This window comes from Mauremys mutica, chromosome 5 (genome assembly GCF_020497125.1).
Source record: "Mauremys mutica isolate MM-2020 ecotype Southern chromosome 5, ASM2049712v1, whole genome shotgun sequence".
NCBI classification, from domain to species: Eukaryota; Metazoa; Chordata; order Testudines; family Geoemydidae; genus Mauremys; species Mauremys mutica.
The window spans coordinates 65,289,823-65,349,896 of record NC_059076.1 but is presented as its reverse complement, the minus strand read 5'-3'; the positions used below and the strand labels follow the sequence as shown (position 1 = coordinate 65,349,896).

General features: G+C 39.5%; 1 protein-coding gene across 2 annotated transcripts; it reads right to left on the bottom strand.

Annotated features, from left to right (window-relative positions):
• Window positions 1–2,612: 2,612 nt before the first annotated feature.
• Window positions 2,613–58,720, bottom strand: GUCY1B1 (guanylate cyclase 1 soluble subunit beta 1). Of its 2 annotated transcripts, none has more exons than XM_045017238.1 (14): window positions 58,636–58,720; window positions 58,045–58,118; window positions 33,232–33,332; window positions 32,049–32,167; window positions 25,935–26,132; window positions 17,685–17,915; window positions 16,282–16,398; window positions 15,045–15,178; window positions 13,929–14,126; window positions 10,202–10,439; window positions 9,613–9,753; window positions 6,925–7,079; window positions 5,969–6,095; window positions 2,613–3,766 (listed from the first exon to the last, which is right to left on the bottom strand). In XM_045017238.1, exons 1-14 carry the CDS (start codon window positions 58,636–58,638, stop codon window positions 3,743–3,745), a joined length of 1,860 nt encoding a protein of 619 aa, XP_044873173.1. In that variant the 5' UTR covers window positions 58,639–58,720; the 3' UTR covers window positions 2,613–3,742. The 2 variants fall into 2 exon arrangements, with proteins under 2 accessions (XP_044873173.1, XP_044873174.1); XM_045017239.1 differs by having other exon boundaries at window positions 25,935–26,067; window positions 58,636–58,691.
• Window positions 58,721–60,074: the final 1,354 nt, after the last annotated feature.

Below are 60,074 nucleotides of genomic sequence, written 5' to 3'. Positions count from 1 at the left end.
TTCATTCTTTCATTTTGTCCTTTTCAAGATTTTCCTCTTGAGATCTGTGTCTCAGACACCAGCAAAAATGGTCGATGCATGATAGATTTACTCCCACAGGGCTACCAGCACAAACTCTAGTGCTGACAACTAGCTAGTTCTGTTCAAGAACTTAAAGAAGTGTTGTGTACCAATTCATGGATGGGTGAACTTCAAAGACATGTTTAAAGATACTATTGTATATCTAGATAATTCATTTGTTAGATTAGATGTTAATTGTATTTGTCTTCATCTACCTACATCCTGTTTAATGTATATTAGTGTAACTCAATTAACCTGTTGCTGCTAAGTATATTCTTTTTCATGTCCTGTAACTCTGTAATTACCTTTACACTATATGCAAGTCTGCTTAATTAACATTATAGGCCTGTATTTAAAGGTTTAGAAGTGAAGTTACTTGATGTGTAAAATCTAATGAAAAACTGTTCCTGGCCATCACATTGTGTTTACATTATCTCTAAATGACCCATGAACTGGAATTGAAACCTTAGAACTTTGAATGAGAAGGTTGTTGACTTCGAAGCATGGGTCGCTATGTGAAAGACAATGGAAAATCCACAGATTGCTTTTGGACAACAAAGCAAGACCCATAGGATGATGAAAATGCTTGCTAACTTGTTTTCATCTATAAAACGGTACACTGGGGGTGATTCTGCCTAATCTGAATGGTATTGGGGGCATTCCAGACAACAGACAGAGGGCCCCAAAAACATTTTTTTGGGAAGACCTGGGGAACTTATGAAAAAACGCTAAGAGGCTGGCAGACTACTACACCTCTGCAATCATTTGGACTACAAACTCTGATCCAACTGTAATGTATTTTATCTAATAAATCTTTAGTTTAGTTTAATAAAGAAATTGGCTACCCTGCATCTTTAGTGTGAGATTGAGTCAAAATGCATCCAGTGACTTGGAGTGAGTGACTGATCCTTTGGGGTTGGAAGAACCTAATATATGTGATTTTTAGTTTTAATAACCTTTTATCACAAAGGCCTATTTGCCTGGGTGATAAAGAGAAGCTAGAGAGAGTAAGGGTATTGTCTGTGACTCCATGGCAAAATTAATATAGTGATCCAAGAGTACACATTTGTTACTGGCTTGGTGAAATCTAATGATAGAATATACTGCCAGTCTAGGGTGTCTGTTTCTGACAGTCTGACCTGAGTTTGGCACTCTTAGCTGTGAGCCACTCCAGGCACCATGACACAAACATTGGTAGTTTTGCCTCATAATATTTAGATTGGATGCCACTATATCATTTTAAATTGGAAAAAAAATAAACTGATTAAATAAAAGAGGCATTGAAATATAGGTAAAAAAATCAAATTACCGTAACAGTTTTTAGTGTAATCTGAGAGGAACATTAAATTCAAGACCAATGTTAATAACCAAAGTGGTTCAGTATCTAAACTGCACAGGTTCCTTTGGGATAAAAAGCATTCTCTACATATGAGCTATTATTATGGTGCTGCAGTAGATCGGTATATATATTTCGCTCATTGAAATGGCCAAAAAAAATATAGCAAGAACATAAACTTTGAGCATTATTTGAATTTTTCATAGTACCCCAACTTCACTGAACTTGCAGTGTAATGCAAAAACTTAACAGTGACCTTGACCTCTTGTGCTTTTGTATCAGTTTATCAACAGCTCAGCACATCTCACAACATGCATTTGGAAAATTATTCTACCTGAACACTGCAGAAGTCAATGTTAAGGCTGTGAGTTAGAGTGCAGGTTTGATGAAGTCAGGGTGCATATTGCTTTTGAGTATCTGTGGGGGATGGAAGTGACAGCCTTATGGAGTGTTGGAGTCTGTTATCAACAGCTGCAGACAATCTGAAGGTGGAAAAGAATGGACAAGGATTGCCACTTAACTTCCAATTTCCTTGCTTTTAAACTTTTGGGTGAATGAGCTGAGTCCTCACACAACCTTCACTGTCATTAGATGTAATTTTATGTTGCTAATTATTGCTTAAATGTATCAAAAGTAATGATTGTACATGCAATTTTATGTCCTCGTTTACTCTTTTGTGAGAAGAGAGCCTGCACATTTCGAGCACTACTTTAATTTAAGGCCCTGATCCTGTAACCAGTTCCACAGGGGCAGGCTTCTGCACCCATACAAGCACTGACTGCAGGATTGGAGCCATAGTTTGGCAAACAGCTGAAGAATGCACTCTGCATAATCCTTCCCTGGGGACTGCATCTTGACCTGGTGGGGAGGCTTGTGTGCTCCAGTGACCCTGTGAACTATGCTGGCAGGAGTTTTAACTCCTGCTAAGGGCACTTCAGCTGGACATGTCAAGGTACAGAAAGGGACCAGATGAAAAGCAGTCCTCTGATCCTCGAAATTGGGGGTTGAATGATAGACCAATAACCTATCCTCATAAAAAAGTTAAGCTTTAGAAACACAGTGGGGTAGCCATTTCAGCGAACAGCATGATAGACAAGGATGGCAGAGCCTTGTTCATGCCCTAAGTGACATCTGACAGCATGCAAAAGATTCAGATTCAGACTTCAGAATTAAGGAGAAGATACATATGTTCTAGCAAGTGTAATATTCAGATGTTTATTTTTATTGAAGAAATAAAGTTTCCAAAGACCAAATGGAAAAAATAATTTATCACAGTTCCTTTTACACAGAAGCATGAAACATTTATACATACATTTTTGTGCTGATAAGATAGATATACTATAGACAAACTTTCATTTTGTACACATAAGTAATTGCACTGTACTAACATAATTGTATAAAGCAGATATTCAGAAAATATCATTGAGCTAAGAATGAACATATTATTCCAAGAGGAATGCCCTATACATTGAAACTAATTTAATTATTCCTGACTTGTTGACCAGAATATTATCATATTCTTCCAAGGGCTTAAACATAATCACTTCTGAAAACTAAAGAGACCAAAACAAAAGGCTTTGCCTGATAACCTTGTCCCACCAGTGTGCCTTTCAGTGTTTATGGTCTATTGGAAAAGAACCGAAGCACTGTGAGTGGCACAAAATTGTCCAGAAATCTATTATGCACAAGTCAGTTGAGTCAGTTAATATAAATCAATGAAAACTAAACAGCAAGAGAGCAGCATTTGGATAGAATTACATTTACACACAATTCAAATTGCAGTATCAGACAACCAACCCCCTCTTCTCAATATAAAAAATGTATATGTAGTATATACAGGTGGAAATTGTACAATACCATCAAAAGAGCTGTTGTTTTCTCATCACTAATTAGCACAGTATGTCAACTGTTATTCCCTGAAGGAACTGGAATACCACATGATGACATACTGAAGGAAAATGGACAGCAGTAATAGAATAGTTTTATAATGATGATGGAGACAAAGAGCACATGTGAAAAGCACCAGATTAAAAGGGTTAGTTATGGCACACACATTGCATAATGTTATTCAGTACTATCAGGACACGAGAAAGGTTACATGATCCACAAAAAGGGCTTGGAATACACACCCACAGCAAAAATACAACAATATCAAAAGCTGAGGCAAATAACAGCAAGAGAGTCTGGAGGAAAGCAGTGAATATGATACTTTCATGGTAGGGCGGATAGGCAAATGAGAAATGCAAAGCGAAGTAATACCCACAAATCATCATTACTGCCAGACCAGTAAGTTGTTTGGGACACAGCATTGCACCCTATCCAGCGTCCTCTTCCTCTTCCCCCAGCTCAGTAAACATCTTGCTTTATTTCCTTGAGTGCATGTAAGGGAAGTTTGAGAAATAAGGGATTTTCTTTGAAACAGCAATGTGACATGCAGTGACAAAATAAGTTTGATACTTTCCATTGCAGCTTTATTATAAATAAAGAAGACAGTGCATAGTAAAGCAGGAATATTGTTGTGCCAGGATCACAGGCTTTGGGTGCCTTATTAGTAGAATTATGACAATTCCACCTGTTAGGTGACAACGTACCCTAATTTGTCCCTGACTGTCCAAGGCTCCTTGGAAGGCACAGGACTACCCCAGGCACAGATTCCCTCCAGCCATTTATGCTGCAGCGTGGGAAGTCAGAGAGATTGCTGTTGCAGGAGGGAATATGTTTGGGATAGGATTGGGGAACTAGCAGTGTGAGAAGTGAAGAGTCTCTGAAAATGGGAAACATGGGGTATGAAGCATCTGGAGGGACCTTAGCAATACTTACATCAGCTGCCTCCGACATGGTGGATGCTATATTAAGTAACAAATATTTTTATTCCCTATTCCCTTTATTTTGGCTGCAATTTTCACCATTTTTGGAATGTTGTAAACCATAAAAAGGTAAAAAAAAAAACCCAAAAACCCCTGAGCTTTTCTACTAACTGGGCTGTCCTAGTTCTGTGTTTTTTAAAACAAACCTGCCTGTCAGGAGTGAAGCTGCGGCTGCACTTTGTTCTAAAAACATGTAAACAGGGGCATCAGGAAGTGAAAAACAAGCGACAGAGCCAGAGCTACTGTGGCCAATGCTCAGTTCAAACGCAGTCCTAAAATTGTTGAGTGCTTAAGTGGAGAACAGAAAAAGAAAACAAAATGCAAATATGGGTGCTTGGAAAGCAGAGCCTCCTAGGAGGTAATTATGTTGCACTATGTTACTGGATGACATAGCTAAGAGGTGCTGAGCCGCTAGGACTTCCATTGCTATCTACTGACACTGCAGAGGCTTTGGGCCTTAAGGTTTGGCATAAAATCTCTATCCACTTGCTGAAAACATTTACCTCTCCTGTTAATTATTGTGATCTAATTAGCAGAAGGTGATGTCATCACTGCCTTCTGGGATGAAGGGTCGGAAGTGGCACATTACCAACATGAATCAATCAATGAGAATCAGAGATAATTTAAAAATAACACGTGTTATTACTTATATTGCTTATAATGTAGGGAAAAGTGAAAAATGTTTTGATAAAACCTCTTTTACCTCTGACTATGGATCTCAAAGGGAAATGTCAGTCATATGAAACTATGGTATATTTTGCAATTGGTATAAAACACAACTAGCAAAGTATCATCAAAAGGTGACACAAAGAATATTAATGAAAGGTTATGGAGTCTGTGCTAAAGTCTACAGATAAGTTTTCTAGAGAAAATATAGACTGTTCCCTGAAGTATATTCCCCTGGAATAAGAAATATCAACATTTAGTAGGTACCATTAAAAAGTCAGCATTTGCTTGTTCAAATACTTGCAGTAAAATTGTGGGTAAAATTTGCAAAAGTGACTAAGTGGCTTAGCAGCCTAAGTCCCATTTTCAAAAGAGATTTAGGCACTTGGGACTCTGAATGAGACTTAGGCTGCCAAGGCCCAGATTTTTAAAGGTATTTAGATGTTGCTCCTTAAGTCACTTCAGAAAATGGGATTCAGGCTCTGAAGTCACTTCAGTGTTTTTACAAAGTTCGACTCTGTATCTTCCTAAATTAAACATGCAAAAGCCTCTATCCAGGCAGAACCCTGTGCCCGCACAGGGTCCCACTGACTTCAATAGGGAGCCCACACAGAGGTAGTTGCTGGACTTGCATCTAAAAATAGGAGAGACTGCAGTATTTCACTCACTGCAGGCAGGCAAATGGAGAGTTTTCAAATGGCACTAACTATAGATGTCAGCTGTATATTACAAAGTCTAATATAATAGAGAAATCTGTAAGGACAGATAAATATTTAAACACTTGGCACTCCCTCAAGGACTTTTTAAAATACAAAAGTGTTTTTTTTAGAGAATGCATAAACAGCAAAGATAAATAATCAAGACCTTTAATCTGCTGTCAAGACAGTAAACACATTAATGGAACAACATTTTACAAAATGGTTCATTTCTTGTAGGGAACATTTAGTTTTGCAAGTGAAAATGGTTCTCAGTGGTTTAGATTAAACTTCTTGTATTTATGCCTTGTTTTAAAAAAGAATTACTCTTTGGTTAGTCATACCTCTGTCTCTGTACTCTTTCTGGACAAAAACCAAACTTGCATTGGTTCTTTTTTACCCTTCATGGAAACAGGGCCTCTGTGTTCTAGGTGGAATTGAGGATCTGAATTTTCTGGCGACATAAGACACCTGAAATTAAAAACAAACATTAGAGTACCCCTCCACACACATACACATACAGAGAAAACATTAAACATGCTACATCTGAGGGCACAGTAATTAGATTGTCAGGCAATATTGTAGGCTGGGCTTAACATGAATAATTGGAAATGGATGATAAATCGAACAGTAGTCTGGAAAAAGAATATAGGAATTAGCTAAAATAAGGGAAAACACCCAGGGAACCATTTACAATGGACAAGGTAGCAATGGATAAGATAAGTCTGGAACATAAGATGAGGAAAAGAGTAAGTAATGCATGGATAGTAAGTGTACAGAGCATTCTGTACAGGAGTTGGTTCCTACAAAGTAGCCAAGCCAATCCCAAAACATGTAATGAAATGTATAGTGAATGCAATGAAATGTGTAAATGTATATGAAGGAAGAAGTTTTCTGCATAATTTTGGATGTGTGGTACCCCCTATACTAACCCCCTACACTTGAGTCTGGTCAACTCAGTGTAGCTTTGCTTTATACCAAATAAAGGAATCTGAGTGACAAGCCTGGAGTTGGATTGAATTCTTGGGTAACCTGAGCGGAAGATGTCTGAGGGGAACCCCAACAAATATCTTACGATGGTTATCATGTCTCATCACAAATTCCTGTGGCTGAATATAATTGTTTCCTATGGAAACAGTGATTCATAGTAATGGAACTTGACACAACATTTCATGAAAATACATGTGCTGTAATATACTGAGTGGGATTGTCACTATCACCTCTGAAGTTACTTTAAAGGTACATTGATAAAGCTGTTTCTTTTGAAATTCTTATCAAGAAGGGGTTTTGCATCTCTCACCTATAGGTGTATTCAGAAACATTGATTTTTCCTTTTTCTCCAGTGGTTTCTGTTCTGCTTGTTAGATTAACAGTGTTTCCAAAGAGACAGTAGCGCGGCATCCTTTGGCCTATGACACCTGTAACCACCTCCCCAGTGTGGATACCTATAGTTATCTTTAACAAGAAAAAGCAAGTTTGAATGTTTTATAGTTCAAGATTTTACTAACTTGATGTTTCCAACTAAATATATATAATGTGCATTTTTTAAATGATGGAGTTCATCTTTTATAAAGACACCAGTCTTGATTCTTTATCGCCTTACACCATGTGTAGTCATTTACTGCTGTGCAGACTGAGTCTAAAATACTATTCATTCAGAATGGTAGCATTCTACACCCACTTTGCACAGCTGTACATGACTATACAAAGTGCACAACAGTGGAAAATCAGGCCCACTTTTTCAAAGCATAAGGGCAGATTCGGCCGGAGAAGAATTATCTTGGCACAGGATACCGACGACTGCAGGCTCTCTTCTGAGGCCCACTCCACAAATCCTGGAACAGAAGTGTGCTGGTGGTGGGGAATGGAGACTGGAGCCACAGTGGAAGCTGTTAGGATGATTCTGTGTGGCACTGCCACCTGTAGGAACCCTCCAGGGCTATCTAAGTTACATCAGGTGCCGTTTCACCCTTTGTAGCAGCCCACAACTGGAAGGACACAAAGGTGGCTTCACATCATCATAGTCTCATGCCCAGGCTGTGAGTTTTGTGGCACCCCCCAAAGGAAGAGCATAAGAATACACTCGTTGATTTTAATGAGTTGTGAGTGTAACTCAGAGCAGAATTTGGCTATTGTGCATGTTACCTAAGCCACCTGGAGACTTCAAACACAGAGGTTTACATATTAGGTGCACAAGACACAAGCTGACTTTTATATATATACATATATTCTTGTTTAAAAAAGGAACATAAGGATTTTGAAGTTAAAATGTAGAGTAATGAGCAACTTTTAAGTCTAACATATTGCATACTGTCATCTGAACTGAACACACAGATACATAACTCAAAAATCTCATGTGTGAACACATTTGCAAGGGTGATAGAGTGTCTTTTCCTTTCACCAAGTCCATTGCCTGAAATTAATGACTAACCCCATCTGATCACCAAGGTGCACGGCACATCTTGGATAGCACAGGGCAGTACTTATAATATTAATAATAATGTCTGAATTATACAGCTTTTTGGTAAAATCATCAGGCCAAATTCTCTATTACAGGAGCATATATCCAACAGAGCTTCTCCAGAGTGAGAGCCCACCTCTCGTTAAAATAGGTCTTTTGTGAGATTGTTTTATTTCTGCTCCATTCAGAATAATTGCTATTTTTGCTAACGAGGGGCATGATTGCACTCCCAGGAAAACTGGTGTAAATCATGAGTACTTTCAACGGAGCCTTGAAAAATGGCCTCTTTCTATAAATGATGATTGAATTATTCATAATTCATGCCTAAAGTAATCAAAAGAATGGGTGGGAGTCATTATTTTAAAAACAAATAGTTTGGTTCCTGTTTTGATTAAATTAAGCAGTTATTGAATTAAGTGGAAGGCACCATCCTACATTTTTCCATATAAATTATGAGGTACACTGACTCAGAATTAAGAACGTGTCCCTTTCCATGAAACCCTGTACATATACAAACTAATTTGGAACTGGGAAAATCTTGCAATTATTTCACTACATTTTTAACAAAGCCCAATTCATATACTGTAACAACTGGCTCCAAATTTATAATTCTACAAGAACATGAGCCAGCAGGATTTCTTACTTATGGAGGATCCCAACCATTTAATATATAATGATTTTATTCAGTGATAAAAAGGTCACAAGTGAATCATGGTACATACACTTAAAGAACCCTACAACCATAGTATTTGTTCAGCAGGGTTTTTGTGGCTCAGTTTCATACAGACATAATGCTTATTAGCAAAGATGCTTCTCACTATGAAGAATGGGCTAAGTCCTTTAAAAGACTTCTCAGTTATTGCAGAGTATCAAATCAGGCCTTCTCCACTTCTATACTCACAAATACAGTGAAATACCCAGGACCTAATAAGCTACTGGCAGAAGCAGGGACAACTCCATTCATGTACATGGGAATGTGCCTGTTTATCCAGAGGTTATTTTTCTGAAAATGAAAGATTATTACAAGACGTCTAATTCTGTGTTAATTCAAAATGTAACTTCTAGTAGTCACAGTACTGCCATTCTCCACTTCAACAAATGCCTATGGAAACATACATTGCTCTAGAATGAAAGATTTTCCCATGCCGGCTGGTGGCTCTGAACCAGAATCAAAATGGGTTGTTGAGATAACACTATCATTCTATACTCTGTGCTTCAAGCAAATACATATTGCACTCAGATGAGCAGTTGCAGCTTGCACACTGAAATCAATGGCAGACAAACATACATGGCTCTGGGTAGAATTTGGTCCTTAAGATTGGTAAACACAGTAACTATGTTTTGGGAGTTTGGGGGCATAGGTTATACATGTCACACATATTTCTGTTTCTTCATATCACTGAAAAGATCACTCATCTTCTAGCAATAATAAAACTTGTGAAGACTGGACTTTGAGTTTTATTGTATTTCAGTAGTGGGTTTTAAAAAAATTCAACAGGCCTTACTGAATCCTGGACAAATACTAACCTGTACAGGCTCTCCATCTACTTGAACCTGTCCTGCTATTTCCATCATATCCAATGCCAGGTGGCAGATAGATCGTGCATGATGAATGCATGGCTCTGGTAGACCACTCACTGTCATATACTTGTCTCCAACTGTCTCCACCTATCAAAACATGTTTGGCAATTATGCTTCAGAAAGCTAGAGCTACTGTGGTGTTTCTTTTAAGATTGCTAGACACTTCAAATATTTTTCCCTTCATCTTTTTCCATATTCCTAACACATTCTTGGAGATTCATGTATACAACTTCTTAAAATTAGTTGGAGAGCTCACTACCTATTGATTAGCAGCTTATTCTACCTTTATTTACCAAAAAGTACTTATTTTAATGATTGCATGCATTTATTTCAATGTGCAGAGTTCCAAATAAGAGTTCTTCACTCTGTATATTGTTAAAACTAGCAGTGGACGTGTTCTTTTCTTCACTGCAGACTAAATCCACATCAAAGTTGTTAAAACATGTAAAGTTAATGGACTGAACTGAGATTATATTTATTTTATGACACTACCTTATAGCAACACAGTAGCAATGCCCTAAAATCTCATATTTACCTTATAAACAAACGGATTCCTTCGTGAATCAGTCAGAATATCAAATCTTGTGTAAAGGTCATTTAAAAGATTAACAATTTTCATGGCTCCCTCTCCAGAGGCATGTTTACTGCAGAATGCATTGAATCCAACTATGCCACTGAAGAGAATGGTCACATTATCATACCGCTTAGCTGGCACAGGACGTTTGTGTCTTAGTTCATTTGCAACAGATGGTGGAAGGACAGAATACAGCAATCTAGACAGGTAAAATAAGTAAGGGATATGAGAAAGAGAGAGAGAGAGAGAGAGAGAGAATAAATGTAATATTTAAATATGACCCTGAGGGGTTATTATACATTAATGATTTCCAACAGTTAAGTGATGTACGAGGCTTATACTGGAGTCTATTCCTTAAACACCAGGCTCTGATATACATCACTGTGGTTCATATGGTTAAGGCAATTATATTACAAACACACATGCTAATAGGTCAAAGCCACCACTTAACTACTAAGAAATATATTGATAATTCCTTTGACATAATCTGTTAAAGATACCTGGTACTTCTTTTTCTTATTCCTAAAGTATGTGGCCAGATCCTCAGCTGGTGTAACTTGGGTTTGCTCCACTGATTTCAATGGGTCTACAACAATTTACACAAGTGCAGTATCTCATCCTTAGGGTTTATTACATTTTTTCAACAAATCGAACAGTCCATATGACAAAAAGAAAACAGTGTATATTGTACATCGCAATGCACATTAAAAACTAAATCATACACATATGCCCATATTCTACCCTCATGTTCACCCCTTTTCAGCTTTTCATCTGCCACTGTACAGAACTCAAACTCAGCAATTTGCCAAAGCAGTAACAATTCAGGGCTTAGCAAAAAAAATCTGATGGTAACTCAGAAAAAATGATACTACTTTGCAATCTAAAATTATGCATTTTAAAGTTCTGGCAGATCTCATTGGTTATACAGCCTGCAATAAACACTACAGGCTAAGAGACACATGAAAGCTAAGAAGAAAGGAATAAACAGGATGAGAAAGATGAGGAAAAGAGATAAGAATAATGGATGGATGCATTTCCCCAAAGAATAATAGATGGGATTTTCTAAAATTACTTTATTTTAAATACATCAAAGCGTTTAGTCTCAATTACTAGAATTACTTAAACTGTTTTAACACACCCCTGATCTCCCTACGCAATTCTAAACTCTCTTGCACCTGATGGGTATGATTGTGGTACCTTCTGCATGTGTGGAAAAAGGGAAGGAAAGAAAGTACAAGGCGTTTTTCCTCCCTTTATGCAATGTCACACAAGAAATCATGTGTCTTGGTCCTTGCCATCACCAAGTACAAGGAATGAGGCAGAGTTCTGGTGTCAGGGACAGCAAATTCAAAAGAGATTTCACTGGAACGACTTACATGAGCAAGGGCTACTTTCATAAGTAAAGGTTGGATGGCTGAGTCCTATTTCTATGCTAAGTTTCAAACTTCTGTCATTTTTGCTGTAAGTCTGTTCTGAAAATCATGGGCAGAATTGTTTTGCAATCTGATGGCACTAACATCTCTCAGACTTAAGTGAATTTTCAAGTAAGCAAAGGTGGCAGGATTGGACCCAAAGTCCCTACTGAAGAGTATGTGCTTTTCTAGGTTTTGGTGAGGAAGGGAATAATTTATAAATACACGTTAGCAGCAACAGAAAAATCACCTCTTAGCATGTCCAAAATGCATCCACTTAAATATTATTAAAGCCTTTTGTGATATCACTGTATGTTTTCTCTCATTACATTTTTGAGTATTGGGACTGATGCTCTCAGACTGCTGCTCAGAGAGATCCCACTCCTGCAATAAGCCCTGTGCAGGTGGCCTCCTCTTCCTGCATGAAGTCCCACTAACCGCAATGGGACACTGTGTGAGGATGGGGGTTGACCATATAGATCGGATCACAGGATCCAAGCCAAGTTTGGGTCAGGGAGATTTTAAATGCCTCACAAACTCAAATCGCATAAGCCTCCAAAAAACAAACCATATCAAAACAAAGAACTGTATTGATACTGGAGAGAGGAGACAATCCCTGGCATGAAGAAAATTTTGAAGTTTTTAATGGATTCCACAATATACTGGAAATTTTAAACTTTCATTTAAAAAAGGTGATCTTATACTGATGTGCTGCAGCCCCTACTAACCAAGTCTTGTAGAAAAATGTCTCCAGCTAAAGAAGAGAAGCAGCAAAGGTAGGAACATACCACTCTCACACTCTATTCACCTCAATGAGATGTGAAAGTAAAAGCCTAATTGGGACAATTTAAATGCTAACATTTTAAAAGAGATACATGTTTTCTTTGTTTAAAAAAAAAAAGACGCAAATTGCTGCAGAAATGGTTCGGACAAAGTTAAAAATTAGAAATGCAAAATCTACACTTCTAACAGCAGAAGTTATGCATTACACAAATACAGCATTTTCAGTCCCTAGTTTCCCATTTTAATGTGCACCTTGAAACTATTATCGCTAGGTATGTCTTTAATGTAATATTGTATACAGATGCCAAAAAAACAGGATTTGCAACATGGCTCAATGAATACTGTCACCAGAATCCTAACTTTTAGATTTTCTGATTTTTTGTGCAACCTTTCTGTTGCATTAAATATAGTTATGGACTATTTTCTGGCGTGTGTTAGAGCAATAATTGATGCTGCCTTTCCTATTGGGTGCCAAACAGGTTACTGTTCACTGATGGTAAGAGTGTTTTTACAAGTCAAACAAAACAAATAAAAAGTAGGATTTTTTTAAAGCTTCCTTTGTTTTTCAGTTCCTTCAACTCATCATTTCCTTGCCACTCATTTGCAGTGACAGCCACCACTCTACAGGTTAAGCAACAGAACAACAGACTTGACAGCAGGACGTTGTCAACATCCCTATTAGGTACTGACAGACCTGGAGAAACTGCTACTACAGCACTGGTGAGTATTTTTCAAATAGGACATTTGACTACTAGTCAAATCCTGCTTGTCTCAGAGCCAGATACTTAATTTACCAGTAACTAGTCTTCTCTCTAGTTCTGTCTAGAGATCATTATGTAATAGTAATAATTTGCATGTTTAATGTACTGTGCACTAGTTCACCTCTCACAAGGCATAGAAAAGCCAATTCATAGAATCTTACCATAGCAGGACTTTAAATAGTCTTTTATTTTTGGCTGCCTCTAGACTGTAATACAATTTTCAAATAAGGAAATCAAATTCCGTGTAGCCTGATTGTGTTTTCTGTCATTTTCAAATTTAAATTTTCATAATTAAATGTTACATATGGTAGATCAATAATTACTTAATATTTTATTATTTCTCTCAATGTTATTTCAAATGGCCTGATCCCTATGAATTATCTTCTTTATTTACAGGGAACGTAGTAAATTATACAGTGATTTCTGTATCATTGGCATGTTGTCACTAGCTCTGCCTAACACAGCCTCAGTAAGATGTTTTCCTGGAACACTGCTCTCTTAGGTCATTTCTAAAGCTATGGGGACTGTTGCTTCACTTTAGTTTTTAGCTCTTTACAGCAAAGAAGGAAAGGAGTCCTTCAGTTTTCTATGCATGTGGTATTCTATATTGCAGCTAATGTTTGAGAACCTTCAGACTATACAACATTATAAAGACAAAAAAGTTTGTGCTCTCTTGGCTCCACAATAACCAGCCGTTTTTGTTCCAATTTAAAACTGGGAATTAATTCTTACGTGTCTGTCTTTTTCTTCTCATCTTCCAGTGCTCTTAGTGTGTGCTGAAGTCTGTCTGTGAGGATCTCCAGTTCTTGAGTCAGCTTGTATTCCTCTCTGAACTGCTCTCCCAAAAGGACTAGGTCACGGGTAGCATCATGCAACGGAATGTCACTCAGATATAACCCTCTTCTGGTTAAATCATCCAAGTTCATTACACTGTTAGATCGAGAAATGAATTTCATTATAAAATGAAATGCACATTAAAGTAAACTTGCCTAAGAGATCCTTTAAAATATTGATTAGTAGCAGGGATTGGGGTTAAATGGGTAAATAGTGAGGTAATACTTTTAATTAACGATTGGGAGTACGGTAAAACAAGTAGCTTCCATCAACTACCTTGTAATTGTACGCATTAATCCATGTCTTTATTGTACATGTGCATACAGAGCCCTGATTGATGCATTTTATAAATGTCTAAAATACCACCACCCCATAATAGCAATGCTATTATAACCTACTGGTCAGTGTATGTTACCAGTCTCTCACCTGTGCCCACTCCACAAAGGATATGAATGTGTTATCTCACTGCTATAAGACTGATCCTTTAGCAAAACTATAAAGGTTTATGCTTTTAGCTCTGAAGGTCCTCAGTTCAATCCCTCATCACAATCAAGATGACAGTTGTCATGCTATGACATGAGTCCATTACATAATTTATTTTCCAAATTAATTTTCCAGCTGATTCTTAAATATCACTGCATCTCACTGTGAAAACTGCATTGAAGCTACTATTTGAGCATGTCGCCAGATGAGAAACTTGATTCCTAGTTCTTAGGGTTATGAAATTCATAAACCAAATGTCATGACTTATTAAAAACCACTCAGTTAATGAGGTGTGCTGCTTAGAAAAAGATGGGATAATATGTCCCAATGTTTGTAATGAATGATTTTACAAATGCACCACATTCTGTTCTCTACATGCAACTCCCTTATATCACTGGGCTTGCACCACTATAACTTAGAACAGAATCTGGTCCAGTGAGTTTCTATAGTCATCCACACATTTAGAGACACTCGTGCAATTTGGTGGCTATTCCACATTGTCAAATAGAGTACTTTTATTGCTTAAAGTACCTTGGAGAACAAAGAAAGAGAATGCTGTCTGCTTCAGGTAAGTAGATCATTTGACCTTTGAGGCGTAAGCAGCTGATTTCCGTGCCAGTTAGTTCATCTTCACACTCCAACTTTTCTACATCCAACAATCCTTCCTTGTAATGAAAAAGTGATAATTTTTAAATAACAATGATTCCTGTGTTACTTCACCAAACACATGTGCATGTGCACATGCAAACAGACACACGTAAACCTTCACTAGAGGAAAGATCAGGGTGTCTGGAATCTATCCATGAAGCATAGGCTACACTGAAGACCAAATGAACAGGTTTCTTGAACATGCCAAACTATAGTATTTTTAACTTTTCTAAGGTTTCCTATCTCAATTACTTTAGTGTCTTTCTTTGCCTGCACAACCACTACTTCCCAATTTCTTCTGATTTCTTCAAAACAGTTTGATATTTAGCTTGCGCTCTTTCTTTTGTCTGCACTATGTTTTTGTTGACACTGAGACTGCATGCATGCACTTTCAAACAGTAGACTAACAAAAACAGACTCCAATTCAAAACTGCAGAACTGGAATTAATTTGCAAACTGGACCCCATCAAATTAGGCTGAATAAAGACTGGGAGTGGTTGGGTCATTACAAAACCTAAATCTAATTTCTCCCATACTAATTTCCGTCTACTAACACTTTCTTGTCTTCTGTTTAAAATGGGCCACTCTCATTACCACTACAAAAGTTATTTTTCCTCCCTTTGTATTCTACTGTTAACTGAATTGTCTCATTAGACTGACCTCACACTTGGTAAGGCAACTCCCATATTTTCATATATTTAGACCTGCTCCTGCATTTTCCACTCCATGCATCTGATGAAGTGGGTTCTAGCCCACGAAAGCTTATGCCCAAATACATTTGTTAGTCTCTAAGGTGCCACAAGGACTCCTTGTTGGTTTTGCTGTTATACAGTTACTCCTAGTAGAAGGCTGCAGTTCTGTAATATTATTGTATAGGATCATTGTTTCTAAAGAAGGTATCATAGGTGCAAAAGTATGTACCTCCCTGTATCTGCACCTATAGCCCAACCTAACAACCACATATGAATTCAGGCATCTGGCTTTTTCTTGGCCCAAGACACAGAATGGGCTCAGGACTTACTACTGTGCAAAAGATTTTTGCTGAGGGCCTCTGAGTTTTCTCTTATCTTTGTAAAATGTACTTACTTATTCAAAAGCCAGATGAATGTTATTTGGTTACCTTGCTCCTCAATACAAAGACAGTGTTGATATGTGAGAGGATCCCATGGAAGCTAATATCAATATGAGGCCGAACCAAGGAAAAAACTGACAATAGATTGCAGTTTCCTGGCTGAAGCTAAAACATAAACAAGACAAATAGAAGCTCATTTTCTAAAGAAATAAAGGATTTTTCTACAACCAGAAAATATTCACACGGTGATTGTATTTCTTTCACTTCATATGCAATGCAAGGTGGAAGAGAATAGAGACATAGAGAATGCAGGTGTACATTCTTTATATAAAATATGAGACTAAACTATGGTTTTCAAGTCATGGCTGTGGTGCCTATGTATTTTAAAGTGCAATTCTATTCTGGAAAGTGACTCTGCAAAAATAGCACTGCACCATATCGTGTCTGAGGTCTCTCAACATTCCTTCACTTTACAAGTAAAAAGTTGTTTTTTCTAACTGCCCTCCCTAACAAACTCACCTTAGGGTCAAAAAGTCAAGTTGTGTTTTCTCACCTATTATCTCCTTTAATAAAGATTCTGCTGGCCATATTCAGTAGGTCACTAGTTACATGTGTTCAATGAACCACCCTGAACTCATCTGAGAAGCCACTGACCTCTCTTCTTTCCAACTCCTCCTCAAGAGCCATTTCTAGGAAATCACCAAATCACAATGGTGAGGTAACAGGTCAGTAACATTAACTATATTGTAAAAATATTTAAATGATTCAGAACCATCAAGATATTCACAGTGCCTATGTCACTGCATGATCTGATTAACGCTATCCTCATCATCCCTCTCCCCCTTCCCTTATATTGTTTACTACACTCCCTAGCTTCATCTAGTCTTAAATTAGATTGTCCGTTTTTCAGGGCAGGGACCACATTATCCTATGAGTTTACACAGTACATAGTATAACAGGGCCCCCAATCCTAAGTGAGAACAACTGTGTTCAGTGGGGTTTCATAGGCATATATTGAGGTCAGAAATCGGCCCTTAGAAATTGGTAATTAGAACTTAGTTAACACTGATGTTGCTGATGTAAAAGAGCATTTAGCACCTTTGTCATACTGCAGCGATGTTAGCTCTACAATGTTAATAAGCCTGAAAAATAATAAAATATTTTTTGTTGTTAAAGTAAGACCCCCTGAATACATGGAGGCCAGACCTGTTCCGGAAGAAGGTGCTATTTTCAACGTCCAACTGCATTTTAAGGTGGGAATTAAACACTGTACTGTAATGTAGAAAGACAATTGCAAATCTATTTAATGTCTTCACAATTAACCCTTGCAGACTATATCACATCACAATATACCATAAATAAATAAGAAATTATAACAGCACTTGAGTGTTGTTATTAAAATAGTATCTAAAACACTTGTTACAGCTGTCCACATAAGACAATAGTCTGACCTGTGGAAGGACTCTGTATATAGCATTGCCACACTGCGTTACCACCAGATCTCTGTCAAATATTATGTGGAAAGGAAAAGCCTTGCAGAAAGTGTAAGGACTGATGCGGGACTCTTGGGTACCATTCTCTTCAAATCTGTCAAGGTCTTCATAAAAATCCTCTTCCTTAGACTCCTTCTCTTCAATTAAAAATTGAGTGTGGTCACACTCTTCATTTCTCTGTTGAATAACCTGGACAAAAGAAGAAAAAGATTGCAGGTAGCAATAAACACTATCACATGTTAAAAATTGGAATTCTGTTGCAAAGACAAGAACACATTTAGAGAAAATAGATACATAGATATCAAAATAATGAGTTCCAGTTCTTGCAAAAATACAGTATTCCCACAGAAATCTCCAGTTTTAAAAAGTCTCTACAACTCAGTGGAGAAAAAGCATTTCCTTATTCAAGCACAGTTGCTCGTGGCACTAACTGAAGACCATACAAATATGAACTGTAAATTCTAAATTAAATAGCTATGTAGACACCAATTCCAGATCCTGGAAATATGGAGCTACACTCAGCCTTGAAGTAGGCTTGGTTCTGCTGGTATAGCCCAGAACACAGGACCTCTTGTGAGGGAAAGTGCCCCTGGAAGCTTTTGCATTGCCCAAGCCACCTGCATCTTTATTTATATGGGGAGCCTGCACCTGGTCAATGGATCCCCAAAAGTAGGCAGTGCTGGCTGGGGAGAGACCATGGCATGGCTAGTCTAAGGATGGGCTCATGCAGCACTTGGCTTCAGGAGACTTCACTCCTGGGGCTCTTATACAGTATGAAACTGCCCTACCCTGAACTTCCAAGAAAAAGCAGCAATGCAACCAGCCACCTATCTGCCCCAAGGGTGAAAGAATTCCTTCTTGTTGGAGCAAGCCCTGCTAGCTCAAGAAGGGGCAATTAGCACCTACTTGCACCAGTGAAGGTGGATCATGTCTATGATGTCTGCAGAACATAAATACAATAGTAAATAGCTGGTTTATAACAAAGAAATAATTCCTCATTACTCCTCACTTTGTAGAAATAAACTAAAGAAAAGCACGAGGCTATTCCCATTTGTAACTCAATATCTGTTATTATAGAGTGAGGCTTTAGCAAACCGAAGTATACACAAGTGTGAGCCTTGAGCAAACTATACACTGTTCTCTTTTTTAACAAATTGTTATGACGTGTTAGAATGTGTTTATTGATGCAGACACAGAAGTGAAATGAGGACAGACAGATGCATGGAATTAAGCGGCCGGCCACAACTTTTATTAAACTTTAACATAGGGGAGGGGCGCTTCCTGCCCATCATCCATACTCTTTAATACCAGACATTTAATTGGTTCCAGTGCAGAGGTTACAGGGCTCCTTACCATACAACCCATAACCGAGGGTGACTCTCCCTAGCTTACCCTTGGGACTCAGCTCTCTCTGAGTCCTAATACCTTCCCTGCACTGAGGGCCACGGTGCAGCAGAGTGGGGACTTCAGCTCGGGAAAGCCACAAGGTCTCACCCTATCCCATGATCGGTAGGCCCATTGCAAAGTCTTTTACCTCTGGGAACTGTACATTCTCCTAACTGCACTGGAAATGTGGCCACAAGTTGCAATGAATAAACTCCTTCCCAGTACCTCAGCTAGGTACTATGTACATTCCTATTTAACCCTCTGTGGCTTGAAGGTGTGGCAAGGAAGGCAAAAAAAAAACCCCAACCAAACCAAAAAAAATCCCTCCCTGGTCCTCTACCAATTGGGCCATGGGAGAAAAATTTCTTCATGGCCCCCAAACAGGCAATTGGCTATACCCACAGCATCTGTCAGGATGGATTCCCATTCCTAGTTCTGGTGAATTGAGTTTGACTGCTGGAACAGAGTTAAAAGAGGTTCCACATGGCTTCCACACTGGGTTAAAACCTGGGAGATGGGGAATGCTGTCCAGTCTGCACCTCTCTCCGGTACCTCTCTGCCCAGTCAGCTGGCCTAGAGACTCCTGGGGTGAGAAGTTACATACTGTCCCTTAGTGAGCGTCTCCCTCCTTTGTTGCTGGGATTGTCCCCCTTCACTGCCAAGACCATCAAGTTCCCCACCCGTTGTGGCAGGGGAGTGGCATTTTTCACATATGCAGGATGCTCCATTGATTATTAAGACTAGTCTTTAACTTTTGCATGTCTGCTCAGAGCTGGGCAAATATCTAGTGTGTTACTGATCACAACAAAGGAAAAAAAATTAGGCAATCTTCTAGCTGTTTCAATGGGCATGACTGTGTGCAAACTAAGGACCCTGAATTTGCAATCATTACTCATGAAAGCAATAAGGGTTACAGGATCAGGCCCTATAGTTAAAACTAAAAGCATCTTCTCCAAACCACAGCTGTTAATGTGTAATATTTAAAAACCAGCATCCTTTCATATGTTCTATTGGTTTAATCTCATATTACTATCTTGAACATATCATCTTACTTTACTCTAACAATCTTACTCAAAGTTCCTTGAAATAATTAAATTAATAGGGCTAATTTTGTTTACTAGGAGAGTCATATAGCATGGTATAATTAAAGTTGATGCGTAATGAAATATCATAATTTATCAAGTGTGTACAAATTTATCAGATTAATCAGATTTAATGGGTGGAACAGAATAATTCTGTTTATGCAGTATTGTTTAGCAGCAACATATCGGAACATATTAGGCTCAGTTCTATCCTCACTTCAGGCCTAATCCAAGTGAGACTTTCCATAGACTTCAGTGAACTTTGTTTCAGGCCCTTATACCCTGAGGAATCCTATAGATTTCAATGGGATGTAAATCAGGGCAGAGAAGGCATTCTTATTCAAGTGTTCAGAAAATCCAGTTAACTATCCAAAAACATGGATTTAAGAATGTCTTGAATATCCTTTTTTTTTATTCCAGATCAAAAGTCTCACAACAGACAAGATCAAAACACAGAGGTGGGGAGATATATCCTAGAGTTGTTCTAAAACGTTTCCAGAAATATATGGGCACAAATTATTATGCACAAAGAAATGTAATCGCTAAAATATGTGGCTATTAAGAGGTCTTTTCCCCTCTGTGAATGGTCTAACTCATGTGTTAGCAGTAATATGCACACAGGGAGGGATGTTACCAAAGTTTGGTTCCCATTTTTGCAAGGGGAAACAATACAACAATACTTTGTGCTTCTATGGCATCGGGAGTTCAGGATCTCAAAATGCTTTACAGACATCAGATAATTAAGCTCCAAAATATATTTGAAACCACTGATATAATTAGTCTCCATTTTACACAGAGGAAAGCTGAGTGTCACAGTGACAGAGTGTGGCAGTCCTTTGGACTCCCAGTCTTGTGCATTAAACACAGGCCCATCCTTCCTCTTTGCAGTCCAGTAAAATATGCTATTAACTCCCTTTGTCTGTCTCCTTGGTTTCCTAAAGCCTGATGCTGTTCTCTATGTGCATTACCAAAGTGTAACTCCAGCTCTACAATGGAAGGTGTTGCAGCGAGTAGTCGCAGTTGGAGAGCCAAGAGTATATATGCGGGGTCGGAAATTACTTGTGGCCACATGAAGGAAAAAAAAAATCAGTGGATTTGTCCAAGCACCAGTGTGGCTTAGACCTGTATTTCTTGTGAATACAAAGCTTAAGTGACCCCATCCCTTCATCTTCCAAGAGACCATTACCCTATATTTGAGAGAAAGAATGAGGTTGTAGTCATACTGTAGTTAGATAGCACTGGTGGTTTTGAAGGGAAGGGAGGCTCTCTCTTGCCAATAAAATGTTTTGTTTTGTTTTTTGTCAATAGGAACAACTGGGCCTCTAGAAATTAACAATTTAACCTCTTCCAAAATCCATGGATGTATCACCATTATTAAACTAGGCCTTCCAGATTATCATTTCCATCAGTGACTTTTGTGGGATTAAAGACCAGAGTTTGGATCCCACTTCTAAGAAATCTCATTTACTACAACTGGAAAAAAATTGTATAGCTTGGATTAAAAGCTTTTCCATTTGAAAAAAAATAGTTTTAGAAATTATTTTAAAAATCTCATATTCTAAGGAAATTTCCATGTCAAATATTTACATCTTCCAACTCCATTAATATCACCTCATGATACGTTTCAGAGTAGCAGCCGTATTAGTCTGTATCCGCAAAAAGAACAGGAGTACTTGTGGTCTTGATAGTACTGTACTTGACAGTCTCCCTAGTTCTCTGCTTTCATGCTGAACCTCTTTACAAGTTCTCATCTTTTCTTATTGATAACAAGAGAGGCACAGAAAACTAATCAACCAATAAAGGTTAGGGTTCCATATAAAAAAAACCCCATAAAATAATACTAGCATTTGGCAATCTATTTTTAGCTTTTCACACTAACCATCTCAATGAGGCAATTTCACCATCCAACCCAGCCTCTGCATCAGCATAGGAATTAAAGAGTGTGGGTGAGAGCAAATGCTAATTTCCAAAGTCCTATCATATAGAAGGAGGAAGTCACTGAGAGTCTTTCCACTAATTTCAATGCACTCTGGACCACATTCTAGATGAGCGCGTATTCAGCTGCCTGTTAAAACTGGTGACCAGGTTAGGTATTGTTATGAAATCCCCTTATAGAATTTAATAGAAAATTATAACCTGTGTGTTGATTTTAAAAGGTCCTAAAGAATTTAATGAAATATTATACCGGTATTACCACAACAGAATTCTATAGGATGATGCAAAACACATAGAAGGGATCGTATTCTCTGTTAAATTGTACAAGTATTTATAGTAATTTCTGTACAACCCTATCAATTTCATACCAGTTAAGTTCTATTAACCTTTACTGCAAGTACCATGACCTCTTACATGTGTGCTTTTTAAAATTAAATGTCTGGGTATTTAAACATTCATGTAAATTCTCCATTCAGTTTCACCCAGGTAAATTTAGTCAAAACAAACTGGGCCAAATCTTCTTTCCAAAGAAGATGCTGTCTAAACTTGGTAATTGAAAGAGCAGCAGCATCAGTGACAAAGCCAGGAGTCAAGTTTAATTTTTCTTGTTTCCCTGTGTGGTCTTAATTGGTGAGTGACATCAACCTGACATGTATAAGAGCTCAATCACTATGGTAACTGCAGTTAAAATCAAGACAAATCACATTTCAGGTTTCAAAGAGAATATCTAGCTGGTTCTCCCTCCTAGGCTTTGCAACAAAATGTATCTTCAGAATATGTCCCTGCTTAGCTAAATGAAAAGTCACATTCAAGTTTCCACTTATACTGGGCAGATTTTCACCGTTGAGCTTTACTTGACAACCATAAATTCTCTTTTCAATGGATCAGTGAGGGTGTTGCTGTCATTTTCCCATTCTGTCACCCCTTATGCTGTATAGGCTTTCCCCAATAGACTTCAGTTAGATTTTTTCTTAAGTAAGGACTGTATAAGAATTCAATAGGGGCTTCATTATGGGGCCTGATATTTCTGGCATTCTTGGGTATTTGCCATTCATTTGCAAGGACAAGACTGAAACCCAAAGTTTGTTTAGCCCAGCAGATGAAGGGTTTGCCTTATATTTCAAAAGTATTACATTCATGCTTAAACAAATCTGTTGGTTGAAACAATAAAAGATAATGCATAGTATTCAGTCTGTTTTTCCATGAGATTTTCCATGCAGAGTTCTGTTTATATCAGAAGGACATTGCTCATCCAGGTCACACACACATTAACAGTTTCTATGAGATCCATAGCAAATTTTTGGTGATCTTCAATATAAATGTTTTTCTTTGACTAAGTGATTAGATTCTGTCTGGTGGTTTACTTTGACCAGAGTTCTGTGTTTTCTGAGGGTCCACAGCTATGGAATTTGAGGAGAATCCATCCTTCACCACAAATAGTGATTGAGAATCTAAGCTTTCATTTATTTAAAAAAAGATTCAAGATTCTAAGCCTTCTGGTTGCAAAGAAAATCTAAGACCTCCCCTCCCTGCCTGCCCAATCACATAAGAGACCCATCTTATTCTGTAGAGATTTGTGAACATTGTGGCCAATGCAGCTCTTCCTTGGAGAGTAGTCTCAATCAAGGAATATGATAGGAGTCATGGGCTGCGTTGTTTTGTGCTGTTTGAAGGATTTGGGGCATTGCTTTTGGAGTGGGATATTATTCCTGCATGGAGGTCTTTCTGCAGTGGCAGCTCTCACTCAAAATTTTAGCTGAGGCAATTTAAACCATTCTCAGGTGTATATGTACTTATTATTAAGGACACTTCTGAAAATGCTCCTTAGTTCGCTGCTATGACTATCTGGTTGTGAAATGAACTGTAGACTCTGTCCCTAAAATCCTGTTGCTAAAGGTTATGTAATGAAAAATGTACTACAGTACTGTAACAGTTACTTGGACTGGAGACATTGGTTCATGATCTTCTGATGATGGAAGATGATCAGACACCCATGTTGATGGTTTTAGATCTATTAGTTGCCTTAAATACCACTGACTACCATGTTTTGTAGGCAACCCAGTGAACTGGAATTACTTATAGTAGTTTCAATCCTTTCATTCTGAGAAGTCAGAGGGTTGTACTGGGCTCTCTCTTCCATCACCTTTCCTGTTCCATGTGTAATTGAGACATTTAGTGGTCAAGCCCTGGTGCCATGAGTATGCAGATGGAGCTCAACTCTACGCCTGCATTTCATAGACGCAGGACAATGAAAACTGGGGTTTTTCTTAGTTAGCTGTCTGTGACTCATTTTGGACAACACTGAATTTTCCTTTTGTATGTGGATTACTATACAGTGACTATGCATTTGTCACCTCAAGATTGAATTACTGTAACATGCACGGTGTGGGCAGAATGTAAATGCTTATTTGCTTAGCAATGCATCTTTCAGTGAACACATTACACCTGTGCCACGTTATCTGCATTGGCTTCTTATCTGTACTTACTTACTTACTACAGAGATGGGAGGGGTTCTCCTGTCACTGTAGTTAACCCACCTCTCTGAGAGATGACAGCTAGGTTGACAGAAGAATCCTTCCATTGACCTAGCACTGTTTCCACCAGGGTATAGGTCAGTTTAATTCCATCACTCACGGGTGTAGACTTCCAATATCCCTGAGTGACATGGCTGAGTTTACCTAACTTTTTCATGTAGACCTGGCCTAAGTCTCATCATCAAGGTCAATAGGACTTAGGCTTCTAAGTGTCTAAGTCATTTCTAAAATTGAGACAGGCTCCTAAGTCACTTAGGCACTTCTGAAACTTTTACCCCGTCCACTCAAAGACAGGAAGTAAAAGGCTGCTTAGAGTATGACACCAAATTTGGTGAAGTGACGTAATCTAGAACATATATGAAAATGCCTCAAATAAAGTGCATAAGTGCTCAGAGAACATGAACTAGGCAAAAAGAAAATAAATGAAAATGGAAAAATAATATGGAACATAATCTTTGTATCCCTTTTCTCTTTCTTTGGATTACTGGATGTTGCCCTGAGCTATTAGCCATCTGGACTATATGCAAATTAACACTGGGCTGATCAGCACCAGGATGACAGATTTCCAGGGAAAACGTGAATGGTGCTAGTGAGTCAGTAGGTGGCACTCCTGAGTCAGTACTGAATCAGTGTTCCAATGTGGTAATAAAGGATGCGCCTGCTGTTATAGTTGCAATCTTTCACATAAGGAAGATTTAAAAAGAGAGAGAGAGAAAGGTCTTGAACATTTATTGCCATTAAAGATTCCATGGTACTTTGTGCAAGGATAAGTGTGTTTCCTATGGTATCCTGGCCAAATAGTAAGCTGGATTTACATTCTACCAATGCAAAATTTACATTCTACCAATGCAAAATTATCTCTGCAGTTTCAACTGGACATGCTAATCTTCATTTCTTGGCCCAGATCCTGGGTTGTGCTGTGACCAGTTTGTGGTGTTCTGGTGGTGCAAAGCAGCCCTAAAATTATCAGATATAGCCATTGGAGGATCCTACCAGTCTAGGGAGATATGAATTGGTACAGTGGCTCCTATGCCATTCTCCTTCTCTGTGGCCAGTACAGGGGTGTGGTCAGGGCAAAGGCAGGTGAGGGCAGTATATGACCTTGAAGGTATCGGGTTAACATGGGGGGTAATGGAGAGATTTTTCAGTACGCAAAACCTCTGTGGAAAGTATGAATGTATAAAAAAATATTGTTTTTCATTATATCATACAGCTCTTTCAATTTTATGAATGACATCAACTTTCAATCAGAACATACAAGGAAACATTACCTTCATGTCTATTTCTGTACCATGGATCTGCTGAGCTACTGTTTTGATGATTCCAATGACAATATCCTGGAGTCCTTCTCTCTCTGAATAATAATGCAGAATGAGTCCTTTCCCTTTTTCTGCATCAGTGCACCTAAAGGAAGGGGCACGCATACCCGGATAAATAGTAGCAAGATGGTCATGCAGAGCATCCAAGTTCTACAGGGATAATTAAAAACACACAAACACATCAGAATAGAGTTCATGCATGTTGCAAATCGTCTATTTGAGAATATAAGTAATTTAAGTAGCTGTTTTAAAGACCTAAGCTACATATTGTATATATAAGTTACTGATTTGGTATATTTCCTGGGTAGTCTGGCCCCACCCTGTCCACAACTGCCACAATCACTTGTGGGTTTGGGTCAGCCAGTTCCAGACCCGCTTTGCAGGGCTTCCAGGCACGTTGCTTTGCTGTCTTGCCACTCCAGGAGTGGTGAGGGGGACCACTGCTGGGGACCCACACACCTGACAATGAGTCTGGCCTATGACTGGCACTGAAAATAACACCAGTAAAAGTTGTTTGAGAGAGAAAGAGTGAATTCCTGGACTGTACTATGTTTGCACAATAGATGGAAACATTTTTATTTTCATGGCAGGGTTAGTTTTCTAAATGGATGCGGGAGTGGCTAGGATATCCCTTTCCCTCTCTTACCTACCCATCTTTATCTCTTTCCTCCCTCCAAGAACTCTGCTGCTTGTAATCTATCTTTTAAAGAGCAGCTGTAACCAAATAGCCTACAGCTGGTAAGCCAGGTGTTTCTATATTGATTTAGGAGTCTAACTTTAGGCACTTGCATGTGAAAAAAACAACAACAGCCTTTCTTACTGTTTTAAATTAAACATTAAGCTAGTAATGCCATTTCAAGTATTAACACAAGTTTATAAGCTCTGCCAGAACCTGACAAGAGTTTTCAAAGTTTCCAGTTGGATAGCTAACATCTTTAAAATTAACCTACCACATTTCCTAAAAATGCTCAGTCACATGATCTCATTGAGAACAAGTGAATGAACCCAAAATAGAGTTTCTAGATCAGGTCATAGCTGAAACCAAGCATTTTTAAAAAGTGAGACCTTTAAAAAAACCAAAACAACTCCACTTTTTCAAACTCTCCATATGTCCCAGACATGTCTGATTAATCTCAAACTTTGGCAAAAGTAAATTCTTCTCTGGATAGGAAATATGCTTGAGAAACTGGAAAGTAGATTTTATGAGGAAGTTAGATGGGAAAGTAGGATCAGAATCAGACTTAGAATATTATGCCAGCTACAACCTTAACTATGGAGTCATTACGATGACTTCATTTTACTATTTGCGGTGTAATGGCTTAGATAGAAGGACAATCAGACTGGCTGAATAGCGTCACAACCCAGGTAATCATCTACCAATACATTTGTCAAGATTATTTACCCTCTTCACTTACCGGGTCCTTAGTATGACACCACATCCCCTCCTCTTCCCCCCTCCCCGTCCCCTTTAACACTTTGTAATACTGGGGATTGTTTTGTGATTTTTGCCAGGTCAGGGAGAGGTACAATGAAGATGTTTTAAATGTGCAGGTTGGATCATCTCCCTTTTCTTAACATCTGTAGATCTTCAAAGTTGTGAAGGTGGCGTGAACAGCTGCTACTTTTCTTGGGAGGCCTCCAAAGGAAATGAGTCTCTTATAAATGAATTCCTTGGGATGCATGCATCCTGGAACATCCTCCTTCACTTTTTTTAGTTTGTTATATATTTGTATTTTTATTGCATTGATGTATCACTACATCAAATTAAAACTTAAGAGGCAAAAATCTGTGAGCTCAACAGAGTCCAGCCGTTAGTGGGAATACAAGGGAGAAGAAGATACATGGATTCAACCCCTTGCAGATCTTTGCAGAGACCAGGAACATTCCTCTTGGGAGGTGGAGACCAGATCTGTAGTGGTTTGAAAGAGTGTGAGTGAGAGCAGAGCTAGAGAGATAGCCAGGTGCACAGAGGGGAAGTACACTGTGGACTGCCTGAAAGGGTGCTGTTCCAGTATGTGCTCCCCAGGAGCAGCTTCAGTATGTAGACCTTTTGGAAGATGTCTATTAAGAAGAGACTCAGAAAAGAAGAGTCATCTTCCTATACACAGAGTCATCCACACTTGAACAGTCTCAAAAGGAGTTTGAGTCCAATATTATGGAAAAGGACATAAAATGTATGCCAAGTACTGCTTTTCTATAAAATATTAAGCACCAAATTCCAATACCCTTACTCACAATTCACTCAGCCACTAGTCCTGTTGAAATCAACATAATTCCTTTTCCTGATGCTCTTAAACTTTATTAAACTTTGCAGATCTTCTTGCGAATATTTCACCTATATTTTGTAAAGTTATGTTATATTTGGTCAGCCTTGCACATATCAATATACTGTTTGCATGGAGATCAATTCCTATGGGCTAGACAGTTGGTAATTTCACTATTATTTTGCCATCCTCTCCTCCAACACTATAGTCTTGTTTGCTGAATGTATTAGTGTCTATCAGCATACGTTAAGATTGTAAATTCTATGGGAGATGGGACACCTTTGTGTGTGTGTGTGTACGGTGCTTGGCACAATGGGGCCTTGTAAATTTTGCATTGGTAGAGCTACCAAAACACTTACAGGAATAGGCCAGTTTCTGGCTACCAGGCTGCTGTAATTTATGTCAGGGCTGGGGTGGGGGGGGTACAGTTTTCAAATCAGAGAACTGTAATCAGATCTCTGATGATGCCTTTCTTCTCTGACAAATGGATCTCAGGGCAGGAGAGAATCTGGACCAATAATCATAAATCAAATTGCAAAACAAAAAAATATCTGAGTGTGATTGCCTTCCAAACTCACAGTAAAGCTGCTCGGGTATTTATGTGCTATATTATGTATGTGGATACTTTCAGTGAAGAAAAATAAAATATAGATTTACTGTACTGCACTGCTTTTAAAATTAATTCAATAGACAACTAAACAATTCCCTGAAGGATCTGGTATCAACCACTACTTATGAGTCTGATTGATTTTCTTTAGGTAGTTTTTAACATAAAAGCACATTTGGGAGTTCTTAGGTTGCATCTCTCTTCATGCTGCCTCTTTTGCCATATTCTCTTTTAATTTAACATGACTAGCAATTTTTTCAGGACCACGTTGTACAGTGAGGGAAAATACTTAATTTAAGTCTAAGTATTGCCCTTTTGTAGTTTCTTTAAATGTGCCTCTCCTTCAGGGCCGGCTCCAGACCCCAGCGTGCCAAGTGCGCGCTTAGGGCGGCATTTTGCCGGGAGGACGGCAGGCGGCTCCGGCAGACCTTCCGCAGTCATGCCTGCGGGAGGTCCACCGGAGCCGCGGACCAGCGGACCTCCCCCAGGCATGACTGCAGAGGGTTCGCTGGTCCCGCGGCTCAGGTGGACCTCCCACAGGCATGCCTGCGGATGCTCCACCGGAGCCGCGGGACCAGCGCATCCTCCGCAGGCACGTCTGCAAGAGGTCCCCCGGAGCCGCGGGACCGGCGACCGGCAGCGCACCCCCTGCAGCATGCCGCCGTGCTTGGGGCAGCCAAATTCCTAGAGCCGCCCCTGCTCTCCTTATATGTCTTTATATGTCTGTGGATTTCCTATAAACAATCTCATTCAAGACTGATTCCAAGGAACAGGAAATATAATAGTCAAGATTATTTTCACAGAGTTTAAAAACCAAAAACTTTTGATTGTTTGTTACATTGTGGGCTCAGTATAGATTGTAATTTAGATCTAAGTATTGAGATGGTCTTTTATTATGTGTTTCTACAGAGCTCAGCACAATGGACCCCCATCTGTATTGTGGTTTATGAGCACTTTTGTTATACAAATAATAATTAGGATCATCTACTCACATGACTTCTAAGAGCAGTAACAATAAATCATGGATAACTGGAACTGAGCTTCATAACTGCAGCTACAAAAACCAACCTCGTGTTGTCAGTGCAAATACTTAATATATTCTTCCTGTTTATATTTACAGAAGTGCAAATGGCCAATGTCATCTGTTCAAACTGGAATTCCAACAAATGACAGTCTCAAATGTTAAAGTTACAAGAATACAAATGTAATGTTACTACTGAGATTTTCTTGCATTACAATCTTACCTTCAATTTTCTCATCTGGTGAAGAATGGAAAGGGGAAGGAGAGCTTGCCCATTAGTCTGTTCCCAAGATGAGGAAGGAACAAGTCAGCCATGGATTTTAATTTGGTCTGTTTCTACCCTATCAAATCTTGCTCACCCAGGCAATGCAGACTGGCAGTATAATGTTCTGCTGAAGGCTGCATATTCCTATAGGCCTGTGCTGGGTGCAGCTTGTGTACTCAACTCGAGTACAAAATTATTGATGGAGGTTGTTCTGCAAGTTAGAATAATGAACTGTTTGAAAAAGAGGTTTTGACAGCATCTCTCCATGGTGTAAATTGTATGTGGTGCCCTATGCTGGGAATGTACAGAGATCCAGTCAGGCTCCCAAGTGGTCAGGTTAAAGAGGTACTGTCAGGGTCTGGGGAGGTCCTGGTGTGATCTAGGTCTCAGTGAAGGCATCCAGATGTATGCACAAGCAACTGAATAACTGTATTCAGAGAGCCCTTAAATCAGGAAGGAAAATAAACAACAAACTATGCATTACACTCTTTTCACTTCTTTATTGTGGATGAGATTTCCAAAGGCACAGATGGCAGTTAGGTGCCCAACTCCCATTGAAAGTCAATTGTAATAATAATTTATGCATTTGAAAATCTTCCCAATGTCTGAATCAGTCCATGTGCTTTAAACTTATTAGAGTATCTGTTTCTCACTGAGAGCGCTGTACATTCTCAATTTGAAATTCAAAACTCAAACTGTTTTCACGTGAAAAATTTCCTTGAAAGCAAAAAAATCACTTTTACCCCACACCTGGATCAGCTCCTCTAGAACTGACTAGGATTGCTCCACACTAATGATGCAAAATGGATTTTCATTTTTCAACAGAAACAGCGACATAAATTCACACTGTCCTGAGAGACTGGGGCAGCACAAAAGTAGTATAAAATCACCTTTGTTCTACCCCATTCCTCAACACATGGACAAGGACTGACTCTCTTGGCTTGCAGATGAGCTATGAGACAGAAGTAACAGCTTGTACTTCTCAAAGAAGCCGAATATTGCACATATAGAAATAATCAGTATCTGCAGTATTTAGTCAGACAGGCCTCTGGAGGAGAAAGAGTACATCAGTCACTAGACCAAATTTTCTGCTCGTGTCAGTTGGTAAGCTGCACCCATCGACACCAGAAGCAAATTTGGTCCAACATGTCATTACACATCATCTATTGGGAAAGGAACAGTGTATCATATCACAGAAAGAAAAACTATGTTAAAAGACTGTTACTTAGGGCAGGTCTACACTAAGGGCGGGGGTCGAACTAGGGTACGCAAGTTCAGCTACGTGAATAGCGTAGCTGAACTCGAAGTACCCTAGTTCGAACTACTTACCCATCCAGACGCCGCGGGATCGAAGTCCGCGGCTCCAAGGTCGACTCTGCCACCGCCGTTTGCAGTGGTGGAGTACCGGAGTCGACCGGAGCGCGCGGGGAGTTCGAACTATCGCGTCCAGATTAGATGCGATAGTTCGAACTCCGAGAAGTCGAACTCACCGCGTCGATCCGGCAGGTAAGTGTAGACTAGCCCTTAGGTTGCAAAGTCAAGCAGTCGAAAATTAGGAAATGCCAGATTTATTGTCTGTGCAACCTTAGTTCTGCCCTCTGCTATCTCTGTTCTGTGCACTGAAGAGCCAAGGGGTCCTGTGCAAATTACTGTATGTGATCATGTAATTAAAGGCTGTATCAAAAGGCATATGAAATAGGGGGTGTTCTGCCAAAATTGTCCTGAGGAATGAAACTCTGCATCAGGGAAAGAGAAAGGAAGCAATTTATGAAGGTCACCCACCAGGCCAGTGATAGAGATTCGAACAAAACCCAAGCTTCCTGACTCCCAGGCCAATGCTCTATCCACAAGGCCCAATTCTGCCTGTCCAGTGCTACCTACTTTAAGTTTCTTGGCACAAAATTCTTACCTGCAAAAATTCTCTGACATTTGAGCCCAAGACACGTAGGATTGTGTCATAACCAGATTCTTGACAGAACACAAAAAACATCTTCCCAAACATTTGAAGGATTTCTCCAGCATTAAGATCTATTTAAAATACAGAAAACTTGATTCATTTAAGCCATGCATTGTTGTACTTTGCTAGCAATTTTAGACTCCATTTTATGATACAATAATTATAATGTAAAATGAGTTGTTTTGCATATTATATTTTCTATCTGCCGTCCAGAGAACATGCTCCAAAAGCAGTAGACCAGATCAACCCCACCACAGAAAAAAAAAATCCAGGTAATTTTTCCATCCACTTTTCCTCCCTCCCACCAACTATTCCTCTACTCAGTAATAAGCAGTGGTTTCACCTCTAACCTCACAGAACCCCAAAGGTCAATGCAAGCCAGATCTATCTATGCAAAAACAGTGCATTCTTCCCCAGAAGCCATGGTCTTATGGGTTCAGTGGCTGGTTGCTGATTCACTCTCACTGCAGAGATAGAGTGCAAATAAGATAATAGGGATAGGGATACCTTTCTAATTCCAGCTCAGAGCTGCAGTAGCTGAAAGTCAATGCTATCCAGATTGATGGCCTATGTGGAACGAGGTGTGCCCTTCACAAAGACATTGTCACATTGGTCACCATTGTTAGTAATCTCAGCAGAGAGGCCAATGATTAAATGGACATGGAGACTGAACTATACTATCTAGAGGTCATCAGGTGGTTGAGGTACAGTACATTGGAGGGAGGGAGGGAAGGAAGGGGGACGTGGTGGCATACTCTAGTGCACTGCCATTTCATGTAATATTATATATGTCTTGTGCATAAAAAAAGGTTTTCACTTTCATGAGCTAGCACTTTTACATATATCGTAAGCATTACATTCATTATAAAAAATAGAAGGAAGAAACTGATTTTAAATAAACATGGAAGAGCAATAACTCTTTTTCTGAGACAGTCTTTTTTCTAATGTAACCACACTTTCACTTCCTCTGTGTTAAATCCCCCTGTTGCACATATTTGTGTCTTTATTAATCTTACATATATAATTTACTAGCAAACTAATGAATTAAAGTTACAGAGAAAGTAGTGACCTCACTATAGGAGGCCTGACACATTAAAAGCAGGTATAATTTCTAAAAGATAGCCATATTACTCACTAAGAACTTTGCTTGCTGCTGCAACCAGATCATATGTTTTGGAATCATCATAAATTATTCTGACTAGAAACTGTCCTTCTTCATCCAATTGTGCCTCTTTCCTAAAAGAAAAATACAGTCATCAAGAATTAAGACTTATGCACTGAATATATAAATCAATTATTTATAATCTGGAATATGTCTTTTAAATGAAATAAGTTTGTTGGCTCCACCTTTGAGAAGTTAGTTAATGTTCAACATTTAAATTACACTAAGAAGAGATCTGTTCCATATTTCACTGTAATTAAGGCTTAGTACAAAACTTCTACTCCCACTCTTATCCTGAAAACCATAAATCACTGGGAGAAAAAAAATCTCCTTTAACAATAAACAATCCCACAGAAGGAGTTATTCAGATAATAAAGACAGAGTCTAACATTTTAGAATGGGTTATTCTTAATAGCCAATAGACTGGAAAACTGCAAGAAATAAGATAAAGAGAATAGACTTAGATATAGGTTGTTCTGAAGATTTTTTTTAATAGACACATTATTTCATAGTTTGTACAGTGCCTAGCACAACTGGCTTCTAGGCACTACCGCAATACAAATAATAAACTACCACAATACAAATAATAAAGAAATAACAACAACAAATCTGTGCTGCTGTTTCATTCTGAGTGTGCTCCTGGGACAATGCCACAAAAACTTAGGTAACATTTATTGTATTTATTTATTGCTATTTATAAGGGAAAAAACATTTATCTGAAAACTGTAGGCAACCCAAACAAAGCAAACCAGCAATTAAACCCAGCATGTCTGCATATCCCTAACAACTTTCAGTAAATAAGACACACAACCTCCAGCAACACACTCTTTACTAATAAATAAATCAAGACATCCTGCTATTATACAAAAATGTCAGCCCCCAGTAAGCCCCTCCCTCTCTAACAGTGTAGCCACACTAGAAAAAAATATGTGCTCTAGCTAACAAATGATGAAATCCCATTGAAGATAAGGCAGTTTATTCTTTTCACATGTGCAGGTCAAGATAAACACTGGAGGGAGTCTAAGGTTTACTTCAACCTGTTAACAGGTGTGAGAACTACAAACTGCCTTGTCCTCACTGGGGTTTTACCAAGTGTGTTACCTAAAGCTTGGTAAAAACACACTTTTTTTTCTAGTGAAGACAAGGCTCTAGGTACCTGCCAACCTTTCAAGCAGGGCTATTGTTGATGCACATGCCAGATGCACATTTCATACTGCTGCCAGGTTAAAAAAGGTGAAAATAAAATGAAAAGGAAAGTAGGAGAGGACAACAGACCCACACTTTATTTCCACAAATATAACATCAATTGTTTCTTTCAGTTTTGAGCACTGCTTCCCTGATAAGCATCCAGCTGTCTAGCCTGACTGCCTCTTTTCTCTGGGCTGAAAGATAATAGGATTTTTCACTACATTAAATGTTGTTCTCCCTGTGGGGTCAATTGTGCCTTTTAGGCACAACCTTGTCTTAAGGGCAGTAGAGCTACAGCAGGCTCTTATGCTGTAGGCTTCTCGGTGTTCTGCCCTCCCTGAGCTCCCCAGTATGCCTGAGCAGTCTGCACGGCTGCACTATCCTCACGTTGGTGCAGAGGGGTGAAATGGTCACAGTCCCACCTCCTTTGGACAACAAGCACCTTCATGAGAACAAAGAAGGAGCAGTCCTGGTACCCCCTAAGTGCAGGAACAATTACAGTCTCTGGCCCTGACATGGGGTGTGGAAACCATGGGAAGGACTTCTTGCACTTTCCCCCCTATGCACCTGTGAAAAGGGCCAGACATAACCTGGCCCCATATTAGCTCATCATTACTGGGCCCTGCTTTCTTATGAGGTGGACATGTAATTGGGCACATACTGTCTTCAGCTATTGAAGTTCTAGTGTGTTTCATCAGATGGCTTTGGTTTACATTTCTCATGTTTTGCATATACACCCCCTTTTTTTTTAATACAGTTATTTTTATAGTGATTAATTCTCCTTGTGTAGGCTTGCCTGTGGTGATTATTGAGAGAGACACAGTGTTGCTTGTAGGAATGGTGATAAAAGAAGGGGTATTTATAAGTCTTTGTGTGCTTTAATTTATACACTAGATTATATTTCAATTCAGAAAACTAATATGATCTCTCAAAGCATTAAAATAATACCTTAAAGTGTGGAGGGTCACACATACTTTATTTAAAAGAAAAAATATTCTTCTGTCTATGCACATCTAAGTGTTACATAGCACTTCAGAAAAACAAAGGAAAGCAAAAGGGGCAGGCAAATTTAGAAGAGTACTGGTGAATTACACTTTTTCAAGTGATGAAAAAAAAAATCCAGGGAAAGAATTGTTCAGGAAAAACCACAGAATTAGAAGAAAGCATAAGGAAGAAAATGATGAGGTAGATTCCAATAGTGACTCAGCATGGGTCATGGGAGTCCCATGGATTAAGGTAAGGAGAGACACATTTATCTTCTCATGTTTGGAGCCATCATCTTTGTAGTTCACAAACAAAAAGGAGCCACTAGTAAGAACGAATTACTAGTATTCCTAGTAAAAATGAAAGGTTTTTGTTATAGCAGGGTGATAGCAGCACCATAGGAAAGTCTGAGACAAGTTTACTGTTTATCAGCCAATTATTTTACGTGCTCTTAGTTTCCATTGGCCATTAGGTGAAAAAAAGTATAAAGCATGGTATAGATCTACTGTATAAAATCCTCCAATTCTCTAAAAAAACATCATAAAGTGATAGTCCTCTGATCAAAACGAAATGATGTCAGATTGCATCCTAGACTCTAAGTTCCTCGAATTGGCATTCATCTATTTAAAAATGAAATTATGTAAAATGCTAATTCTTTACATGAGAGAGAGGAATTAAACAAGCAATCACAAATTACAGTTGCATTAGACAGCCATAAGAGAATGGAAATATTTCTGTTAAAGGGGAGAAAGCTCTGAGAAGTATGTATTCTTGTTCAGAAACTACACTGTAATATTTTTAAAATATTCATCTATTAAGGAACAAGCACTCCTGTGAAAACCTTGGGGCCAAATTCTTAGATGACATATATGGTGCTTAAGTGTGTGGGGCCTGATTCTGATCTCAAATTGTGCATTTCTATTGACTTCAAAGAAGTTACTCTGCATTTACACTCTGGTTAGTCATCAAAAATCTCTGCCAATCTGAAGTTAATATTCACTGGAAGTCTTTGACCCATCTTCCTCTTTTTCATCGTTGCCTTCCTCTATTCTTCTTCAACCTTATTTTCCTATCCCAGGGCAACACTTACAATATACAATGCTTTACGTTTCCAAGGATCTGTACAAACTTTAATTAATGACTGATTTGTCACAACTGCTATGTGCGATAAATAAATATTATGTCCATTTTGTGGACGACACAAACAAGTTGATTGGTTTGCTCAGAGCAATGCAATAAGTCAGTGGAAGACCTGAGGTTAAAACCATCCTATATGGTATTCTGTATGGAAGGGATACCATAGGATGGTTCAGTTAAACGGCTGAACGACTCATTTTCTATTGAGCTCTACAGGACCTTCCCATAAGGGCTGACAAAGAGCCAGACATAAACAGGGAATATTGACTGCCAAATGCAAAAAACAAAACAAAGTGATAAAAAAAAAATATATGCTCTCTGTCATTCGTCGGTTGTACTAGCCCTAGGGGTTACTTGAACAAATAGGTTTTTCAAAAAGCAGGCAGAAGTATCATGTTTAAATTGGAAGTGTCCATTTAACATCTTCCTCTTGTATTGCAAAATAATGCCTGCTGCCCAGTCCCCTCCTTCATTCCCTAGGTGAGGCCAGATCAGCCAGGCCACAGGATAGCAAGTCTCAATGACTCCTGATCCGATCTGAGAAGCAGAAAAGGAAATCTCCAACACACTCTGAAGCTTTCCCTCAGGCCCTCTAGTCCTTTGTGTGCCAAAGCATAAAGTAGAATACACATGCATTTGGAAATGAAACAGACATCCTTAAAAATATTACACTCTCACACAAGCTGGTAAAAAGTTAATTCTTCCATGCATTGAAAATGTCACTGTAATCTGGGAGAACACTGTGCTGTGGGAAAGTGGTAAAAGCCATCTATAAACAGTTCTAGTGTCTGTGTCTGACAAGGATTGATACCACCACACTCCACATATTTTATGATATTGCATATTTCCTTGCTTCGTAAATATATCCCCAAAGCTTTCCCCACAAAAGTCTCTAGTAACTAGGCTAAATGAGGCACTCTGGGATGTTAAATAGCTGCCCTATAGTTCCTACATATTTGAAATTCCTGGCTTCGAAAGTTGGACTCAGACATTTACAGATAGACAGTTGCTGGTGTATTCAAGCAAATGGAGAGGTAGAAGGAGCCTGTGACAGAAGTGGCAATTTCCTGCAATCTTTGGGAGATCTCACTGAATTAAATTTAAATAGCGTTGGAGACCACTGTATTATAAATACAAATTTATGTATTATTATGGAATAGTCTGTAACTTCTCTAGGGAGATGATGGCCAGTGTAAACCCTCAGAAATGATATGAGCTTCAAAGGACTATTTCAAACAATGTGCCAGACAAGAAGGAACTTCTGGGACAAACAAAGTGAGGTGGGTTTCCTAGAATGCAAAATGCAGATGCTAGCAGTCTGACTTGCTGGGAAACTAACAGTATCGATAGAGAGCTGTGCAACCTGGAAAAGCCCCATTCAGGAAGAAGAGAGACACGAGTCTCTGCCCAAGAGAGTTGATGGCTGAGGAGACAGGAGCCTAGAGTGGGTGCCCTTGCTGGACCATGAAGGGACGAATATATAGGTCCAGTCACTGTCACATTCCTGAGTACTTCTGAGCACAGGGACTGCCCCCGTGTGGATGGGTGTTGCAAAAGGGTGAAGAGAAATTAGACAAGGCAATGGCACCACCACAATTCAATATTGGCCACAAGAGCTTTCTGGGCTCAAATCCTGCACAGTCTTTCAAAACAGAACTCAAACCTACACCCAGGGCCAATTGGGGAGGGGGGGGGGGACAGGAGGGCCATTTAGCCTGGGCCTCAAGCTCAAATGGGGCCTTAAATTTAGTAATTTGTTAATTTTTTGGCATTTGATAAGTTTATTTGCATCCCTATCAGACCAAAATGTGACACACTCTCTCAGCACAGAGCTGCAAATTTAAGCAAATAAGAGATGTAATTTGGTAAAAGACAATTTTTTTGTTAACAGATATAGATTTTGTCATATTAAAGAGTTTAAAATGTTCACAAATATTAATAAAAATACATTGCTTCTGATGGCACAAGATTAGACCATGATGAACGTGTCTTCTCAGATCAGCTGATTATATAAACAAACCACTACTAGTGGCTGGTGCTGGATCAAGTGTGTGTTGAAAGGTAGAGAATTGTTACATTTTAGTGTCTTTATAGTTTTACGTCTAGTTGACTAAGGCATTATTTGTGTGTTAGAATTCCTCATTATTATCTTCATATGGCAGCTAAAAGAGGTGACCGGTTGGTTGGTTGAGCCCTAGCTTGGTAGCTTGGCCATCATCATAGGCTTTCATAGTCTATAGGCCCAGATTCAAGGTGAACATTTGCGAGGACAGTCTTGTACAGTGAGTTTTGTGAGGACACATGTTTGAAATTTTTGGACATTATCCCTCCATCTGTATCCGTGTCTGTCTTTACAATATATATGTCATCTCTTTGTCTTCAGCTCAGCCTTTTATATTATACTTTGCGTGCTTGAGTTTTGATTCAGTTATAAGCATAATAACTTTCACTTTGTGTTCTTAATTAGTATTACTTTATTTTAAGTCTTTTCAGCATTTGTGTACCATTCAGCATTTGTGTACATGTTTACAGTAGAAGATTTCAAGTGTAGATAAGCTACTTATTTACAGCAGAATATTTCAAGTGTGGATAGGCTACATATTGACCAGATAGATCACTATGAAGAGGGGATTTGAAAGTGGTGAAAGCAAGAGATGGCGAAAACAACTGAGTGAAGCAGTAACTAAAAGCTCAAAGCCAATAACTTCATTTCTCAAACCACTGGAAAACACACCTTGCCCAAGAAACAATGCTACAGATAATGAAAACTCTGCAACTGCAACAGGTGATATTTCAATGCCAGTACCTGAACATGAGGACAGTAGTCAAGAAGGAGCTGTGCCAACAGTAACAGATGCAGCAGAAGATCCGGTGTACAATCAAGAAACAAGAAATCAACAGCAACAGGAAGATGTAGATCTTACGCAGCAAGAGCAATTCATGAGTACTGCAGGTTTGACTGTGATTGACATTGGAATTATTGACAAGAGCAATGCTGCTTTCTTCAAATTAGTTGTTTTGAAATTTCAAGTAGCATTCCATGAGATGCAGATAATCATGCTTTCTCTACTTGTCTTCTGATGAAAACTCTTCCAAATAGTGACACCTGCACAAGAGACTGGTTATGCTGGAGTATGGAAAAACAATCTCTGTACTGTGCGCCCTGCTTCATTTTGAACAAAAGTGCTGCAAATGCATTAGTTCTCTCTGATCAAACAGGATGGAGCATCAACAGAGGTTGGAGGAAGTTGAAAGACCGAATACCATCACATGAGAGTTCAACGTCACACAAAGAAAACTATGTTGCATGGAAATCAGCCAGTAGGGCAGCATCAGCTGAAAGTTCAGTTGAGAATTTACTCTTGACTGAACTCACTACAGAAACTAATAACAGGAAAAAACTTCTTGAGTGCACCCTGAATGTCATCCTTTTTCTTTCTGAGTGGAGATTGGCTTTCTTTGGTCCAGTCAATGTATTGGTGATGGTGAAAATGGAAACTTTCTAGGCATAGTTGAGCTCAGCAAATATGACCCACTTTTATCACAGCACATTAAACATGTTTGAGAATTGCAAGAGAGTCAAAAGCGCATGCAAGTCCATTATCTCTCCACACACATACAAAACGAGTTTATTAAGTTATGTGAGTCATTCGTACAAACAATTCTGGATGTGATTCAAAATGCCAAGTATTTTTCAATAATTGTTCATGCCACTCCCGATTATTCTCAGAAGGAACAAACTATTATGGTTATTTGATAAGTTAAGATTGCAGACAGCTCAAAATTTTCAACTGAAGAAAGGTTTATTTTGTTTGATAATTTCATGAGAAAAGCTGGAAAAGAAATTGCTGCTCAAGTACTAGCAATACTAGAAGGTTTTAAGCTAGATTTTCAAGTCTGCATTGGTTAAACCTATGACAGTGGATCTAATATGACTGGGAAGTACAAAGGTGTACAAGCAGTTCTGCTTGAGCATAATTCAAATTGTATCTTCTCCTGCTGTGGGAACCACGCACTAAACCTTGTAGATATTGACCGTGCTGAATCATGCAAGAAGGCAATTACTTACTTTGGAACTGTTCAGCAAATGTACAATCTCTTCAATTGCAGTCCACAAAGGTGGGAAATTCTGAAGCAATATCTTCCTATTTCACTGCATGGGATGTCCAAAACTAGATGGTCTGCATGGATTTATGGTGTTTAACCAGTTGCATAGCATTTGAATTCAGTGAGAAAGGCTTTCAATGAGCTTGAATCTCTCAATCTCACTGCACTGGCTCAAACTAAACTTCAGTCTATTCAGAAGCACATGTCCAAATTTGAATGCATTCTGATGTCATCTTTGTGGATGAAGCTACTTACAATGATCCACCAAACTAATCTGGTAATTGCAGCATGCAATGCTACACTTGATGTTGAGAGGGATAACATTGAAAGTCTTATCAATGATATTAAACAGACTTGTGAACAATGGGATGCGATCCTGAGTCCAAATTAGTAGCACAGAATACTGGCATTTCATCTGAGTTCTCCACCAATTGCAACTTACCTACTGAATCTGATGCCAAGCAGCATTATAGAGTCAATGTCTTCCTTGTCATCATTGACTCTATTCAATCAGGTCTTACACATCGATTTGTGTCACTGCAACTAATTTGTACCCTTTTGGGGTTTCTTTGGCAGTTCAACAAACTGAGTAATGAAGATCTACTTTCTGCAGCTGAACAATTTCAGCAATAGTACAACAAAGATATCTCCAAAGATCTCAGTGACGAGGTCATCTTCCTCAAACGAATATATTCCTTGAACTTTAAACTGGATTGCAAGCAAAAGGAATTGCTTCAAGAAATACTCGAACTTGGACTCCCTGGGATGTTTCCTAATATCACAATTGCATTGCGTATTTTTGTCAATTTGCCTGCATCAGTGGCTTCAGGTGAACGTGTTGAAGCAGGTAAAGAACTATGGGACAAGAGCTTTTGAATGGGCTCACCATGCTTAATATCAACTGTGACATTGCCCAAAAGCTAGATTTTTCCTCAATAATTAGTGTATTTGCTCAGAAAAAGGCTAGAAAAGCATTTGTTAAATAAAAAAAATTCAAATTATATCTCACTCTTTTTTGGTGCCTTATTTTGTTTTCATGTGTTGTCATTTTTTATTTTTATTTTGGTTAGGGGCCTCAAAAGCCTTCACCCTAGTTTCAACTGGACCCAGTCCCTCCTCCCTAAGGGACTATCCCTCTCTTTAAAGTCTCTTTCTTTCACTGCAGTCCCAAGTTGGGCAAAGCCCCTCCTCTCTAGGGGTCTATCTTCCTGCTCTCCCACCACTTCTTGCTTGGAATTTGGCCTTCTCCACAGACCTGTTTCCCCACTGGTGTCTTCTTCCCTACTGACTCAGGACCCTGCAGGAGCCACCTTACTTTGCAATGTCTGCAACCATCTGCCAACACCCACCTGTAGCACCTTCTCTTTCTCTCCCGGCCTCTTCCTTATCTACCACAGGCCTGACTGGGTCACCTGGCCTTCCTCGTTGTCCCCACTTGGAGAGAGGAGTTGGCTATGTCACGAGCAGAGTGGGCCCACCTCCCTTTAAAGACACCAGTCACCCTGTGACAGTATTTAATATATGGCTCTGGTAACTCCACATTGGGCAAATTAGATTGCTGGAAATTTTTCACACCACCATTTCTCCCTGAGAATCCTTGTTTGCCAAATATAAGACCTGGCCCTGCAAGAGGCAGAGCACTTCACAGAACTGGGCTCTTTGCACGGAGAAACTCACATGATGAATCATTATAACACCTGATCTGTGGCAAAACATTGGCAACTTTTCTTAAGACCATTCTTAAAAGCCCTTATTCACATGAGGAGGATTGGACTCAATCACTGCGAGCCTAATGCAGAGTCCATTGAAGTCAGTGGGAATCTCTCCACTGGCTTCAATGGGTTTTGGATCAAGCCCTGGAAACCCTTCATAATATAGCCAGATTCCTTTGGTGATCCTACAGCAACTCTTTGTAGTGATTATACAGTGTGAACGCTTAATAGTTGTTCCTGTTTTGTAATGTTTTATTGGTTTAAGGGATATTCCCTGTACGTGTCATGGGAAAATGCTGCTAGAATTAGTAACTATTTTCAAATGGCAAACAGTGTAATGGTGCCGCTTGTATATTTGTGGAGGCCTTTTTGCCTACAAATTCATAGCAATGTAGGTTATCTGATAATAAGTTTGCTTGAGGGTACATATTTCAATACTGCTGCAGCATATTTGGCTACTACTTCAATATTCACATACTGCATACTCTTTACTAATCAAACCTATGCCATACACTTTAAAACATGACCTCAGTATTACAGCTTTCCTTCACTTTTAAGTACATCAATCTGTTTTTAAACAATAATAATTTAATGATTGTAAAAGTGGGTAGATTAATGGCTCTAATAGTATAACAAGCACAGTACAAGCAATGCCAATTTTCACATGAACCTCAGTCCACTAGGATTGGGATGAAACCACTAGCATATGCACATGAGCCAGTGAACAGCAACAAGATGGTAAAGACTGTCTATCATAATTGACCAGGACAAACCATTATCTAAGGGCCACACCCTCCTCATCCAATTACCCGTCCCCTGAGCCACCAAATCACCCACATTTTTAATATTACCAATTGAAAAGTCACACCTTATTCACGTGTAACATTGAGAAATTTTACTATACTGTTTGGAAACCAGAGTACATAATACTTGAAGTCAGGCAATATGATCTAGGCTATAGGGCAATATGGTGTACTGTACAAACCTCTGAATGAGGAGCCTGGAGGCCTGGGTTCTATTTCCACCTTTGCCACTGACCTGCTGTGTGACCTTATGCAAGTCACTTTACCTCCTTCTGTGTCTCTGGTTCTCCTCTTATCCCAGTGGTTCTCAATCTGTAGCCCACTTGAGGCCCAATCAGCACACAGCTGCATCCCATGTGACATCCTCAGGGCCATACAGGTGGTATATATACATTGTGTGGATGTGGCCCACATAACACATAGAGAGCTCTGCATATGCGGCCCAGAATGGTAAATAGGTTGGGTACCACTGTCTTAGCCTTTGTCTATCTTGTCTATTTAGATTATGCTATACAGACCAGGGACTGTCTTTCACTGTGTTTGTCCAGTGCCTAGTACAATGGGTCCCTGATCCCAGCTGAAGCCACTAGGTGCTATGGAATAATAAATAATAATTTGATTTCAAACTAAGCAGACAAATAGCAAAATCTCAAAAGGATTCTGTTAAAGGGCATGTTCACATCAGACCACCTTCACAGAATGTTGTATAGTCAGCAAGGAAATTCAAAGCAGTTTAAGGTTCTGTGTGGTACCCTAGTTCCATCCATGAGCTTTCAACTGACCTCTACTAAAGTTCTGGGCAAAGATCATGGGAAGAGCTGGATGGAAAATTCGGAAGATTCAAGATTTAATGAAAAATGGGCAACACTTTCCTTCAATAATTTTGCTGAAATATTTATCCCCATTTTTGACCAGCTCTAATTGTTAACAATAGTTAGTATAACAGTGATAATTTGGAAATGTTATGCAAATTGTAGGATCTGACCACAGAGGTATTAGCAGTGGTAAACATGTGGTGATTTCTTAAGAGACTGGCTGGAAACCAGCCAGTAGCAACAATATCTGGCAAACTCACAAGTGCAGCTGTGGTTGATTTCTTAGCAAGTTAGCGGCATTATAGTAGCAAACTTTTAACTTTTATATGCGCTTTTCTTTGAAAACAGCTTCCAAGCCAAACAGAAAAAGAACAGCAACGTGATTTACGATTTATGTCACCTTTACATTTCTAAAAACAAAAGAAGGGTGGACTTCATTCCTTACTAGGGGAACGTACTAAACTTCAAAAACTCCAGTAGACAGACACTCTCACTTTTTGCCCAAACTGACCCCCAAGATAGGCACATCAGGCCTGATTTATTATTGCTCTGAACTTGGATAGCAATTTACACCATTACAAAACGTAACCAGATCAGATAACCAGCGGTTTATACCTACTTTACACTCATTTTGCACTCGTGTAAAAGTCTAGACAAATTGTGGGGAAACAGAGACTCAGACTTACCGTCTTCTGAGGTTCATTAGTGCCTTCCCCACAACTCCTTCCCTCCTCCCCCCATAAATCATCCAGGTCAATCTGAACAGGGAAAGGTCAGCCCAGTATTCAATAGGGAGAAAAAATAACTTGCCTACTGTACTATAGGCGATAGTAGAGCTGGCAGGGGACTCATATAAGGTTTGACTGTGATCCCATTCAAGTCAATGGAAAAGTTTCTAGTGATTAGAATGATGCAGTACCAAGCCCTAAATGAGCCTTGCCTCAAATTGATCTAGAGGGAAAGAGAGAAGAAAATTACAGGTCCTTCATGCCTTTTGGAAAGTGTTGTCATTGTAGCAGCACAGAAAAACTAGTGTCTCCAGGTGCCTCTGAACATGCACCATGGATCCTTCGAAAATTTGTAGTTTTGTGTTTGAAAACATATTCCCATTATTAGATTCATTGTCAATGTTAATAATCACAAAGAGGGATGAAGACTTAACATTTGGACAAAAACTGTGTTTAAAAAATGAGAATTTCCATTATGGATTTAAAAAAAAAAATTAAATTACTGATTTCATGTATTTTTATTTCACTTGTAGAGCATAATAGGTTTACAAAGCACAATGAGACATGACCTAGAACAAATTCATTTTTGCTTAGTACAGAGATCTTAATTAGCATGCATGGCAAGAAACTTGCTATTAGCATGAAGCTTTAGGATCCTGAAAACATAAAGGTATTATTTGCTTTTTTTTTGGCTGGGGGAAAGGAGCAGTTTGCCATCCGTGAGAGACCTTAGAAGTAACTTAGTCTGCCAAGATCTCATCCTACATTGTTTTTATATATGTGCCTCTTACACATTTGGTATTTCATACACAATGTGGATTTTTAATGTATTTTTTGCTGTGGATCTGCTGAATTCAAAGGTAATTAGAGTAAATTAAAGTCAAGTGAAGAGTTGCTTCTGCTGGATACCCTTTTATCCCTTTGATTTCTGTATTTACCGTCCAACAGTGTCCTATCATGAAGTTGAAAATAAAAATAAAACCTTTCTTTCATCAAAAAGCTTCTTTATAGAATAGTTACTTATATTTTGCTTTCAGCTAAATAATTATAAAATATTATCGATATATTTAGAAAAAATGGTGGTACAAATCTGCTAGAAATAAATATTTTGTTTTCTGAAGCTGTGCAGGCTTCTCCGTGACATGACATGTACTATACAACCTTGAACAATTAAATTATTGTTTAGAAGCTCTGACCTCCCCTTTACAGATCATCTCATAAACTGAAAGCTCAGCTGTCTCTCTTCCTATCTAGACTGTGGTCCTGAGAGCGTACACTGTGTATATCACCTTAAACACCTCACATAGAACAACATTTCCAAAATCACTCCTAGAAGTTTTTGCATAGTAGGTATTGTTTCTGTTGGGATTTTTGCCACCATTGTGCTTTACTATTCCTGGTTTTCCATGGATGCTGGGAAGAAATTGCCAAGGATGGAAAAAATGCTCATCAGGCTGACTACACTAGACAAAATAACCTTAATGATATAATAATGCACCTAGACATCAGGCATATTCTGATTTCACTGACAATGGAATAAATCAAGACTGAGTAACAAGTAACTGCATTAAAGTCAATGGAATTACACATGTGTAAAACTAAAACTGGCATAACTAGAATCAGGACCTTTGCTTTATACCAAATGCATTCTTTAACATTTAAATGATACAATTACTGACTGATGTATTACCTTAGAGATTATCTGTATATTTTTTACACTAATCATCTTCCTTTCAGATGGTTCACTGGGGCACATTGTTAAGACATATTAAAAGTATTGATCTACCTAAAAAACAAAAGACCTATATGTATTCTAGATGGTCTGAAGATATTTTAAATATTCAGTTGGGAAAAAAACATAAATTACATGAGCCACAAGATTAAATAAAATGGGAATCTGTCCAGGAAACTGACTTTCTGTGTAAAGTAAATAGGTGTATTTATAGATTTCAGAACTCAGAGTTGCTTCCCAGGTCTATGGACTGGAGATGAGAATGTTTAATGTAGGCTTTCAAAATAAGATAATCCTAGGAGATACAGTCAACTGTAACAAATTTACAAGCTGCATGTTAGTACGCCAAATACTAAAAATACGATAAAGAATACAAAGCCAGTATTATTTTGCTTCCTTTACACAAGTTGACTGAAAGGAATGCTATTTAGAAAAGGCTTTTGTAAGCATTTCATTTGTAATAACTGATGTATTTCTAGCACTTTTTATCCCAATAGATCTCAAAGCACTGCACAAACTGTGGGCTAAAATATCCCCCTCCATGGTGAAACCCAGGGGATGGAGCGAGATGATGCAAAAATCTCTGGCTCATATTATGCCAGCATTTCTTTTTTTTAGCAGAAATTAACAGGAAGCGCCTGTTAAAAATCAGATCTGCCCTCCACAAGGTTCCCCTAATGGAGTTTCCTTAGATGGAGAGTCAACCCCTTAATGTTACAGGTTTGTATATGAAAAGAATCACTCTACTCTTAATATTCAGGTTATTGTTAATTAATCTTTGGAATAATATGAATGAAACAGTTTCATTTAGGAATTTAACTGACTATCCATTAGTGCCACTTAAACCAATATTTGAAAGAAAACTCATTAAATATTAAAAGGGATAATGGAAAAAAATGAATTTCTCTTTTGGCCTTTCACTAATGAAGATTTCATCCTGAATTATCTTTCAAACAAAAATGAAGTCAGTTCAGTAGTATCTTTGTTACACACTTATGGCTTTTCCAAAACCATTATGAGCTCGACTGAATAATTATTATGTCTGTCTTCTGCATTATGGAAACACATACAATTGTAAGGGTGCTATGAAAAATCAATTTTCCACAACTTTTTGCAGACGACTGCAGTTAATTATATTAATTTTATTAAGACTGGACATATTTTGTTTTTTTTAATTAGGTCCTATATGATCCAAAATCAATATGGACTTTCAGACTAATCTATAGATAAAGAGTTTATTCTTTCATCAATGTGCACTGATAGCAGATAATTAAGAATAAATAACACTGTAGGTATGCAATGCCTTTGATCTTTACAGAGCTATTTAAAAACCTTGAATACCATGTATAGTTCTGGTCACCCCATCTCAAAAAATATATACATTTGAATTGGAAAAGGTACAGAGAATGACAACCAGAATGATTAGGGGCGTGGAATAGCTTTCATAAGAAGAGAGATTAAAAAATACTGGGACTGTTCAGCTTAAAAAAGACAACTAAGGGGGGATATGATGGAGAGCTATACAATCATGAATGGTGTGGAGAAAGTGAATAAGTAAGTGTTATTTACCCCTTTACATAACACAAGTACCAGGGATCACCCAATAAAATTTATAGACAGCAGGTCTGAAAACAAACATAAGAAAGTACCTCTTCATACAACACACAGTCAACCTGTGGAACTCATTACTAGGAGATGTTACAAAGGCCAAAAGTATAACTGGGTTCCAAAAAGAATAAGATAAGTTCATGAAAGATAGGTCCATCAATGGTTATTAGCCAAGATGGTCAGGGATGCAACCTCATTCTCTGGGTGTCCCAAAGCCTCCATCTGCCAGAAGCTGGGACTGGCCACTGTCAGAGACAGGACACTGGGTTAGATGGACCACTGGTCTGACCCAGTATGGCTGTTCTTATGTTCTACAGGCAAATATTCTTCCTTCGCTACATGGGTGTATGGGCATACAAGGCTGGAAGTAGAGAACCTCTTCCCTAGAGTGTAACAGAACACTAACTAGGAGACAAGATAACACATTGCCCGGGCTCAAAAAATCAGTGGTGGGACTCTGCCAAGCTCCACCCACTCATAACTCCTAAATGAGATGTCACTCACAGCAGATTGTGCAGAGTTTCATATTTATTTATTTATTATCGTTATTATTAGTAGTAGTACTACTCAGGCCCCATTGTGCTAAGCATTATACAAACATATAGTAAAAGGATGGTCCCTGCCCCAAAGGGTTTATAGTCTACGTAATATGACTGTTTATCTCTTCTTATGTGCTTTAATCAGCAGTGAAACTGTTCACAATGTAATTATATAAACTGTTGTCATTAGGCTTCAGAGCAGATGACCCTCTGTAAATGAACTGGGGCTGTTCATAACTTTTTTACAGTTTTATTTCCATATCACTTCTTGCAGCCTTGGGCAAACATCATTGCATTGTTCTACATCTGGTTCATTTTTAAGGTTTTCTTCACTCTTGGAGACAAGTTTTTTAAATTAAGTCTTAGATTTTAGGGGACAAGAGGCATCTACAAGGGAACATTTACCAGCTTGCCATACTGCCACAAAATGGCTAATTTCAAACACTGACAAGCATGATGAGCTTTGGCTGCAAGCATGCACTAAAGGGGAACACATTCTGTTCTCTGGAGCATCAGTAAGTAAGGTCTGCTCCAAAGCACATTCCTTCAAGTCTCCCTGAGCCATCTTGATGCTAATACTCCACTCAGACCTATACCAAGCGTGGTTTCAACAAGGCAGAAAGGGGTGTGTGTGTGTATATATATAGAGAGAGAGACACACACACACACCCTTCTACCTTGTTGAAACCATATATATGTAAAAACCTATGTCATAAGATTATTAATAGGGTTGCAAAGTCAAAAACTAAAAAGTTAGGAAATACTAGAATTAAGGTTGCCTGTGCAATTCGGCATATGCATTATGACGCTGTCTTTAATTACATGATCACGTACTGTTTTTTTCCAAAGGGCCCCTGGTTCATTCAGTGCACAGGACAGATGGTGCTCAATTACTGAGTAGCTATTCGATATTTTGTTTTCTCCACATTGTTCAATGTGTGGTTCAGGCCTTACTTTTTTCACAGTATTCAAACTCTGCTATGAATAAAGACTTAGTAATTTCCTCATTGGCCTTTCTATGGGGTCATCACTATAATATAGGAGCACTTCACAAACATTAATGAATTTATCATCACAACACCGCAGTTAAGAAAGGCAGCAGACAGTACTATCCCCATTTTACAAATGGGGAACTCAAGCATAAAGAGATTATGGTCAAAAGTTTCCACTAATTTTGGATGCCCAATTTGAGATGTCTAGGACCTGATTTTTCAGAGTACTTGGCATTATATAGCACTTTATATGTTCAAAGCCCAGCTCCTGTTGACTTCAGTTGCAGCTCTGAATGCTCAGCACTTCCGCAATCAGACCGACAGGCAACCTTAATTCTGACATTTCCTGACTTTTGAATGATTGACTTTGAAACCTTAATAATGTTGTTTTAACACTTTTTTTGTGTGTAATTTTCTAGGTTGTTAAAAAAACAAACTGAAAGCAAAGTGCAGGCTCCTACCCTAAGTCTTTAAACTACACAGTTTCCCGCGCACAACCCCCCACCCCTCCCTGCCTCACCTCCCGAATGTTGGGCTGGGGCTTGATTCTTACAGGATTTGCCAACACAGAAAAGTGTGGGTTTTTTTTCACAAAGCTCAGCGGATACACCTGTGGTCAATACTGTCCTAGCAGGGGAATGGGGGGGACTTCAGGCTTCAACCACAGGGGGGCTCCTGCCCTTCATGGGGCTCAGGGCTGCCACCCTATGGGGCACCTGGGTTCAAGGCTTCTGCCCCACAGGGTGCCAGGGCTCAGGGCACTGAGCTTCAGCCACCAGGCACCAGGGCTCAGGGCTTCAAGCGGCCCTGCCTGGCAGACTCCCTGAAATGGCTCGTGGACCCGCACTGGGCCGCAGACCCCCGGTTGAGAACCGCTGCACAAAAAGCACACTCTTTTCCAGAAACTGGAATGGAACTTAAGATTCCTGAGTCTCACCATCTCTCAGACGTCAAATAGCTGTGAAGCTCACAGGCATCATCCCCATCTAGAGGATGACAACCTACTACTGCTATCAGTTACTCCATTAACTAAAGTGGCAGAGGTTTGTTCGGTGCCAATCCTGCTGTTGACCCATGAGGCGTCAATATGATGCCACATGATAGAATTTCTGGTTTTTTCAGTTTGCTTTTTAAAAACCTAGGAAATTACACACACAAAATATATTAAAAGAATATTATTAAGGTTGCAAAGTTAAGTTCTCAAAAGTTAGGAAAATCCAGAATTAAGGTTGAATGTGCAAGTGGGTTTTAATTCCCCCGCCCCCCGCCACTTGTGCAACCTTTAATTACATGATCACATACTATTTTTTTCCACAGGACCCCTACCTCATTCAGTAGACAAGATGTATCTGCTCTGGGAATGAAACAGTGTTATGTCGTAAGAAAGGGGACTTGTCTGTAAGACTCCTGCTCAAGTTGGAAGTCCAGTGAATGAGGCAAGAAATTACAGTGAGAACAGTAATGGTTAAAGCAGTTGAATGCTGCCCTTGGGAATGATATTCTATCCCTGCCTGTGTCACAGAATGTGATACTAGCAAGTGAGTAAAATGAAACTTTTTACAGGTGGTTATTAATTGTATAATCCTAATTTTCTGGATGCCCAATTTGAGATTTGCATAAGTGCTGAACACTCATAGCTGTAATGGAAGTCAATGGGAGCTGAGCTTGAACATATAAAAACCCATATAATGTTAAGTACACTGAAAAATCTGATCCTACGGGGTCTCAAATTTGGCACCCAAAATTAGCGGAAACTTTAGACTTCAATCTCTGTCTCAACTCCCTATATGTAAAATCGAGGTAATAAAACTCCCTCACTTCCCAAGGGTTTCGTGAAAATAGATTAATTAATGTTTGTGAGGCACTCAGTTAATATAGTGGTAAGCACCACAGAAAAGCCTATGAGGAAATCAATAATTCCATCTTCAGGGAAGGATTTGAATAAAGTGCAGTAAATCGGGCTTGGGCCACACATTGAACAATGAGGAGAAAACAAAATATTAAATAGCTGTTCATTAAGTGAGCACCACTTGTCATGTGCACGGAATGAGGCTGGGGTCCTGTGGAAAAAATATTATGAGATTATGTAATTAAAGACTATCATAATGCACAAGGGAGGTTACATGGGCAGCTTTAACACTGGCATTTCCTAACTTCTGACTTCTTGACTTTGCAACCTTAATAATGTTCTTGCAGCATAGTTTTGTGTGTGTAATAAATACTGCATTGTGCCTTACTCTTTACTGCTTATGCATTGGTATATATATATATTTAAAAAATGGTTGGGTTTTACAGCTTATTCCTTACTTAAAGTCATTTCTCTGAAGTGTTCACAACTGTTTGTTGTTGAGATAATCATCACATCAATTGTGAGTATTGACTGTTGTGACATGAGGGTGCCCTATCGCCAACCCACACCTACCTCCACACAATCCATCAGTGCTAGCCAGATGCAGTGCACTTTTCACTAGCATTCACACCCTAAGAGGAATGGAATTTCTCAAGGGCTCCAGTGACAGCACAGATCCTCTGAAGCCCTTCCAGTGAACAGAGAGAAAACTTGCAAGATCAATCTATAGTTCAAATGCTCACTAAGCGATTTGAAGTGGGACTGACTTTTTGTTCTGTTGTACAGCGCCTAGCACAATGGAGTCCTGGGCCATGACTAGGGATCCTAAGTGCTACTATTACTGCCAATATTAATAATAAATTCACTTTGAAAGTTTTCTTTTCTTCTTTGCTGCTGTGTGCATAGGACTCCTATCAACGTTACTAAGAATTCTCCATTCTGACTGGCATCAGATTAGACCCCTTTTGGTGGAATCTGTAATAATTAATAGTCCATCTAATTTTCAACTCAAACTCCAGTTAAATAATAGTATAGCAGTTTTTATGATGGAATTTCAGGCAAAAATATTAGCTATTGGGTGGTATGGAGGCTTTCGAAGTTGGCTGAGAAACAGCACTGAAAATGTGAGATAGCAGCCTTCTCATGGATCAATGGCAGAATGGTAACATCACCACAAAACACCTCAGGTAAGCTCACATCAGTTCACACTGGGAAGTTTTTAAACATTTCTGGGGAGGAGCAGATTGGTTTAAGTCTTAATTTGGGGCTACTTGTAACTCGGACTACCATGCAAAGGACTATTAGATGAGGAAGAACCACTAATTAGCAGGAAACCCAAATCTTGAGTCTGGGCAAGCAGAGGCCATACATCCATTTATTTCCCCAACACACCACATGTGGGCAAAGAGGGGCAGGGAATGTCTGGAGCCTTGGCTCCATTTCAAATGCTGAGCATTGGGAAAACAAATTACTACCTCTTCCCCGCCCCCCATCCCTGGATCAAGGTGAGGAGCAAGGAGAGAACTGTGGCTCCTGGGGTCACAGTAACATGCCACCACTTGCTGTGTACATAGTGTGACACACACTTGTTCTTAGATTTTCTTTTCTAGGGGGTCTAGTATGGTATCACCAGATGTTTAGCAGCAGCCTTTTGCAGTCACGACAGGCTTCAACATCTGGTCTACTTTTTCTATACTCACCAGGTCATGTAACCTTGTTTTATGGGAGCCTTTAGCATAGAAACAGAAAGAAGATAACGATTTCATTTGAATAATTTTCCTTACCTCCAGGTAACACACTTGGCTTAATTTCACAGAGCCAGGTATTTCAAGACCTGCTATTTAGGAAGCGGATCACTTATTCTATATTCATTTTAAAGGAGACTGTAAATGATCTTGTTGTTGTGATGAAGAGTTTTGCTGTGTGTTTTTAATAAGACATTTAAAATCTCACTCATATTTTTTTTGGAAATCTCACTCACTGAAAGTGTCACAGATTGAGGGTCAAGCCTGGCCAAAAACCAGATACAGGAGGCCACAGAGGCACCTTTGATTTGTTTAAAGATAATCCAGCTCAAAGCCTAACCACAGTGGTGAAAGCTCAGGATAGACAATAATTTAAATAGTCTCTACTGGAAACATTGCCTCCAACAATCCCATATTGTCTTAGGGCTTCTGAAACTCATGTGCACCTGTTTAAAGAGTACATGCCCGCTCATTGATTAAGGCTTCTAAGTGGTTAAACATTTAGCATTGGAGAGAGATGCCAGGAGGTTTTCAGGTGTGCTGGCAATGTGGCCCAGCTGTATGTGACATCTGTTCTGCAGAAAATCTCAAAGTGTATCCATGTCTTTTTAATATGTTTAAAGTGTTGACATTAAATTCTCTTTAATGTAAAATAAAGGACAATAAAGAGCTCTTGGGCATTGGTGGTTGTCTGTTTGGCAGTTAAGAGTTGCAGTGCACACAAGAAACATATGAAAGACTGTCAAAAATAACAGGCTGGTACTGTCTACAGACATTATGGGTTAAATATTCAGTGCAAAACAGCAATTCTCGTAGTACTAAATTCCTGTATACCAAGCTGAAAACACATACCCAAATATGAAGATAATCCCATGACATCAGAGGGGTAAATCCCAATGAGCTCATTTGTTTCTCACAAATGAGAAACAATTACTTTCTCAGGTAACTAGAGAAAGGTATATAAATGGCCAAACCAGATCTGAAATGGCCTTCTACATGTAACAATGACAAAAATAAGGAGTCTGAAATCTATTCTTCTTCTGAGAAGGGGAAGAAAACCCCAAAAGCCTCTAAATATAAAAAGGAAGTAGAGCCCTAAATATCAGTTTATTTAGCAATAAAACCCCTGTATGCAGAATAATACAACACTGGTCTGCATACAGTTAATAATCTGTCCCATATCCAGAGTCAACTTCTTCAGAAGAAATGAACTGAAAAAGTGGATTAAAATGGCAAGCATGACACAGACCATGTATCTTTTAGTAAGCAAAGAAAAATATTATCTAGGAACATGCTTACTGTATTTTAAGGACAATCTGCTGCAGCAATGTCCATCAACCTCATAGAGAATTTCCCCCATATGCACATTACTCTCCTATCTCAACATACTCAGCTGAGTCCATATAGGGAAGGTGGCATGACCCATGCCAAGAAACTATTGAAAAACCACACGTTCTGAATTCTATGAGTACCAGGAAGAGAACATTTATAAAATAGAAGTAGAATTAGCTACTGTAAATACTAAGGTGGGGAAACCAATGGAGGGTCTATAACTCAGGATTGCATTCCATCAGCCAGATTTCAGCCTTTCCGTCTTTTTTCTGGGTTCAACCAATGGCCTTTTATTTGGGACCTGTCATGTTAGTTCAGTAAAGCAAGGTTCCAGAGCTCTCTGAATTTGTTGTTATTATTATTATTATTAATATTATTCTTTTGTAATTCCAGTTATTTATTAAAAATCAAGCCAGATTTCCACAGTAATATCACCAGTTTGTAATCGGTCAAGTCTCATCAAAACCTACTTCAGTTGCTTTATAAGTTTAGTTTAGTGTCTGATTGTAGAATCCCTTGTTCTGTACAAAGCATGCTATGTTTTCAGTGTATTCTGTTTTATAGGTGGATGCAAAAGTACAGACCTAATCTTCCTGAGAGTTAGACTGTGCTTCATTTGCACGCCTCGTTTTTCAATAACCCAAATTATGAGGCTGATGGTGGTTGCAAAGAAATGTTGAAGAGCTGTTTGAAGGCCAGGAGTGGAGATTTAAATTGTAATTGTGTCTATGTTTTGATGATAATGGTGTCAGCAACAAATGTCATTCTTACAGCAGCATCAAAAATTCATCAATGATTTTCTCTTCCATTTCTATAGGCAAAGCTTTATTCAATGCCACATTTGATCTTGATGAATCTAAAGAAAACAATGTTCTGCATGCTCTGAGATGAACACAAATCTTTTCAATTTACTACTTAATAACTTCACACAAAAAAATTAAAATAACACTAAGGAAATCAGGAGTACTTGTGGCACTTTAAAGACTAACAAATTTATTTTAGCATGAGCTTTCATGAGCTACAGCTCACTTCTTTGGATGCATAGAATGGAACACACAGACAGGAGATATTTATACATACAGAGAACATGAAAAGGTGGAAGTATGCATAACAACAGGAAAAGTCTAAGCAATTGAGATGAGCTAGTATGTATAAATATCTCCTGTCTGTGTGTTCCATTCTATGCATCCGAAGAAGTGAGCTGTAGCTCACGAAAGCTCATGCTAAAATAAATGTGTTAGTCTTTAAGGTGCCACAAGTACTCCTGTTCTTTTTGCGGATACAGACTAACACGGCTGCTACTCTGAAACCTGTCATTATGCAAGGCACTGCATTTAGCCATATGGAGTGGAAATCCATCAACTTCATGAAAAAACTCGTACAGATACAGACAGATGATGATAGCTCATCTCAATTGCTTAGACTTTTCCTGTTGTTATGCATACTTCCACCTTTTCATGTTCTCTGTATGTATAAATATCTCCTGTCTGTGTGTTCCATTCTATGCATCCGAAGAAGTGAGCTGTAGCTCACGAAAGCTCATGCTAAAATAAATTTGTTAGTCTTTAAGGTGCCACAAGTACTCCTGTTCTTTTTGCGGATACAGACTAACATGGCTGCTACTCTGAAACTAAGGAAATCAGAGTGCCAGCTGAAAGGCGAACTGTATCCCTAAGTAACTGAGGTAAACATAAAAAATGCTACTCCTCATTTAAAATAACACATTGTGCCCAAGTATTACATTCTGGTTTTCATCTGCTTTTCTAAGATCCAGCATTATCATTAAGCCCAGAGTTAAAGAAGAAATGTCAAACTTAAAACTATATCATGAATTTATGAATGCAGAATATATCATGTCTTTTACCTATTTTCTTATGATTTTGGTTAAGTATCAAAGTAACTGTATTTGTGTTAAACAGAGGTTTGTTCCCCAAAACTCAAACCATACTTCTGTCCAATCCAGGAGTGAAATCATCATTCAATATTTTGACACAATAATTATTTCCTTGGAAATAGACTAATGTCACTCAAACTAAATTTAGCCTTCCTTGGAGGATCAAGCAGAAGGAGTTGGGCTCAAGAAAGCTATAATATTATCTTTGATAATATTAATATACAGGAAAATACTAGCCATTTTACACAGTATTTCTTTTTGTATAAATATTTTTCTTATTTCAAATTCAGGGTGAAAGTAACCTGTTAATGTCAGTTTTATATAGTATTTTGTGTTTTGAATTAAGAACGTATAAACTACAAATTCCACTTGTATTCCTTCAGGAATTTGCAAGAGATTTAATTGTTGTGTCTACCAAATAGAGTGATCTGACACCAGAATGTTAGTGGAGTCTTCCCATGTGGTGTTTGAACCCCCTACATAGACAATGTCTGTTACTTTACCCAAGAGTCAAAATAGGACCACATTCAGGATCCATGAGCAGCTGAGGTCAATTTCATCCCCGGGGTAATTCCATTGAAATCAATGGAGGGAGAATGAGTCAAGCCCCAACTAAGCTAAAATGGAGCTTATCCTGAATTAATTTGAAAATGCTGTGCTAACCATGTCAGAATAAGAACTTACTTTCTGAAGACTACCCATAGCTACAGACAGAAGTATACAACTCTGTATAATTAACAAGTTATGTATGCAATATCCACCACAAGTCCGGAGGCAAAAGTGTGCAGTCAAAAAGGCTGCGTGCAAAACACTCAATGCTTGTGAAGAAGTTTGCCCCATGTATTCCCTGACTTGAACATACACATCAGGTGCTTGCTTTATGCAATTCCTGCTGCACACTTTTGTGGATGGACAGTGAAAAATGTAAGGCTGCCTTATGGGACCATATTAACTGTACTGTACACAGTGGGGGTTAAAAACACTTAACACTTTGTTTACAAACAAATGGCTATTTTTTTAAAAGAGTAAAAACAAACACTTTCTCCTTACACGGTACATATATCGTGTCCCTCACTGTACTCAGCCTAGCTCAGCTGCCGCGGTGTGAAGAAGGGATCGGGCTGCGAGCGGGGATGCGCTGGAGCCCCTGGACTCTCACCCGGGAGCTCAGCCTGGGATCAGCGCTGGAGGCTGCTGGCGCGTTTGCAACATTCCCACGAGCAACTGAGCTCGGATCGGCCCATTCAGGAGGCGGCTGAGTCGGTGGAACCGACCTTGCTCCTTCCTTCCCACGAACCTGGGCGATCTGCTCACCAAGCGCCAGCGAGCCGGGAGCTGCCTCTCGCCCCGCGGCCCTGACCCGTGTCCCCCGGGCTGCTGCGGCTGCCTCCGCTCCCTCCCGCCCTGACAGGAGCGTGGGAACCAGCCGCGGCTGCCGCGCAGAGTGCCCGGGCGGGGGGATCCCTACGGGGAAAGGGAGCCACGATCCGCACGGCGGCAGGCCAGGGGCGGATCGGGGCGAACAGCGGGGGGGAACGGGGGGGCGTCTTGCCCCGAGGGGAGGCGGCTCCCGGACAGAGCGAGCCGGGGCCCCTCGCAGCGCGCCGGGGGCGGCACTTACTTGATGTCCTCCCAAACCTCCGGGCCGTAATTCCGGATCACCAGCAGCTCCAGGGCGTGATTGACGAATCCGTACTGCGGACAAAGGGTGAAACAGGGGGGGTCAGTCACGGGTGCGAGCAGCGAAGAGGGGGGCAGGGGAGAGACTGGGAAGGGGTCGCTTATAGGAGCAGTGCGGAGGCGCAGTCATTTGCTGCGGGAGGGCCGGGGAAAGGAGACCAGCAACCCCCCCCCCCCACACCACCACCGGCCTGCATCCCCTGGTGCGTTATGGGGCCGATCATTACGCGTGGGAGAAAATCCCCTACCGAGCATCGCTCCCACAGCGGGGCGTCAGCCCCAGCCTGAGCCGCCTCCCCCCAGCGCAGCACCCCTCGGGCATCTGCCTTCCAAGGGGGGTGCACGCTCCTCTGCACCCCCCCCCCGCCCCCGCCCTCCCCTCCACTGCCGCTGCCCCGCGCCCAGCCCATCTCTGGGTTCAGCCTCCCTCCCCTCGGCTATAGCAAGGGCCGTAATCCGAGCAGGCGAGGGGGACAGGGCAACCCTGGGGAGGGAGGAAAGTGCCCACAGCCGCAGCCCCCGCGGCGCTCACCATTGCGCCGCCACTCGCTCCCCTCCGCTCGCTGACGCCCCCTCCCCGGCTGCACTCAGCGACCGTAGCCGCCGCACCAGCCGAGCTCCCGGAGAGCCGGAGCGCTAGCCACCGCCACCCCCGCTGCGCGCTGACTGCCACCCCCCGACAGCCAATCCGCAGCTCGGCCCGGGGCTGGCTTCCAATCACAGCCAGAGGAGGGAATTCAGATGCTTCGAGGATGCTGCTCGGCTCGAGCCCCCGAGGGGGGAGACAATGCGAAGCGCGGGGGGCGGGGGGAGCAGTGTTGTTCGGAGTTGGGGAGCGGGGCAGCAGCCTCAGTGAAACCCTTTGCAATGGATTTCAAATGCTGCTGCGATGTAAACAGCTAAATGGCTGGGGATGGGCAGCAATGGCTGTAACCTGCTGGTATTTTTGGTTATTGTTCAGGGTAGCTGGGGTTACCTGGTTGCTTGACTTGTATTAATAATAGGCCCTTCTACTGATTGGCTTCTCCAGCTCATGAATGGTAAATATTTAACAAATGTGGTTTCTCTTGCTTGAGTCCTCCCCACAGAATACATTATTAATGCCATCATATGTGTGCATGAGAGAGACAGAGAGATATGAGAAACAGAATGCATAATGGCCTGGCCGGATTTAAAGAGGTTAAGGACATGTGTTTGGGATGGCTGCATTACTCAGGAGCCACGAGGTGGGATAACAGAAATCGTGAATTTGAATAAGGTCATTGAAGTCTTAGAAAGGGCTGTAAAATCACATTTGATTAGGCCCCCAAACCAAGTGGTGTTGCAGTCTGGCACATGGGGTGCAGTTGCACCAGGTTGCAAATACCCTGAGCATGGAGCTGTTTTTTCTCCCCACACTTCTGCTGTTAAATTTACAAAAATTTCCATGGCAGGAGTGATAATGCCATGTATGAGTTAATGCCCATACATCTTTCATACCAGCTCACATACTGATGTATTCTGTGTATGCCACATGTTATAGGGAAAAAAGTATATTGTTAATATAAACACCAAGAAACAGAACTCTCATCCTAAATGTTCCCTAATGTTCTTCTCTACAGGGAACCATCTGTCACATAGTTCCCATTGTATCAGAAAGATCTTTTAACCCCTTATATTTCTAGATTGGAGACAGTAGGACTGACCTGGTCTGACTGTTGGGTGAGTCAGAAGAATAGTTCTGCATTTGTGTTCAGTGTCCTAACAGCTGACACATAATAAGTAAAGATACCAAATGACACAAATGTGCATGTTGGTTTTAATGCCTTTTGTAATAGTCAAGAGGTAATTTTGAAAGGGCAAAGTTGACTTAAATTTAGCCCAAAAGTGTAAATTTTGCAAAACTGATGTCTTAAAAAACTGTAGACCAATAGAAATGTTTCTGCAATTGTTTTAAATTCCAGTGAAAACACAAAAAACTCTTCTGTGTTT

Coding starts and splice junctions, on each gene's coding strand:
- GUCY1B1 (XM_045017238.1), bottom strand. Junction 33,333..58,044: donor GAGGTTTGGGAGGACATCAA/GTAAGTGCCGCC, acceptor TTTTTCTTTTAG/GAAAGAGGCACAATTGGATG. Junction 7,080..9,612: donor TAGATGGAGAGCCTGTACAG/GTTAGTATTTGT, acceptor TTCTTGTTAAAG/ATAACTATAGGTATCCACAC.